Below are 72,089 nucleotides of genomic sequence, written 5' to 3' on the forward strand. Positions count from 1 at the left end.
CAACCCGATGAGGTCTATTGTGTCGGAGAGTCGTTCAATGGACGATCCATTATTCAGTGACGTCTGCGGTGGCCAGCCAAAGTCCAGCTCAAACTTCGGTAGCATTAACAAGCATAGCGCTTTCAACTATGATTCAATCTTCACATGATCTGAGCCGATGTATGATGAGCCCGTTTACGACGAGGATATATTGTCGATGCCGGTATATGATAAGCCCGTTTACGACGAGGATATATTGTCGGTGTCGGTATATGATAGAAATTAATGGGGTCCATCTTAAAACCAATTGGTGATAAGAGGAGAGGCCCATGAGACTTATATAGTGGATTAAGCTCTTTGTGTACACCGATGTGGGATATTATTATATTCATTGTTATGTTTCAATTGTCAACACCCTCCCTCAAACCCTTCAAGGTGAATCTTAGAGGGGTTGGACTTTTTTATGATCGATTGGACAATCGGCCCAATTTTTTTTTCGATCGGTTGGACCACTGGCCCAAATTTTCTGCCCAGTTATACTGCTGGGTCAGTCATTTTTTTTCAGTTTCAGCCCAGATATACTGTTGGCTCAGTTAAATATGACCCACAGTCGGCGACCCGCTCTGATACCATGATAAAGTGATATCTTATTCATTCAAGTATATGCACAATGAAGGAGTTACACGGCTAAATAGGAGGGAGGATTTTACATATGGTAAGATACTACATGATTTACCCTAGCTACAAATTAGGAAGAATAATGGTGATTGATCTTGTAATCTTTTGGTGATTGATCTTGTAATCTTCCCATATTTACGTGATATCTTCTAACACTCCCCCTCAAGTAAAGTAATGGGACTTCCCATTTTTAACTTGCACAGTACTTCACCAAAACTTCTTGCGTCCACAGCCTTTGTGAGGATATCTGCTAATTGGTCCTTAGAACGAACAAATGGAAGATCTATCACCCTTGCTTCTATGTTCTCCTTGATGAAATGTCGATCTACTTCCACATGCTTCGTTCGATCGTATTGCACCGGATTTTTAGATATACTGATCGCAGCTTTGTTATCACAAAAGAGTTTGCACGGTTCCTTTGACATCAGGCCAAGTTCTGTCAATAACTTCTTTAGCCATAAGATCTCTGTTAGTCCACTCTTGATCCCATGAAATTCTGCTTCTGCGCTCGATAGAGCTACCACCTTTTGCTTCTTACTCCGCCAAGTCACTATATTACCTCCAACGAAGGTAAAATATCCTGCAGTTGATTTTCGATCATTTGGATTTCCTGCCCAATCTGCATCTGTGAACCCATGCACCTCCAAATTCCTGTGGTTCTCGAATAAGATCCCGTGCCCTGGTGTTCCCTTCAAATAGCGCACAATTCTCAATGCTGCTTCCCAGTGATCGGCTTGGGGCTTATGCATGAACTGTCTTACCACTCCCACGACATACGCACTATCGGGTCTAGTGTGAGAAAGATAGATAAGTTTACCCACTAATCGTTGATATCTCGTTTGGTGAGTCAGTTCGGCACCTTCAGTCAGTCGGAGACCATGATTCTGCATCATTGGAGTTTCTGCGGGCTTGCAGTCCAGCATTCCTATTTCAGCCAGGAGATCCAACACATACTTTCGTTGTCTTATGAATATTCCCTTCTTGGATCGCATTACCTCAATACCCAGAAAATATTTCAATAAGCCCAAATCCTTCATCTCAAATTCGGCTAACAGATTCTTTCTCAACTGCTTGATCTCTTCCTCATCATCTCCCGTGAGGATCATATCATCCACATAAAGGATCAGACACGTGATCTTCCCTTCTTTCTTCTTAATGAACAGAGTGTGATCTGAATTACTCTGTTTGTATCCATATTTCTTCATTACTTTGGTAAATCTTCCAAACCAGGCCCTTGGTGATTGCTTCAAACCATATAGAGTCTTCTTGAGTTTACACACTTCTCCTGTCTTGAATTCCCCATCAAATCCTAGCGGGGCTTCCATATAGATAGGTCGAGTAAGCTCTCCATGCAAGAAGGCATTAGTTACATCGAACTGATGTAGTAGCCAGTCTTTTGTTGCAGTGATGTAGAATAGTACACGGATATTGTTCATCTTAGCCACTGGTGAGAAGGTCTCTGCATAATCGACTCCATATGTTTGGGTATAGCCATTCGCTACTAACCTTGCTTTGTATCGATCGATAGATCCGTCTGGTTTCCTCTTGATTGTGAACACCCAACGGCATCCCACTGGCCTAGATCCTTCTGGCCTCATACATACTTCCCACGTCTTGCTCTTCATTAGTGCACTCATCTCCACAAGCATCGCCTCTCTCCAATGTGGGATTTTCATTGCCTCTTCCGCCGTTCTAGGAAGCTCTTCTTCCTCATATAGGGTTGCCATAAAGGCCCTTGCCATTTCTGTCAGATTTGTTGTCGCCAAATTCGAAACTGAATATCTACTTTTCTTCGAGATCCGTTCTGGGCTGTATCGTTTGGGTGGAACCCCCCTTGTGCTTCAATTAGGGAGTATATATTGTCCAGTGTCCCCATCAATTGCGGCACTCTCCGTTGGGTCTGCGTCAGAGTTGTTAGGAATACTTGTACTATTGATCTCGGTTTCAGTAATTACCTCAGATATCATTGGAGGAGGACTGTTGGGCGTTGGCGATTGAGGAGGCTCTGCCGTTAACGAGACAGGCTCGGCGGCAGTGCTAACTGTCTCTGTTGGTTCCACAGTAGATTCTCTTGGTGATGACACAAACCAATTTAGGGGTCCACTTGTCCTATCAATAGTTCTACTCTCCCCCTGACCACTAAGATTGGTGTAGTAGTACTCACATTCCAAGAAGTTGCAATTCATTGTTGTTATTATCTTTCTAGACGATGGATCAAAACACCTATAGCCCTTTTGATTTATCCCATACCCCAAAAAAACACATTTTATAGCACAAGCGGAAAATTTTGTTCTCTCGTGTTTGGGAACGTGAACATACACCGAACATCCAAATATTTTAAGGGGTAGGGTAAGGGGTGCAGGCACATCGGCTAGTGAGGATAAAACTTGCAACGGAGTTTTCATTTTCAATATTTTGGTAGGGAGATGGTTCACCAAATAAACAGATGTTGCAACTGCTTCAGGCCATAAAAATTTTGGAACATTAGAGTCAAAAAACAAAGCACGAGTGATTTCCATAATGATCTTATATTTCCTTTCGGCTACTCCGTTTTGTTCGGGGGTATATGGGCATGAGGTTTGGTGAACTACCCTTTATCCACAAAAAACTCTGACATTTCCCGATTGACAAACTCTCTCCCATTATCGGACCTAAGGATTTTAATAGTCATCTGAAATTGAGTTTGAATTAGTTTGTAAAACATGACAAATTTTTCAAAAACTTCAGATTTATTTTTCAAAAAATATATCCACGTCATTCTTGAACAATCATCCACAAATAATAAAAAGTATCTAAAACCATGATCACCAGTGACAGGCGCAGGGCCCCAAACATCAGCATGTACTAGTGAAAAAAGACTCTTAACACGAGTTTCAGAGGGTTTAAAAGATTGTCTGTGGCTTTTCGCCAAAACACAAGATTCACAATCAAAATTCTTGAGATGAGAAAAATTGGGAAAAAGCAATTTAAAATAACCGAGAGATGGATGACCTAGACGTCTGTGCCACAACCAAGCATCTCGAGTCGCAGATCCGTGAGCCAGCATTGCGGCACTGCCTTGGTGAGCCATCTCATCAACATAGTAGAGGCCTTGACGCTTAGTGCCACGCCCAATTATCCTCCTCGTCCTGATATCCTGTAATACACAGAAATTGGGATGCATCAGTAATGTACAATTCAATTCCTTCGTCACGTGGCTAATAGACATCAACTTATGTGATAATTTTGGAACATAGAGACAATTTGACAATTTTAGCGTTGGCGAGATCTCAATTGTTCTACTCCCCTCTACAGAAGTAAATTCCCCATCCGCCGTTTGTATCTGACTTTTCATAGTCCCACAAAAATTTACAAAATCCCCTCTATCATGTGTCATAGTATCAGTCGCCCCACAGTAAAAAATCCATGCGTTATCCTTTTTCCTAGACTTATGTTGTACAGTACATGGAATAGGTAATTCATGTAATATATCAAACCTATTGTGGCTAACAGGTAAATCATCACATAATGTAGGGTCCTGTTTCAGATTATTTAAAACATGGGGGGCAGGTTGCAAAGTGTGGGGTAACTTTTGTAATTTTCAAAAATTTATGGGCTTAAAGAAATGTGGGCAAGGGTTATGAAACCCTAGCCCATTACCTCCTTCAGTCAAGCCGCACTTCACTGCTCCTCCGAGCCGACCGGCGAACGCCGCCTGCCCTACTTCTTCTCCTCGCTTGCCGCCGCTGTCGCGCAGAGCTCCTCCCTCCGCGACTCGCCCACGGGCGACGGTCTCAGCTCCGCCGACTTCCTCCATTCCAACGGCCAATTTCGCCTTCCCCTTTTGGCTCTCATCCCACCACTCCGGAAAACCGATCAATTTGAAGCAGGTTTCCCGGGTATGCTTGTTCATCCCACAATTGAGCACCATAGTTTCGATTAGTCGGGTTTGGTTGCTCCGCGGCGGTTGTTGGTGGCGGCGAGGTTCTGGCCGGGTCGGGGTGACGGTTGTTGAGGAGGAAACCGAGTGTTTCGGGCTCCAAATCTGAGGCCCACGCCGTTTGTGGCGCTGGCTGGATCTGGGTTCGTTGCCAGCATGATTTTCAGCTGTGTGGCTTCCCTCTTGACCCACCCATACGCGATCCAGGAGAAGACCACTAGATCAGTCTCCTCCCACTCCAAATACTCCTTGTCGGTTGGTTTTGGGGGTCCCGGCACTCCGGTGATGTGCCTTAACGCCCTTCTGCTCCAGATGGAAACTCGCATCAGCCGAGCCCATAGTGGATAATTCCGTCCATTTAGCTTGAACGTCACTGTAACGTTCTTGCTTGCTTTGAGTTTGAGTTCGCCGGGTTTAACGTCGTCTCCTTCTGACATTGCAGGTTCTCGGTGGTGTCCTCTGCCTTCTGGCCGAGAAACGGTATATGGCTATGATGAATCTATATTCTGAGCCTCTGCTCTGATACCATGATAGAAATCCAAGGGGTCCATCTTAAAACCAATTGGTGATAAGAGGAGAGGCCCATGAGACTTATATAGTGGATTAAGCTCTTTGTGTACACCGATGTGGGATATTATTATATTCATTGTTATGTTTCAATTGCCAACAGTATATGATAAGCTCGTTTACGACAAGGATATATTGTCGATGCCGGTGTATGGTAAGCCCGTATACGAAGAAGATATATTGCCGATGTCGGTATATGATAAACCCGTATACGATGAGGATATATTCTATGAGCTCTCCGAATTTGTGAGTGTTGAAATCAGTACAAATGATCGAGCAAGAACAAGATATACTTTGAGAGAACAATATTGAAGAAGGTTTGGAGAGAATTGTATAGAATCTTTATTGAACTCAAGAAGAAACAAAATGGATCACTCATTTACAACGAACTCTCTCTACTACTTATACACATCAAGAAAACAAAGTGAGCAAGAGCTTCACTTCTTGATCAGTTACAACTGCCAAGAACTAATCTTCAAACGGCTAGTAGCCATTGGAATCTTAACTAACTTTTGAATTCTCCATCTTGATTGTGTGTTGTGCATTCCACCTTCACTTCTCATGCACATGCATTCTTCAACTAGTTAATCCTTACAACAGTGAGCAAATCCCCGCCTCCTTCCGTGAAATTTGATGATGCTGCCGAAGACGAGGGCGTTGTCGAGGAGGCCGCTGAGATGAACAAAGGGTCCTTCAAGTACACCTGGATTCTTGACAAGCTGAAGGTTGAGCGTGAACATGGTATCACTATTGATATTGCCCCCTGGAAGTTTGAGACCACCAAGTACTACTACATCCAGTGGCGGACGCAGAAAAAAATTATAATAGGGGCTGAACTGTATATACTTTCTTGTCCGCGAACAATATCTCATATTTTCTTATAGTTTGTCGTCAAAGTATAATTATATCTATATCATATTATACTTCTCCTTTTTGGAGTTCTCCTTTTTGTAGTTCAGTTCCATATTTCATTAACTTCCATTACTCAAATTTTATGTAAAATTAATATATAAAGTGGAAGTGTTATACAAATTTCATTAATTATTTCCATTCATTTTTCTCAATAATTCATCATATATCACGGACGGAGAGAATATTCTTTTAGTAATATATAGCATATATATATATGAGAAAAATATATACGTTGCAAATAAAATATTAGAATTTCAATTAAAACACCTCAAACTCTAATCCTAGAATTACAAACTCTAACCATGACATCTTAAACTTAAATCATGTAAAGATCAATTATTTTTCAATCAATTACACACATTCAATCCATGTCCCATGATTTTTTTTTTCAATCTTCATTCTTAATTTTTATACTACTACCTTAAATATTAAAAATTTTTATAAAATGTTATTTACTTAATTGAATTAAAAAGAAAATGAATTAAAAGTTTAACTAATCACCAAACATAATTACAAAATAGAAGTATGAACCAATTATAAAATGTGAGACACGCACGACTCTAATTTATAAAGCTAAAACAACACTATTTAAAAATATCATTTATAGTAGGAGTATTATATATTGACTTTGGGAATTGAGTCATCTTCTTCCCCAAAAGCTATGTCAGCCATTTTTATTTAACTTAAAGATCTAAAAAGTTGCATCTCCTTCCTCACGAACGCGCACAACAACTATTTTTTAATTTCAGCCCTTCCTTCCATTCAACTTTTAAAGATTTATTCTTCGTCGCAATTAATTTGGTGAGGGTTGATAAGAGTACGTGAAAGATTTGAAAATTTTCAAAGTAGAAAAAAACACAAAAAATTGCTTCTTGGGAGGGGCTTAAGCCCTTCCCCCTCCCTTACTGTGTCCGCTAATGACTACATCGTTATCGATGCTCCTGGACATTGTGATTTCATCAAGAACATGATTACTGGAACTTCCCACGCTGATTGTGTTGTGCTTATCTTCGATTCCACCACTACTGGATTTGAGGATGTGAACAATAAGCCATTGGGTGATGTTTTTGTGATGATGGAGGATGGCAGTAATGATAATAACAACTCTAACAATAATAGGGTTGTAATTGATGGGGAGGATGGTATGATGACAAATATTATTGAAGAATTTTTGAATGGGTTAAGATGCTATTTCGATGAAGTAATCTTTTTCAATAAGGGGAGTATGATGCAGTTCTAGAATATATGACTTGGAGGCTAAGCAAGTTATATTTTAGGTTTTATTTATCTCTTAGTTAGTAGAATTAGTAGATGGAAAAATATTAATTGTTTTTCCTTCTACAAATTAGGTTTTCCTTTTAATTATTTCCTTTAAGTTTTATTTTCCATAAGTTTAGATTTCCCTTTGCCTATATAAAGGTCTTATTGTTGAACTAAAAAGACATACTTTTGAATAACATTTTTATATTGAGTTTTTATTCTCTAGAGTTCTCAATTCATTGAGTTCTTTATTTTACCAGTTCAGTCATTCTCAATACGCTGCATCGATTAGGTTTTGTATTCCTTATTTGTTTATAAAAGGGCGTGTAGTTCTTGAGAAGGGGGAGATAAGTTTTATGAGGAATTTAGTGATTTAGAGTCTTTGATTCTTCTTCTTCGTCTTGAATTTTCTTGTAGCAAAGTGCTCCTTTGTTCAAGGCATTTATCGACTTATCAATCGAATGTTCATATTCGATTATAGCGTCATTCATTCCATTTTCACCCTCATATTCCACTTCGAATTCCTATTCATCCGTATTGTAAAGTTGTAGGAATGTCATGGCCACAACCGAGTTTTTGCAACTTTCATCTATATTCCGAAGCATGTTTATGTTGTAGATGTTACAAATCGCGGGGTGTCATGTCGTAACCCGTTTATCACAAACCATATGGTCGACGAGAGGCTAATTCGTTCGGAGAGGTGTCGCGAGAGCGTGGTGAACCAACGAGGCCTGCTCGCAAAATGCAAACTTGCGCGAGATGAAATGCTGAGGTGTTGTGGATTTTTGGGTATTTTGATAGGGATTGTTAGGAATGGGAGTTCGAAGGCGTGCAGTTTGCGCTGCTAACGTTGAGTTCCCTGTGTTGTTATAGTGAAAAGGTGGGTATGGAAGCTTTGAGAGAAGGGCTGTTTGAGACGTGTGTAGGGTTGTTGGAGGATGATAATGAGAAGATGTTGAAGCTGCCGGCCTCCAACGCGATGGGGCGATTAATATACTCCTCATTCCCATAAAAAATATGTGCATTTACCATTTTTGTCCATCCAATAAAAATATGTGCATTCCATTTATGGAAAAATTATCCCAATTTAATATATGTAACACTACTTTAACACGAAAATGTGGGTCCTACGGTCCACTCAAACTACTTTAACTATCATTCTACTTCTCTATCTTACTTTACCAATTTTATCTTAATTCTTGTGCCATATCACAGACTCATATTTTTATGGAACGGAGGAGGGAGTATCAAATTAATGATTGTCAATTTCAGTATGATATGGTTGGTGGCGAGCAGCTTCGGCGAAAAACCTAAAGGCCTTAATTTGGACTATTAATGCTATTTTGTGTTAGTAAACTTGTGGTTGCTTTCTTGATTGGATCTATTAATGTCATCACCAACCTATTTTAGTACTGCAAGTGGTAACATAGAAAGAATCTTTCAAAACTCCACACCACAAGTTAGCCTGTTAGGTTGTCAACAAGAAGTTAGCCTAAGGTCCTCATCCCTTTGCTGACTAATTCTCAGTGATGCCAAATTTCGGCTTTCCATATTGAGAAACTTGTATCATTAGCCATAGGTATATAGCCAATCTAATTATCATTTATGTTAGGCTCTTTCGATAATCTTATGTGGAGAATATTTCCCATATAGGCCTAAAGGGAGAATTAAGTAATAAATCAAATGAGGTATATTTGTATCATATGCATTTATTTTCTTTAATTGGATTTATACATAAATTTTATTTGTAGAAAAGAACTAAGAGTTAGTACTTTTAATCGTGTGAACGTTAAGTTATTGTTTTATCTATGGCACAAGGACCGTACTTAAAGTTTTCAATCCAAATAAAAGTAAGGATTCACTACTAGAAAAATTGCTTCTCACTACACTTTTTTTATCACACTTTATAAAAAGTGCCAGCATAGATGTACTATTTACACACTAGCTTTTCACTGCACTTTATAATATATTGTTACTGCACTTCAACATAAAAAGTGCCATCATAGATGTACTATCTACACACTACCTCTTACTACAGGTACCCGGTGCTGCACTTCATCAAGTGCCATTATAGATGAAGTGTCAGCACAGTAATTTTCTAGTGACAATTTTAAGTGTCATTACAAGCCAATTTTCTAGTAGTGATTGTAATTTTTTAGTACAAAAAGAAGAACATAAATTTATGAAGGACCAACTGACCAAGTGAAGGCGAAATTGATGTCTGTTATATGCTACTGGGCTTTAGGTTTCTGGCCCATATCAATAAAGTATGAGTTGATTGGTATATTGAGGAGGCCCATGAGTGATTTGACCGAAAGGCTTTATTAATTGTATTGTATGCATGCTTTTCCAGTTCCATTTCCATTTCCATTCATTGCCAATAATGTCTCTCTTAGTTTCTGCCGCAACATAGACATTAAATTTAGTTGGGACACATTGTAAGAATTAGTTTGTTAATCTACTTCATTTGATAAGTTCTGATCGGTTAATGAGTTACCTGCTTAAATAACTGATTAATTAAACACATTTGATCCATGGGCAGCATAGCTGCACTCACTCAATAGAATCGAAGGTTGACATAATAAAAAACATAAGATTGCCCTCAGTAAGACCTAAGATTGACATAGTACGTTTGGAAATAATTAAGATAGACACAGATGTAGAAAACAAATTTAAATTTACCCCTTCCGATTAATCGATGGCTAACAATTCATTCTAAAATTATGTAAAAGAACGCGAAAACCGGCAGATTTTAAAAAAATAAAATAAAGGCGAAAAATGAAGCGCTTCCGCAAGGCTTGCGTGTTGCACATGCAGAACCAATAAGTTAAGGAGTAATTGGTTGTCGGTGTTCGGCCGCCCCAAGATCGGCCACTGTCTAATGGCATCAGAATCAAAATTAAATGTAGTACTCCATTCGTTCCATAAAAAATGTCACACTTGTGCGACGGCATGAGATTTTAGAAGGTTTTGTTTTTTGTGTTAAATGGAGAGAGAAAATATTATTTTTATATTAATATGAGATTGAATTTTTCCAAAAATGGAAATATGACACCTTTTGAGATAAACTAAAAATGAAAGTGTGACATTTATTATGGGATGGAGGGATTACATTTATATGATCATATTCAGGTAGCATTTACTTTAATCAGATAATGATACCCCTGCCATTTCTTTATTTTCTATTGTTTTAGCATTTAAAATAAGTTTATTGACTATCATGTGGAAAGAATCTCATTTCACGTGGTTTGCTAGAAAGAGTTTAAAGATTAAAAATCAACATATTCGCGTGAACATTTACCCATTTAAGAAAATACTAGTAGTAAATTAATCGTAAAGTTATAATTCCAAATATGATGGTTACACATTTAGAGGTGGTAATCAAAAGCAAGTAACCCTAGCTAGGTACAAATTAATCAAGATTGATGTAAGATTTCACACTGAGCAAAACTTGACGAGGAAGTGAAATAATGTTGTATGATTACTCAAAACAGCTTAGGCATTAATCTAGTAAAGTCTTGCATGCCTTGTTTTCTTTTATTTCTGCTTCACAATGACGCCTCATTAATACTTTCACTTTTCAATATGCTTTCCTTTTCTTCTCTTCTGCATCTTAAAGTGAAACATGCCCTTATTCGAGCTAAAAATCTCCCAATAAGACTCAGAATTCAATTCTTTGGAGCCAAAATGGTAAGCTTATTTGTGATGCTTCTTGGGATGGTATAAATATAATGGCTGTCAATCCATGACCTATCATATTTAAGTCGAGCACAAAAGTGATTAGAAAGCACATGCCACAGATACCATCAACTATAGTTTGGCACCGTCAAAGTTTTATACCTTTTCAAAGCTAAGTCTCATTCACATAAAAAAAGAAAAATTAAAAAATTAATAATTGTTTAGAGGCGATTCCCAAATTTAAGAAGCATCACGTTCTTGTGCATTTTGAAATACTAGTAATTTTTTTCTGATTAATTACATGCAGTCTAAAATGTTGTGCAACACATATCAAAGATCTTTGTTGGATAGAGTAGTACTACTAAGCTGTACTTTTAAGACTGAACATCGATTCCTCCACTAGTAGATTAGAATCGGCGTATGACTAGCTTACAATTTAATTAACTGTCACATAAAATAATTAAGCACATAACTTTTTCAGAGCTAGGAGAACATTTTAATAAACAACTAAAATAGAATGAAACAAATGGCGTAGATTAGGAAATATTCTATTCGGATAAAAAGTAGGAGTAATCAAAGGCGGATAATTTGACCCTCACATTTTCATTTATTCTTGTTTACATCCATGGATATATTTCTTCTTCTTTTTTAGTCTGCGCGACTTAAATTTATACACGTGTTCTCAGCGCTGATCACCTTTTTTGTTTATTTATTAACTATATAGAGGAATGACGTGAGCACCACGCTTGTTTAAGACACGTTAAACATTATTTGTTTTATTTTATATATCTAATTTGGGAGGAATGATATGCTACATACCTTACGTGACCACCACGCTTGTTTAAGACACGTTAAACATTGTTTGTTTTGTTTTATATATCTAGTTTGGTTCTAATACATTAAAAAATTAATATTGACACTTTTAATTTTACAATTTTCATAAAAATCAAAGCTCGATTTAATCGTTTCCTTTATAATTTTAAGTAAATGAATAATATTTTATGAAGATTGTAAAATTAAAAGTGTCAATATTAATTTTTAATATATTAGAATCAAACTAGATATATAAAACAAAACAAACAATGTTTAACGTGTCTTAAACAAGCGTGGTGTTCACGAATGGTGCTCACATAAGGTGTGTAACAGATCATTCTCCTCCTTACTTTGTATCTTTAAAAGCGTAACCTTTTTGCAAGACTATGGCAATACTAAAGTTACAATTGTAAAAGTCCAAATCGACTTTCATGAACGTGTTCTATTAAACTTATTTTAAAAGATGGTTATTGAATCACTAATTAAACATACATTGACTTGATCATGTTTTCGTGATCACAATTCTCGGACTCGATTGTTGGGCAGTCTCTATCCAAGACAATTAAATGTGCGATTGGAGACTAAATATTTTATTTTAGTTCTCTTATTTTCCGTATGAAATTTTAGAAAACGATTATTTTGAAATAAATAAATCATCTAGTGGGGACTATATAATTGTGGGCAGTGATGGAGAAAAGAAAAGAAAAGAAAAGAAGAGAAGAACAACACGCACTTCCGCCCTCAAATGAATAGAAAAATAGCTCCTTTTTTGGGTTTTGAGGCCAAGTCTTTTGTCACAAATCACAATATAGATACTGCGCCAATTACTAATACTCAATTATACTATCTTGTTAAGTTGAGTTGTTTGTCAACAGACAATTCATAAAATGAGAAAAACTTGATGTTAATTAATTAGATCTATTATGTGAGTCACAATCAAGAGCTGATTTGGTGTTAGATCCCAGAGAAAGACAACCCTCATTACTCAATTTAGTCATATCATCTATTCTTCGGGATTACGTTCGCTTCTCTATCATATTGATTAATCATATATATATATATATATAAGAGGTCGCTCGAATTGATAAAAGAAAATTCCGTATATTTAGGGGATGATTTAGATGTAGTATTATTTTAATTCAAAGATGGAGTGATAATGATTGGACTGCATACTCACTCATTTTATAAAAATAATGATTTATAGGTTCAAATTATATCATGACCTATTGATTTAATTAGTTGATAAAAGTAATGAAAAATTAAATACAGTGATTGAATAAAAAATTGCATGTGTATTTTAACTAAGGATTAGAGCATTCACAGTGGGGCGCCCTAAGGGGCGCTCTAAAGCCCGCCCTATACACTGCCACGTCAGCATTTTCTCCTCTTCCCTTCCACCTACAGTGGGGCGCCCTAAGCATTTTACTATTGTTTTGTTAATTAATTTAAATGTTTTCAAATATATAAATGCAAACTTAGAAAAAACACAACGATTAACTAAGAACGGCAAAAAATTCATTGATTATAAAAAAAAAGTTACATGGGTTAGAAATAAAAAAAATTGACTATCCTACGAAAGCCCCAACTCCCGGCTCAACTCATCGATCAACCTCTGGAGGTACAAATGAAAAGTGAAGCTGGGGTATATATATATATATAACAAAATTTTTGAATTTAAAAAAAAAAAAAAAAAAACTAAAACGCGTTGCATCGTCCGCGTCGGCCACAGTGGGCGGACGATGGCGCGGACGATGCCCTATCGTCAGTGCTTCGTCCGCGGACTAAGCATCGGGCGCGGACGACGCATCGTCCGTCGTCCGCGGAGCCACAGTGGTGGACGATAGCGCACCCGATGCATCGGGCGCGCTATCGTCCGCCCACTGGGGGTAGCCTTAATATGGAATTAATAAATTAATGTGTATTCGAAGCCAATAATTTACATTAATGATGTATGAAAAGTCAGCAAGTCACAAATGAGCTAGACTGGAGGAAAAAGAGTTTACGGAATTTCAGGAACTTAAAGTTATTGAAGATTTGGTTTTTAGAGGCATTGCGTGATTTGGTAAAAAGGAAAATGTTTCGTTTTCATTAGCTATGTGACATGTTTTGACTAAATACCAGCTTACTATAAAGTAATTCTTTCCGTCTCTGTCTAAAAAACGAGTAAAAGTTAATTTGAAATCTAATTATTTAGATTAAAAAATACATGGGTTAAGAATTGACTTCTAAGGCGATGGAGATAATATGAAATCCTATCCTTAATGGCTAATCACATTCTCTAGAAGTGGCCTATGACTATCAAGATTTCTAACTCACAATGTGTTATCTATGGTTGTAAATTTATTAGTATATGAAAAAACAAGAACATAACTCACTCAAATTCCTTCTTTTACCCCCCTCCCCTCATCTATAAACAAAAATTTCACATTTTCTTGTTTCTCTTTTTCACAAATAGGATCTTTTTCACATATAATGAGGAAAAACGAAAATAGAATTCAAAGAAAACTTTATTCCTTTATTTTGTAGTGATAAATTTGTTAGCGAAGAGAATGCACCATATCTAATCTATTTTTCCCCAAGAAAAAAATATTTAGCCTTGCCCCCCCTCCCCCAACAAAGAAAATAAAATACAAAATAAATAAAAATAAAATACCGAGTTTCGCTATAACCTCGGTGAATTGAACTTGAATCAAATCTTTGATATGAGATTCGTATGGTAGAACTTTGCCAACGCAACCCATTTAATGTACAATAATTACGGATTAGAACATATTATTGTGTATGCAGTGATAAAAATGGATTTGTTCTCTAATTATGTGTGTTAACTTAAACGAACAAACAATAGGAGGATTTTGAAATACAGTAATAGTTAATAATGATATAATATGATACACTTATTAGTTACTGCAGTAGATAAATAATGGTTGACTGGAGTCAATTCTGCGACAGCCTTCTCATTTCCAATTCTTATTCCATTCCACTTGGCTCATGTCAAAATCCTACTCCTCAAATGAAGTCAATTCAACCTTAATAAATAAAATGCCATCATTATTATAACACCCCCTCTTCCTAATAATTATCATTCTTATACAATTTTTGTTACATCCCATATATTAGTGCACTTTTTAGTTTTAAAAATTATTTTTATCATGCATTATACTATTGATGGATCTAGCATTAAGCTAAAAATTGACAAATGCCCCGCTCGTATTTTAATACACTAATTCCCTTTTCTTTAATTTCTAAAATGTCTTCATAATTTCGCCCCTTTTAATATAATTTCTAACTCCATTCCTTTCTACTACTACTACTAATAATATTAATCTCATTATCTACTAATACTATTTCAACTACTCCCTACGTGTCATATAATATATGTCACACTTTCCTTTTTGTTTGTCTCACAAAAGATGTCACATTTCTTTTCTTCTTTTTTTTTGAAAAAAGTTCCCACTCACATTAATATTAATATACTCCCTCCGTCCCGCACTACTCGCACTTATTTCCTTTTTGGGCGTCCCAAGTTACTTGCACTCTTTCCATTTTTAGTAAAAATTTTCACCTACAGCCGTAATTTTTAACTTTCCTATACACTCATTCCTTAATCTCCGTGCCGAAAAGAAAATGGGTGAGTTGCCCGGGACGGAGGGAGTATTATTTTCTCTTCTCACCTAACACACAAAATAACATCTCCTAAAATCTCGTGTCAGTGGCGTATCTAATGTAGTAGAGTGAACTACGCAAATGGTCCCTGAACTATGCCTTTTGCACACCAATGGTCCCTGAACTTTAAAAATATCGTGGGTAGTCCCTGAACTAAGGTGTAATCACATTTATGGTACTTTTTCACTATTCATGAAGGGCATGAAGGGCATTTTGGGACTTTCATATCTAGGTATTGAATTTGATATTTTCGTTATCTAGTACTAAATATGTTATTTTCTTATAGTTTGAGTACCTAAAATGATATTATTCACTTCAAGTACCTAAAACGATATTATTCACTTCACTTTTTCAACATTTCTTCTTTCTCTCTTTCTCTAAAATAAAAAAAATAGTACTATGAAATTATTAAATATATTAATTAAAAAAATCAAAATTATAAATTTAAATATAAAATAATTTTTGAAAAATTTAATTTTGATTGTGATTTGATTATTTTCTTAATATTAAAAATTAATTTTTTTTAATTAAAACTAAGCATTAATTTTCAAAAAAATTAAGAATTTTCGCGAAAATTCTTAATTTTTGATGATATATTCTCTTGATCTATTATAAGTTTTGATGATATATTCTCTTAATTAATTTTTTTAATTAAAACTAAGCATTAATTTTTGAAAAAATTAAGAATTTTTGCAAAATTAATTTTTAGGAAGTAAAAAATTAATAAGCTTACTTGCATGTAAAATGTGTTGAAGTCGTTGTAGCCATCCCTACATACATGGTAAAAGAAAATTTTGACGCTTGAGTACGAATGCATATACAAGGCTCATCAATCAGCAAGGTTATTAAGTTATGACTATATCCCAATTCTCATGGTCAAAAAACTGTTACAATCATAGATTCTTGGCCAAAAATAAAACTTCCATAATTTCCCAAAACATCAAATACTTTGTGAATTACAAGAGTTTTCCCTCCACACCCAACTGACAACAATCAATCTTCATGTGAGTGAAAAATAATAGATCAAGAGAATATATCATCAAAAATTAAGAATTTTTTGAAAATTAATGCTTAGTTTTAATTAAAAAAATTAATTTTTAATATTAAAAAAATAATCAAATCACAATTAAAATTAAATTTTGCAAAAATTATTTTATAATTAAATTTATAATTTTGATTTTTATAATTAATATATTTAATAATTTCATAGTACTATTTTTTATTTTTATTTTTAGAGAAAGAGAGAAAGAAGAAATGTTGAAAAGTGAAGTGAATAATATCATTTTAGGTACTTGAAGTGAATAATATCATTTTAGGTACTCAAACTATAAGAAAATATCATATTTAGTACTAGATAAAGAAAATATCAAATTCAATACCTAGATATGAAAGTCTCAAAATGCCCTTCATGCCTTGGGGCATTTTGGGTGTAAAATTGTGATGAATAGTGAAAAAGTACCATAAATGTGATTACACCTTAGTTCAGGGACTACCCACGATATTTTTAAAGTTCAAGGACCATTGGTGTGCAAAAGGTATAGTTCAGGGACCATTTGCGTAGTTCACTCAATGTAATAAAAGGGGGTGTAATTGTACCCCAAATATTTTATTATTAAGTATTTACTGAGATAGGAATATAACCAGAAGTTTTGGTGGTCGAGTGGCAGTGCATGCTGTCTGCTACACAGCCACCCGAGTTTGAATCCCACCAAGCTCAGTTTTTAATATTTCAGTGTTATTTTCATTTTTTGCTCATTTTTACTGTTGTTTTTTATTGTATAATTATTAAGTAATAGTAATACATTTCTTAAAATTCTGCAATCAAATATTGCACCTTCGAATTGAAATGTGTGAATCCGTTACTGTCTCCTTATCTCCTGTCATTTTTCAAGTATGACATCTATTATGGGGCTGAGGGAGTATTTTTTTTTTTTTCGATATTAATGGTGGGTGAGCTGACTAGTGTTGAATTTCTTTGGAAGAGGGCTAGTTACACTAAATAAATATTTGTTCTAGATGTCATTAGTTAATCATTCTTCAACCACACTTGGTAGTAGGAAAAGTCATAAGGAATGACACGAGCAACCGGGGTCAACTTTTCATTTCACACTACGGTATACTGAAATTCCACATTTGCACTAGAATGTCGTATAGTAAGCAAATAATTTAAATATAAAACCTGCTTCTGGAAGGGTCAATTGGTTTAATAAATTCATCCTACAAATTTTTTTTTAAAAAGGCTTAATACCTTTTTCTTTAACAATTGTGACAGTATATAAAATATTTAATCCAAACGACTCTAGAATTTTATCCAGTGTAGGGTATGCTTTCCACAATGCATCAACCTATTGATACTCTCACCTGGTCACGTACTTGTCGGTTTTCTAATTTGGTTAGTAATTCTCCTCATTTGGAGAAATTTTTTAACTTTGTAGTGATTTAAACTCTGGACCTATTAAGAGATGTCTTACTAACTGCATCATGATTCGTGATCTTTTCATTTTTGGAATTCATCGTAAGGGAAAGAGGTTTAGACGGAATTTGTATGGAATTAATTTTTAAAAAGGAATGAATTTATGTTTATGTATCCAAATTTTGATATGCCATAATAAGATTTTAAAACTAAATTAAAAAACACAAAATTAAAACTACTATATAAATATATGAATTATTAGTTAGTTGAACTTATGACAACAATACATTGACTAATACAAATTATTAAAAAATATATATACGAACAATTTAATTAATGTGCTATCAGATATGTATCAATTTCGTGTACATAGTAATTTCCCAATCATATTAAACTAATATATAAATATGAGACTTTTATTCCACTAACTTTTTCAACTCACTTTTTTTCATATTTCTTAAAACCCCGTGTCAAGTGAAACTTGGACAATATTTCACTGACGGTAGTATTTAATAAATAATTATAGTATAATTATTTTAATTATGATATAATATTATATAATAATAACTACTACTATTATTATTATTATTTTATATTAAATTAGGAGTAATTGTTAATTTTGGTCGTAAATATATGACAAAAATACGAATTTGGTTAAAAATATTCAATTTTTGAAAAAACAAGTCCATAACAATTGAAATCCTTGTCAGAGAAGTCATTTTTTACGGTTCCGTCAAAAAACTAACGGTCATGCCACTATGCAATTAGCATTGACCGTTAGTTTTTTGACAGAACCGTAAAAAATGACTACTTCAGAGACATTTTCATTTGTTATGGACCTATTTTTCAAAAATTGAATGTTTTGGACCAAATTCATATTTTCGTCATATGTTTAGGACCAAAATTGACCTTTACTCTTAAATTAATAACTAATCAATATAATCTTAATAAAAATTTAAAATTGTGAATTGTATTCATAATGATATAAATAATTGAATATTTTTAGTTAGGTGTTCAACCCTAAAATGAGTATAAAATAATTTAATTAAAAATATTCAATTGGTTTAATTAGTTTAAATAATTAATTTAATTAGGTATTTTGTTCTTGATTTATATTATGAATGCAATAAGATGTATGTATAAAACACTAAAAAGAAATAAGAAAAGAAGAGAAGAGAAAAGAAAGAAGATGAAACATAAACCAAGGAGAAAAAAGAAAGAAGAAAGGAAGATAAAATAATAAAAAGAAAGAAGAAAATGAAGAAAAAAGAAATCACATGTTTGGTACTCCCATCATCTCTCTGTAGTAGAGACGTTTCTTTTCAGCACGAGATTTAAGAAATTGTGTTAAAAGTAAGTTAAGTGAAGAGAGAATAAAGTAAGAAAGGAAAAATGTAGAGAGAATAAAGTAAGAAAGAAGAAAAGTTAGTGTTTTTTGCCAAAATAGGAAATGACTCAGCTACAGTGGGACTACCAAAAAATGAATATGACTCAGCTACAAAGGGACGGGGGAGTACTATTTAATTGAAATTTCTAAAAATATCCTCCATAACAAAAAAGTCACATGTTTGGTACCTATAATTATTTGTGTCACGGGGTACAAAAAAACGATAGTAAATAAAAATCAGGTACCATTTATGTGTGAAAGTGAAAGATCAGGTATCATTTATGTAATGACTCAAGTCATAATGAAAATACCATATATCCTACTAAGCAAGGTTTGTAATATAGACTTTCTTTAATTTTATTATCTGAATGATTTAACTCTAATATTTAGTATACATGGGGGCACATTTACATGCACACAGTTAAAACTACAAAGACTTAAAATAAATACTCATACAAAGAATATTGATTCTAACTACCAGAAGAAAGGTACGTTATTCGTCCCACGGAAAGGCAGATAAAAAATTGCCCTCGCACCATATCCCTTTTTTTTTTATACACATGAGCAACTTGAAGTTTTTAATGCTACAGCACCTAATTTAAAACAATAAAAGTGAATAATACATCACCTCCTAAATACCAAATTCAGCCAAAGAATTCTATAATACTTAATTAGTACTCCCTTTTATAATCTCAGAATCAACCACTACGAATATATTTCCTGCTTAATTAATATGTCTGGTCTAATTAAAAACTCTCGGGACCAGATTGAGATTCCACCCCCTTCCGTACCTGCAACATTTAGTCACACATATATAAAGAGCCATACAATACAAATCACTTCACATCTCAAATTTGACAAGATTTTAGGTAGATTCAGAAGGAAGACCAAATTTGAAATAAAAGTTGATAATATCTATCAGCTGGTGCCATGGCAGAAGAGTTGATAAGCTGGTGGAATTCGCCGCGGAATCTCTTCAGTTCGTCGCCATGCTCGTTGGCGTCCAACGACATAGCGAGCTTGGGCTGGCCGACCGAGACCAGAAGTGTACGTTCAAGCCATGAATCCGATGGTTTTCATCACCACCACCCGCCTCCTCCGCACCCCAAATTGGATGGCTTGAATCAACCTTTGCTGTGAGCAATATTTTATGTTTTGTCTTTTAGAAAAGTTGGAAATTATGGATGAAGAAGAAGGTGTATTGTTGTCCCTGTCCCAGTCCCACTAATAATGGATGACTAACCCTAATACAAAATTCAACTCTACACTCAAAAAGCGAAATGTTTTTCGACTAGTTTCCAATTCATATATTTTTCTACTTGTCGTGTTGCAGCGGAAGATCAGAGGGCAATTATTCTGACTTGCTGCTGGATTCAAGCATGAATTATCGGGCTCAATTGAATTTTAGTGAAGAAGATTCATCGATGAAGCAAAGTTCAGCTTCATCCTTGTTCGATACGGATTCTCAACCCTATCCATCTTTATTACATCATCAAATGAACTCAAACGGATTCTTGCCTAAACCCTCTCCCTCTCCCTCTCCCTCTCCCGCTGCTGATAATCGCTTATGGATTAATCCATCAGCGTTGAGTAACGTTCGTCCGCCTCACAATCACAGCATCACTGCTAAGGAGAAAACGTATCATGAACAAGCCACATTTAAACGTCCACGAATCGAAACTCCGTCCCCGTTGCCAACCTTCAAGGTACAAGCTCCATGTTAATTTGTTTCTGGCTTTTCATATATGCAGAGAAACGGATGATAGCTTTTAGCTTTCTATTCAACAGGTCCGAAAAGAAAAACTTGGGGACAGAATCACCGCCCTACAGCAGTTGGTTTCACCTTTCGGAAAGGTCAATTTTCAAATAAATTTGATTTTTTGATTTTAAATTACTTCATGAATAGTACTAAGCTTTGTGATCAATTGCACTTTCAGACTGACACTGCATCCGTCCTCCACGAAGCTATCGAGTACATCAAGTTTCTCCATGATCAAGTCAATGTATGTTTAATTAGTGATTCAATTTCATATAAGAAATTAATCAAAATAAACCTCCATCAGTAATTAATAATGTTTCCGTGATTTAATTTCAGTCATTAAGCACGCCATACTTGAAATATGGATCTCCACCGGTGCAGGTACGACCCAAATTACATAATTAATTCGATTATATATCTTGTGTAAAATAATTAGTTAGTGCCAAACTTTTTGTCATATCATGGTTTGGTGCTAGTGAATAATGTATATATTTGAACGCAGGCAGGAGAGAAAAGCAAGGATGAAGAAGGGGTAACAAAGGACCTCAAAACTCGAGGACTGTGCGTCGTCCCTATATCGAGCACCTTCCCCGTTGCAGCCGAGACCACCTCAGATTTCTGGACACCTACATACGCCGCAAGCTTCAGATAGATATCGTGCAATTTACACACACACACAACAAAAAAAAGAAACAATAATGTAAGATATGGATGCGACAAGAATGGAGGGCCTGTTATACATGTATTGAAGAAAAGCAAGAAAAAGGGAAAGTGAAAAAAAACGAAGTGATTGTTGAAGGAAGACAGCGCATGCTGGGCCACACTTGGAAAAAAAGAAGACATCAAATATGAAAGCATAGTAGAACTAATTGATGTAGCATTTCATAAAATTGTAATCATCAAGAGGATGTTAAGGAAAAGGGACTGGAACTGATGCTAAATTTAGCTTTTACTCTACTTTATTAGTGTTTTAGGAGATGTGCATTATCGGTTTGAGCTGTATTTAGCAGCTTAATTAATTGTTAATCAAGCGGTTCTCATTTTTTTTCTTTGTTTTATGTTGGGCATCATCCCACCAGCTATTAGTTTATGTAAAAGTTGACACTGCTGATAGAAAAGAATACGGATAATAAGTAATTTATGTATTGAGTTGACAAGCATGGAATTTGTATTTAATTCTATAATTTAGTGGAGGCTGTAAAGGGAGTTATATATGTATATCATCCCAACGTACACACCTTTTGGTATACCTCCCTATAATCCTATTATTGATATCAAGTCTTCACATTCATATTCCACAAAAAATAATCTTAATTATAAATAAGATGAGTAGAAATTAGTAAAATGTGAGAAAGATAGGTAGAAAAAGTAGTCAGCATGTAGTTAGTGGAAATAAAATTTTCTTCATCAAGAAGAAAAACAAGACTATTTTTCGTATAAGAAGATAGTATTATACTCCATCTGTCCAAAACAATAGTCTCATTTTATCACTTCCATTTAGCAAGTTTTTTCACCTATAAAATAGATTACATTCTTCACTAATAATACTCAAATTATTTTTTCTTTTTTTCTATTTCTCATTTTATTAATTTCACATTAAAATTTGTGTTGTCACCAAAGTCCCTATATATAGGGGACTGAGAGAGTATATACGTAAATCCCATATATTTTTATTTCTTTTTTTCCTTTTTACAAATCTTGTGAATTGCTACTATATATATATATATATCAGGTAGATGAATGATCTGCTACACACCTTATGTGAGCACCATTCGTGAGCAACACGCTTGTTTAAGACACGTTAAACATTGTTTGTTTTGTTTTATATGTCTAGTTTGATTCTAATACATTAAAAATTAATATTAACACTTTTAATTTTACAATTTTCATAAAAATCAAAGCTCGATTTATCATATTATTCATTTACTTAAAATTATAAACGAAACGATTAAATCGAGCTTTGATTTTTATGAAAATTGTAAAATTAAAAGTGTCAATATTAATTTTTAATGTATTAGAAGCAAACTAGATATATAAAATAAAACAAACAATGTTTAACGTGTCTTAAACAAGCGTGGTGCTCACATAAGGTATGTAGCATATCATTCCTCACTAAGTAAGTGGGCTTCACTAGTTCCCAGGATTTGTTATATGTATGGACAAACTTCTGTTGAACTAATAATTAAATTTAAGTCTGAGATTTGGTTAAATCAAAGAAAAAGGTTTTGCCGCTATTACAAAAGTAGTTTGCACGATTAAATGAATGGGCCACAAAGTCATGACTTTGGGTCAGTAATGTGGTAGCCCACCCATCCAATCTTTAATTATAGCCCACCCATCCAATCTATAATTATATCAAACTGGACAGTAAATTCTTGATCTGTAATAATGAATCACAATGTGATGATATGTTATGTTGTTGTTTTGGAGATGGGATAGTGGCTGACTGAAGTTTCTATATCCAAATATCTTAAGCTCGAATTTGAAGTTTGAGCTCGTCAGTTGTCGTCAGACCAACAATGACATAAATAACAATGAATTACCTAGAATTTTGTTATAAGGAGAAGCTTATTTGCATTATTTAGAGTTTAGACTGCGTGCCTATAATCTTTGGATAAAATTTCAATTTACAAAGAAACACCTCTAATGGGCACCCCTAGGTTAAAGTTTGAGTCCCAACTGAAGCTAATAAAGATATTTCAATTTAAAAGTTTGTGATATTTAAAAATTAAAATCATAATATAAAAATGCAATTTGCAAGTATCTTGGTGAATAGTCAATACTAATAAAAGACCTTCCATACATACAATTAGGGCGTGTTCAACTTACGTTATTTGAAATGTTCTGATTTAATTCCTGCAAGAATTGTAGCAGGATGACCCACTAGTATGATTTTAATTCTTTGCGTTCGGTGAATATGATTTGGAGGAATATTCCAGATATGATGGTAGGATGGCCCACCATCATGGCTTTAAATTAGTTATTTTTGTTCAATTCTGTGCTCATCAGATTTGAATACTACATTTTTTGACAGATTTAATTCTTGACTAATACTGATGAACAGTGCGGGCTTTAGGCCATAACTTGGGCTTGGCCGAAATAATTCACATAAACTAAACAAATGTTTTTGCATAGAATTGACCCCAAATCATGGCATAACTGGGAAGGTGAACACGCCCTTAAACTCATAATCTAGGTATTCAAATCATATTATTTTCCTTCCCTAAGTAAAAGAAAAAACAGTTTCAATTTCTAAATTAAAAAGAAACCCGAAGGACAGTAGAACCAATAAAAATAGAGGAAATATTGTGTAATTGAAATCTTTATATGTGAGCTTTGATTTTGTAGAAAAAGTAATATTCGGATGTATGGATCACCAATTTTGATTGAGTCGCAATGAAATTCTCCATCCGCCCCAAAAAAACATAGACTAGATTTACTATTTTGGGTCAAATTAGACCATGTCTAAATATGAAATTTTTTTAACGAATTACATGCTAGTAATGCTATGGACCCCACAGTTCACTAACACTACTTTCACTATTTTTTTTTCCTTCTATCGTACTTATTTCATCTCTCTCTTACTTTACTAATTACTACGAGGTAAGAACTGTGAAGAGGTATGCATATGGTTTTATGAGAAGGGTAATGTGGTTGTAACTTTTCCTTTATAATTGATGAGGAAGATATAGCCTTCATTAGGCACTCAAGTCGAAAGTATATAGCACTGTCCTGCTACTGCTAAGTGTTCTGCTGATCCAATTCTATTGTAGCTCATCCTTCCGTTCCAGAGCAGATACCATGGCAATGCAGCTAATCATAATATTATTCCTGAGCGTCATTCTTCTGCAGGCATCGGCGTCGATTCATGAGTTGCTGAAAAGCAGAGGGTTGCAGGCAGGGCTATTTCCAAAGAACGGCGTGAGATCTTCTTAAGTGAGTGAAGATGGTTTGCTGTCGGTGTTCCTGGGGAGGCCGTACTTTGCGAAGCTGGGAGAGTCGGATATCATTCGAGAGCTTGATGAGGGCAAATCTCAGCTAAGGGGGGGTTAAAACACCTCTCCTCTCTTTACAAGAAATTTATCTAGTGTTTCGGTCTCCCTACGATCAACATCAAAATTAAAGCATTTATTTAAGAATAAAATGTATAAACGTTAAGGTATCGGCTTCTCTTGAACTGCTGTAGAACCAAAAACATAAACACAAGCATGTTCAACTTCATGATAGGCAATTGGGTTAGCAAGTAGCTCAATGAAAATCAGCACAAGTTGGTTCACCATGGTGTTTTTCAGTTGATAATTATTCAATGAACAACTTTAATTTGTGATGGACAATGTGGTTCTCACGTCCTAGGTCTTCTTCTAACTATGTTGACCACGTCCAGATTTGTTGAATTCTCCAAATTATGCTGACCGAAAAAGCGCCTCGCACAATGTAAAGCTTCAAGCATGTGACCTTCTTCCCACCACCTCTTCATTTCGATTTCAGTAACCATTGATCTGAGGCCTTGGTGTTGGACCAGTTAGTCTGGAAAAAGGTATCTGGTTGCGACCAGGGATGCCTCTACGGCGAGATAGTCGTTCAGCAGTAGTTGGATCTGATACTGATTTTGAGAAGGCCTGGGCCAGCTCAATTGCAGACGCTGCTTTGCCATGTCGTATGGAGGCATCACTCGGTGCTGGCTTGTCATGCTCAATAGGTTTTCGCCAAGTCTCTGGGGATGGAGCCCTGTCCTGTAGCTGTTTCGGTTGCTGATTCCGGTGCTTTTCTGCTTCCTTATTATTTCTCCAAATTTCGTTTTGCCTGTTCCTCCTATGTGAATCGCTTCTCTCAACATCCAGCTGGTTTTCTCGCCTTTTGGAGTATTTAGACATCCTTTGATTGGAAGAAATACCTTCAAATTTTTCGCTATAACGTGCAGAAGATCCATGCATGAAGGCATCACCCTTCGGAGAAACTTCCTTCACCCTATGAAGTGTAATAGATGTAAATAAAATACGACTCATTTTCATGATTTCCTGATAACAAGTGCCTCCAGACGGCGAATAACATCCAAAGCTGCATACAAGTAACCGAATACCTCAACGCAGGTTGACCCTCGTAGTTGTTTAAGTCATCTTCAACCCCACGTGCCTTAAGAACCTGTCACCATGCCAACAACTCTTAACTAAAGAAAAAGGAATACTAGCTTCGAAACAATATGAGCTGATTAGATGGGACATAACTCATGAAAGTAACACGTTTTTAAAGGAACCAGACTAACTGAATTTTAGACCATGCGACATGAACCAATTTGTATCCTAAAAAAAAGAGAGAGAATAGTCAAATACACCCAGAGCAATGACAATTCTTTGTTTTCTAATGGTCCTGCGTTTGAAGCATTGAGATACATAATTTTATAAATAGTCCTTGCTTCCAATTATTTAAGAGTACACAGTTCCCAATCTTGAACTTTGTCATATCAAGCATAGAATGTCTTCTTTTTTGACGTGGTATTGCATATGCTTTTTATTGCATTATAAGTAGACACACTTAATGAGTAATACATCACTAATTCAATTACTCGACATAAAAAAGGCCTTAAAATCAATTTATGATTCAGAATAAGATGGATTCAAACATAGGTATATACTCCACTCATTGCCAAAATGAATACTCACGACTTTCCATCCAAAATAGGGAAGTGAGAAAAAGGCTACAATGCTAAGAAATTTTTGAATGGTTCAAATGTTTTTTTCAGTTCAATCTTTTCATAATACAGCCATATATATTTTTAATTGTTTCCAATGTACAAGTAACTTTATTTTACATAAAAGTACAGATAGACAAATATTAGTAGACATAGACGAACCTAAAGTAGAGTGCATATCTGAAGTTTTAGCGGACTGGTAAAAGCATAACAAATAGTGTTCCTAATTCATTTTTAAATCGATTGAAACAATTAGGTCTTTTTTTGCCCGAAATAACCTATCAGACTTATTGTAGGGAAACATGAAGGTTGTATTTGATCCTTTTCCAAATAAAGAAGTTTATCAATCCCTTGAACTTAGAGATGCAAAATAACATTCGAAGGTGAGCCAATAATTAATTTAGGCTACAAGGAATAAATAAGCTTTCGGCAATAATGTAAAAGTGAACTCACCAATTCCCGGTGGCGAGCTTCCCCAAAAACAGTCCCTCTAACAAGACAATGCAGATATATATCAGAAAGTATACCTCCTATTGGAGATAAGGACGATTCAAATAGAAATATACAGACAGATATAAAGTTGTGGTAGAACAAAATAAGTGCAGCCAGTCTAACCAGTTTATTTCAGTTTAAAATCAGACCCAAATTCCATTTTAGTTGGACCTAACAAGCGAAACTATCATAGCCAGAACATTATGCTTTTTATTGAGCCTGAAAATGGGGATTTAATCAAACTATAGCCGTACACAATCAACCCCACTTCATCGTGCATGCTTCATACGTGAATTATGCTTAATGGCAATAGATTATCTATGCTAGCAACAATTTTAGAAAGTACATCGCAACAATATTCACCACCCACTAAACTACATTATATTAGTACTATAAAATTCTTATAAACATATAGAGCATATATTTCTTCACACCAGCACACCCCTCCATAAATTCCATTAATCTCTCTATCTAACAGCAGCACAGAATTACTAGAAAGATATTGACTATGAATAAGGTATCTTGGAGAGATCTTATGATCAAATAGATATCTCCATAGACGATTCGGCCAAAAAATGGATATTGGATAATAACATATGAAAGAAAATTCCAAAAGAAAAAAAATACAAACTCTGAACCTTTTGACTTCTTTGATTCCTTCAAGTTGCTCATGAGATTGTGATCTTGGCTTTAAATTCAGTTTTGGATGCTCTGGAGCTCGATCACCAACACTATGATTTTTAACTTTATGTTTATCCTCCATATGGAGATTATCACTAGTCTGCTCATATCTCTGCACTCAAAAATTAGAAAGGGAACTGCAATGATGAAGCTAAGATACACAATGGTATAAAATATTTAAATAAGATCTACAGCCTTTTTTTCACAAATTTACCAGCTTGTGATCACTTGGTGATTCTACGTTCTCAAATGGTTTTGATCTAGGAAGTAATTTAAGCTTTGGTCTTTCTGATGATTCTGTAGACAGCTGAAACTCAGCCCCAACAGGTTTCAAAGAGGACTGGATTGACTGGAAACCATTAGCAGTAGCAGCAGTGTATTTCTCATATGAATCCACACATATTGCAGATTTAGACCTCTCACAAGATTGAGGTACCTCCTTTCCACCACCGTGAATCCCATCTCCGAATGTTAGACTTCTTTCAGCACGCATTACCAAACCAACGTCGTGATAGTCAGAGTCAGTCACCACATCTAACGTATTGTAGGTTTTCCTAACATATGCATTGCTAGAACTATACTCAAACTTCCCCTCAGTTTCGGGAAGTCCTAAGACTGCAACATCTTTTCGAGGATTAATTTGTTGTTTTGAGCTCCACCGGCCAGATGATACCTTCTCAAGAGCACTGGCATGGGCTAACTTTGTCTCGGCATCTGGAGCTGACCATGCAGCAGCTACAGGCTCTTTCATGATTGAAGCCTCCTTCCTTATCCCCCAGGCATTTGGATGTGATCCAGCTACTGTTTTCCCAGCATTGCCACCTACAACTGGATAACTTGACCCATAACTGCGACTACCATTTAAAGATTGATTGCTGGACTTTGAATTATGCACTTCAACAACCCTCCCTGCATAAGAGCCACCAGTGGAGCTAGTTGATAGCTGAGATACAGGAATTGAAGGACTACTACCAACTCTAGAACCAGATATGGTATTATCTGTCTTATGCTCCATCATGCGACTAGATTGAGCACGAAAGCTTCCTTCTGCAACTGTTTGGCGAGGGCCTGAAACCCCATCTAAAGGCTTGCGCTCATCCTCATCGAAACTGCAACCTATATTGGAACTATGACTTAGAAATGGAGATTTTTCATCAAGGGTCCTAGCTGAGCCAGCAGATGCGGGCCGCAACAGATGTTCAGACCTTCCTGCTGAGTTACCCCATGGCATCTGCCGATCAAATCCACCACGATCAACGGGCCTCACAGTCCTGTAAAGTGTTATGTATGAGATAATTGAGTACAGGTTCGAGTGCTAGTTTATTCTATAATTTGTACAAAAAACGCACAACCTTATTTAGCATTGTACCTCACACGATTTAGTCAAGTTACACAATCATAACAGCATACCAAATAGTAAGATCAAACCAAAGCCTCAATGAAGACTGCGCACCAGAAACTTAAATTCTTTCTTCAACAAATATAATAATGGCACGGCACGCTTACAATAAGGTCTATTGCAAAAAGATCAACCGTAAAGAAAAGTAATCATAAGCGTCTACTTGAGATGGGTTGTGAAAGTCAAGAAGATTTAGAAGAAAAAGATATAGCAAAACATATTCAGATTAATTTGTGGAAGGCGACAAAATGCAAATAAATTAACGCAAAGCAAAACCAGACGCACACGCCGGGTGCAGAGGGGAGAGGGAGATCGGAAGGAATGGAACCGCCATGAAAATCCTTGAGCGTCATGGTTGCCTTCTTCTTCGACATTTGCCCTCACTTTCGCTCTCCAAAAGTATCGAATTAATGGGTTTGTGTTAGTATATTATTTGAAGTGAATGAATCTCTCTATAAATTGAATTGCAATATTTTTAATGAAATTCCGGGAACAGATATTTGTGTGACGAAATCGACAGATAGCAGATTTCTTGAAAGATTGAAGGTAGAAGACAAATAAGGATCACGACACTCCATATTTTTGTTATTAGGTGTAGAAAGAAGTAAATCGAGAAAATATATTTCTCATTTACTTTTTAAAAATATTAATAAATTCTAATTAGAGAATAAGTAGGTTAAAAAGATTAACAAAAATAAGTACAATATTTAGTTAAAATATCTATTTAACCTGCTCTATTAGAGTTGCTCTTAAAATTAAATAAATCTCTCTGGATCTTAAGATTCTTAACTAGTAAGTATGCATCACTTCATAGAAAAATATTTTTGTAAAAAATGAATACGATAGTTATATCTTTTATTTTCTATTAATTACTCTATTAGAGTTGCTCTTAGAATTAAATAAATCTATCTTGATCTCAAGTAAGTATGCATCAATCCGAAGACTTATGACATCGCTATGTTTTCCTTAAAATCATTGTTCTCAAGTTGTGACTGAATCATTAAATATATCATAAAATAATTAAATTAGTAAATGTCGTGTTCAATGTATGCAAACATATAGTATTATCCAACGGCCCTACTTCACTTTAGTCAGTTCTGCGTTATGATTATTCAATACTTGGTGACTAATTTAGTTGATGGACTATATAGAGTAGAGTGGCCCATAATTATGAAAATTCTTATCCCGTCATATTCTTACACTATTTTATTTGACCATTCAACATTTATAATAATATGTCCTTATATTCAATTCCCTTACTATTAGTATTTGATAGTGGATTTTATTTCGTACAATTAATTATTTTATTTTATTTAAATAGAAAAAGTACCAAAATGCTCACGCTGGCCAAATCTAAGAGGCCCATTTTTTCCTTTTAGTTGTCTCACTTTAATCGACATATTTTTCAAAATAGAAATATTATTTATTTCCTATTTTATTCTCTCTCCACTCATCTAACAAAACAAAATTCGTAGAAAATCTCTGCCTAATAGTAAATGCTCCATTTAAAATATGGACGGAGGAATAAGTGAGGAGGTACTCGTTGTCGAACTCGGGAAGAAGAAATGTTGGTTTCTGGGGATTAAAAGAGATAAAAGTCGGGCGTAATACAACCCAAAAGAAGGAATACAAGAAACGAAACTGAACTGAATTACAATGAAACAAATAAACCGTGAATGTTTAGCCGAGTCGAGGAGGCCTCTTCCCGCAAGACGAGATACGCCCCGGTAGTGCTCTTCGGTTTGGCGTTTCGTCCCCAAAGGTAAAACGACTACGTCTCTTTTGATGCAGCACCGCAATCAGTAGAGCTCCGGCGAACTGGATGGAGGAGAGGGCAGAGCTTCGACAGAAAGACAATGCAGAGAGGGAGAGAGCTTATGATGCAGAGAATGCTTGGAATTGTGTGTCCTAATGCAGTGGTATGGCTAACCTATTTATAGGCCAAGCCACCATGCAGGGTCAACCGAGCCATGAAGGCTCATCATGGCAGATTCGTAACCGACGTCGGTTACGAGCGTGTGGCAGGTGTGTGCCTTTCGCATGTGGAGCGTGTGGATTTCTCACGTGGCAGCCGTGACTATGCCTCGCTTGACGACGTGTCAAGCCACTTGGATTGCTGACTCGGCGGTGGTCCAAAAAGAATAGTTTGGGCCAAGCCCCAAGCCCAAAGACCACCCAAAGACCAATTGCCAATTGCGTCGGTGGTCCAAAAAGAATAGTTTGGGCCAAGCCCAAAGACCACCCAAAGTCCAAGTCCAAGTCCGGGATCGGGCCCGCGCCCGCGTGCACGGGCTCGGGCGGGCGGGCGGCGGCGGCGCGCGCGTGTGGGCTCTTTCACCCATCTTGGTCCACTATAATTATTAAGTAACATAAAGTCACTTAATTTATACACATTAAAAGATGTGTTAATCCTCCAATGTGGGATAATTAACACTAGTTAATTATTCCCTAAGCTCCAACTCCAAGCTTTAATTAAAAGCTAATTATGCCCAACTTTAATCCACTATTTCTCACTCACCGGAAATCGGATTTGAGAAAGTGAATATACTACATTTATCTACGTAAAATGTAGATCGACGCTATGTCATTTAATTTCACAAAATTAAATGTCTCGTCACGTTTATTATTTGGTCAAAATCCATTGACCGGGCATATTTAATACCATGATTTCTACAAGAAAGACGTCCTTTTTTCACTATTTTACTACTCCAATTGATTCTATTGCTGTTCAGTACCCAGTGATTAAATTAGTTGATAAACTACATGGAGTAGTGACCCACAATTTATGAAATTTTTATCCCCTTACACTATTTTATTTGACCACTCAACATTCATAGCAACATGTCCCTCTATTTTATTTCCCTTGTTATTATTTGATGAATTTAATTTCATATTACAATACTAATTATTTTTATTTCGTAAAAGGAAAAAGTGTCAAAAAATACTATTCCTATCTCACTCTAAGTACAACACATTTTCCGGTTTTGGAGGTATCATTCAAATTAACACATTTTTTACAATAGAAACATTATTATCCCTACTTTATTATCTTTTCTAGTTTATTCTCTCCTCATTAAACTCATCGAACAATACTGCATAAATCTCGAATCTAATAGCAAATATTTCACTTAAAATGGGACGAAGGGAGTAAGTTAAGAGGCACTTGTTGTCAAACTTAGGAAGAAGAAAAGACATCTTTTTATCACTAGTTTACACCTCCAGTCAATACTGTTGTTGCTTAATACTCAGTGATTGATTAGTTGATGGATTACATGGAATGACTTATTCCCTATGTCTCAATTAAATTGAGTTGTATTCGTTTTGGGATGTCGCAATTAAATTGAGTCATTTTCTTTTTTTGACAAAAAATAAAACATTCAATCACTCTTACTTTATCTCGTCACCTACTTACTTATTCTTTCTTTATCTTTCTTACTTTATTCGTTTATCATACTTTTCAACATAATTTCTTAATCTATGTGTCCAAAAGTTTTGACTTAACTTAATTGAAACGGAGGGAGTACTATTTATCAAATTCTTATCTAAGCATATCCTTGTATACTATTCCCTCCGTCCCCAAAGAGTATGAACATTTGGTTCAACATATGTTTTAATGCATAATTGGTTAAGTAGGGGTGAGATAGAAAGAAAAGTTTTTCAAATATTGTTAGTGGAGAATGAATCTCACCTTATTAGAGAGAAGAGAGTTTCTAAATTTAAAATGTTCATACATTTTAAAGACGGACCCAAAAAAAAGAGTGCATACTTTTTAGGGACGAAGGGGATATTTTATTTGACAATTCAACATTCATAACAAAATGTCCTTATTATATTTTATTTTCCTTTTTATTATTTGATGGATTTTATTTCATATTATTGACTTTTTTATTTCATATAAAAGTAAAAAGTGCCAAAGAAAATAAGTTACGAGGCACTGTTGAACTCGGAAAGAAGAAAGATCTTTTTATCTCTAGGTTACTATCCCTTCCGTTGGCGATTTGGAGCCTCGTTCTATTTTTACTATAAATGGTATTACGTCTCATATTTTACTAACTCATTTTATTTAAAATCAATATATTGTATACAAGCGAGATGTATATTTTTTTCATATACTTTTTCTTAACATTTCTTAAAATTTATATCGGACAGAATTGAAACTCCTAATGGTGGACGGAGGGAGTACATCTTTTATGTATTTATTCAATACCCTAATTTATATTATATCCGTCCACAAAAATTTAATTTTCCATTTTAGATTGTCAATCAAAATTAGTTTTATTAACTTTATAGTAATTTTTTAAAATGTGGTGTCTCATTTTGTACTCCACTTCAAATCTTCAGTCACTTTTTATGTTTATCAATTTATTATTTTACCAATTTTGTAGCATAACCATAACCAAAACTGTTTTTTTTTAAAAATAAAAAATAAGTATATCCAAAAAAAACTATTACTCCATCAAGAATGAGATGCAGCTGCGTCACTTTTTTTTATGGATAACTTAACATCGAATCTCCGCAACGCAGCCTCATGACGGTGTTAGAATAGAGGGTGATGACAGACAGAAGTGCATTGGCTTAATCAAGCAGGATAAGACTTGGTCTTTAGTCTCCCGATCTTCAACCCCAAAACCGTCTCCATTCTGATTAATGAAATTAGCAACTCTTGCTGTGGACGCCGACACCTCATCAAAATCCCACGAATCCCTTATCAATATGCCCCCGTGCTTCTTCCTCTCTCACGATTGACGACGGCGAATCACCTCGCTCCAATTCAGCCTATCATCATTACTTAATTAAGATATCCAGAGGGGAAATTATGATGAGTTACCTTAGAAGTTCCTTGATCATTGCATAGCCGGATAATGAGGGAGGCATGGTGGATTATTTCTTGGTTGTTATCGAAGGCGGCGATTCCATGTCGTGGCCGGCTCCGAGCAGCGCATGAAGAGAGAGCACAGGGCCGGACGATGATATCCACCCATTCTCTACATATTTCACAAGAGATGGAGATTCGCCATTCCACACCCACTTTGCTTCCACAAGCAATGCTTTGCAAAATCCTATCCACTGTTTATCACGAAATTAATTAGTGTAATACTTCAAATTTTTTATATGAATATGATAATAATAATAATAATAATAATAATAATAATAATAATAATAATAATAATAATAATAATAATAATAATAATAATAATAATAATATGATGATGATTTCATTTCATGTTCATAAACACACACCACTTTCTTCAAATGAGGTAAAACCGAGGTCCAGCCCTTTTCCTTTTGGATTTCAAGATCCATGTCATTGGCAGTATCATCCAAAAGCATCTCTTCAAGGCTTCTGGCAGCTGTTGAATTTCAATAGGGTCCCACCTATAAATGACACAGCTAGTATGTTAAGTAAATTAAATCCCTGGTAAAAATTACTAGTTAATTAGTTGGGATTATAACTTGCCTTTCTACTGCAATAGAGAAGTGTTCCACATCATCAGTGATTAGTACCAACAAGATGGCTTTTGTGAGCCATTTCCTAAGGCTTCCATGCTGAGGTTCGTAGCAACGCCCACTGCCCACAAAAAGCTTTCCACCACTCGATCTCTTGAGAAGGTTAGAACTTCTAACAACCCCACATTCCTCCACCATCTGCTTAAATTAATACACTTGTTAGTAGTTAGTACATACAAATATTCCTATTTTTGTTCAATCAATGTTACCTTATAATGTCCTTGAGATCATTCTGGTGCTGGACTTGTATGGTGTTAAAGCTGAGTCCAGCCAACCGGTGAATGACTGAATTGTTATTGTCATGCATGTACCTTCTTACGTTAAACCATCTCACATTCCGATGACAAATGGAAAATTTCTTAGTAGCAAAGGCTTTTGCTCTATCAAACAGACTTTCACCCTCCACGCCCAAATGGGACGCTTCGAATATTTCAAGCCTCGCTTTGTCATCCACTTCTCACGCAGGAGCTTGGATTATTCTATTACTCCACTTCTCAGATCACGCAGGAGCTTGGATTATTCTATTACTCCATTTTACTTCTTAGATGTACAAATTGATACGAGCGCAGGATTTGAAGTTAGCTTTATTTCAGCTTGGAACTGAATCCCGTGCGTAACAAGTTTGCTCGGATTGGAAGAATCGTGAGCGAGGTAGGTTTGAGTTTTGTTCTTGTTAATTTTCGTCTTTTCGAGTGACGAGGGGTTTTGGTATGGTTTCAGATTGTTGCGCAATATAGAAATGGGGTAGAGAGACAATCGAACATTATACACTTGATCCAGTCTTTGGAATTTCGTTTGGGAATACGTGTAGTTTGAATTGTTGTTGTTGTTGTTGTTGTTTGCGTCTCTTGGAAGTTAGCAACTACACTAAAATAGTAATATGATTATGTTAATCTGAACAAGCGGCACTGGTTTTTATTTTAATATGTTTTTGCCCAATTAAATGTTCTGGTATTTCCTAATATTAGTGATTAAAGGAAAGTGGAATATGTTAATGTTCAATCAATGGTCATGTAGAATGGGGCAGTGCAAGCAAGAGATAGATAAGTTTCACCGTGCAACATAAGCTTGCTATACTTGTGACGTTGTGTTGGAAAATCTAGAAATGTGATTTCTTGATTCTTCCTGATAATTTTATCTTTGTGATATCTAATACACAAGTTTTTCATCTCTACACATGCAAGGACTTGTGTGAACGAGATGGAAGTGCACATCTCATATGATCTATGTTTCCACTATTTTTTTCTTATGCTTTGAGCTGCAGTTGAAAAAATGTGGATGGGGGCAGTAATGATTTTGGGAAGTTAACGTAGTTTCTGGTTTTTTCCCATTCAGTCAGTATGAGAATAGTGCCTCGTATAGTATAGGTATGTTCTCAGAACGTCATGCTGTGCTAGTGGTGTATATAAGTTTTTGGCCATCCACTTTTATCAGTTAATATCTTTTAAGTGGAAGGGTTAGTTGGCCTCCATTCTAAGTCTCTTTGTGTTCTTTTCAAGTATTATGAGGAATTTGACCCAAGGAGTGACTAAAAAGGTTATTCCAATTGAACAATGTGTTAGTTTGTAACTACTTGCTGTCCCAATTTTTTTTTTCTGATTTATACCTCCAGAGATAGGTGATAATTAATAGGAGTAACATTCAAACCATATCACGCATATGATTGACGAAATAAAGTAAATCATTAAGTTACAATTGAACGCTATGTTAGTTACTAGATGGCCACTGTTGTAAGCTTTTGTTTGATATGAATTGATGCAGTTCTAGGAGGACAATAAAAATCCATATTTGTCTATGAAGGCACCCAAGTCATGGAGGTGGCTGATGAAGACATAAAATTTCTTATTTGACCCGGTATTAGTCATGTTCTCTAACTTTTGAACCAAAGCATCCGCATGGAATTTACAGTTTTATTTTATTTCTTTAGCATATTTAATTGCTCTCCAACTCGGAGTTAGAACAACAGCATTTTTAAAGCTAAAAAGGCTTGACTTTCAGGTATAACTGCAGAGAGTACTTGGAGTGAAGATGAAACAACTTCCATTCATGGGAGTTGTCTGTACAGTGATGTTGTTTATTATATACAGGACAACAATTTTTCAGTATCAACAAGCAGAGGTATGTTAAGAGAGATGCTGAAGAGTTTGATTGCATTCATACTTTACTAACCTTGATATATTGGATTTCAAGGAGATTTTGGATATGCCTTTTTTTTACTGCCATGATGTTTGATTACTAATTTCTCTTTAGGTCCTTGTCTATGACAAATTTTCCACTTATTTTGCTTCATGTGCTTCAGATGGATCAAAAACTGGATTCTTTTTATACATTGAAGGTATCCTTCTAGTAAAGAAGCTTGTTTGTCAATTACTTCTCCACATAGTATAGCCATTTAATAGGTATTTCTATTTGCTTAAGGTGAAATTAATGGTTTGGTCTAGGACTCAGGTGTGGGTACCATGGAGAAATTGCCTCGTGGTATAATTGAAGCAAAGTCAGACCTGGAGTTAAAGCCTCTATGGACAAGCATCAGTGCCAATTCAAAGGTCATTTTTAACATTTATTAGAGAAAGTCCATGTGGCCATTTTTCATCTTCATCAGAGTTAGCTTATTATTAGTGATTTATGGTTTTTGTTTGTACATTACTGTAAAAATTCACTTATACCCACTGCTTCGAATGGATTATGATGACTCTGTATCAAAAAACTTAAACACCAATTCCTACGTATTCCACTGAATTTTCAGGACCGTGCTCAGCGCTCTGCAAATTTTCTAGCGATGCCTGTTGGAATCAAGCAGAAGAAAAATGTTGATAATGTTGTGTGAAAGGTACAACTTCTGTTGATATCAACAACATTTGACGATCTATCTTAGTAAGTACTCATATTCACTGATGAACTCTCTTGTCTTCAGTTTCTTTCAGAAAATTTCACAATTGTGTTGTTTCACTAGGATGGAAACTTGGATGGATGGTGGGACCTGCGTTGGAGCAAGCACGCTACACATATTGTAGCTCTCAACCAAACAAAATGGTAAGCCTTCCGTCCGTCCTTTCTTGCCCAAGTGCCAAATTTAAAAATTTCACAAAAATAGGCTATGCGAACATTCAACCATCTATCAGCAAACGTTTACCGAAATTTGGAGACAATAAATATCAGCAGAGAAACTAATTAGTGTGGTTCATTGTTCAAGCATGATTTCGGGTTACTCTAGCTGTAGTAAAAAGCTATGACAGATGTCTCATTCAGTGTTGCAAAAATAAATATAATAAGTTATTTGCTCCTCAATCTAGATTGTAAATGAGTTGAAATATTGACTTGTATAAATCAGGTGCTGAATGTTTGACATGGTGGATTCCTTTCTATTTCTTTTACCTTTAGTTTGATGGATGTGAAAGGAAAAAGGGTAATGCAATGGGACTCACCTTATGCTAGTTAGGACTATGACTATCCCAGTTTGGTTTGCAGTATGAGATGTTCAGCTACTCTATACTCTATAGCTTACTTATTTCCTTTCACATTCAGGTGGTTTGCCAAACGCTTTTTCCATCCAGCTATTGTGTCCATCTATGATTACATATTCCTGTGGGATGAAGATTTGGGGGTGAAGAATTTTCACCCTGGAAGGTACCGTTTCAATACTATAAAGCTGTATCTCTTAGATAGTTTTTTTTCTGTTGATGTCATTATATCCTAAGATATTGGTTTAACCAATAAATGTATGTATATATGGAATTATGGATATTCCCTCATATTTCTTGACGCGTTACTGAAATTTGGGAGGGATGTATGCGCTAGTCATGTTGATGACCTGGAAAAAAAACATTTTTTTTTGTTGTTGCAAAAGATCGTGGAAGTTGCCCAATACTTTGAACATCGTTAAGTGATAGGATTTGAAGCCTGAACTCACCTCTGGAAGAAGACACGCATGCCAGAAAGTGCAAATAATTATCATTCTTGGTTCTCAAAATACCTTGTATAAGTCATTCTCCTCTGAACAGGTATCTGGACATTGTAAAATCAGAAGGACTTGAAATATCTCAGCCAGCTTTGGACCCAAATTCTACTGGCATACATCATCGGATCACTATAAGAAACCGAATGAGTACATTTCATAGGTATAGTTATGTGAAAAGTCTATGTAATTTGACTCTGTATTCCCTGTATGGTGCTATTGATGCTAATGCATTATAATTTAAGCAGAAGGGTCTATGACGCCAGAGGTAGTATTAAGTGCTCAGATGATAGTGAAGGGCCTCCATGCAGTGGGTAAATTTTGTCACTCTCTAATTCATTGTTTTATCTTTTATTTTGATACACAGTCAGTTTCTCAAGCAGCTTGTTCCACCTGTTGTCTGTCCACATCCTTAGTTTTCTTTAAGTCTTGATGAACATGCCACCCACCAAGAACTTTGGTACAATTTTACAATCTATTTATAACATATTAATCACTTTTGCATAAACAGCTTTGTAGAAGGCATGGCTCCTGTGTTTTCGAGATCAGCATGGCATTGTGCCTGGCACTTGATACAGGTACCTAAAAGTATGTGTTTTTCTTAAAATTTCATTTGCTTGAGTTACCACTTAGTACTAAATTTGAAATTTATAAAGTCAAATATTTTCTGAATCATGAAGATGTAAGTGTATTAAACTAGCAAATATATGTAGCACACTGCACACATGGTTTGAAGTTGTCAGTATATTGATCCTTAGTTCCTCACTTTGTGACTGCACTAAATCTGGAAAAAGTTTGCTATTGCTATCTCATTGACGTGGATCATGCTACGCTTTTTTTTCATTTCAGAATGATCTTGTTCATGGATGGGGAATGGGCATTAAACTTGGCTATTGTGCACAGGTAACACTAGTTCTATTTCTATTTTGTCAAAAAAGATAAAAAAGAAGCTACTCCAATATACTAGAGTCCATTCTGAGAGTTGGTTAGTCTATGGTTATATCTGCTAAGCTGCTAGATGCCTAGAATTTGTTTGTCTACTTTTTTGTTGATGCTGCTATCGGAGTTTTATGTTTTGCACTCTGCAGTGATGTTTGGACCCCAATTTAGATAACAAGAAAATAAAAAATTGTATAAAAATTGGTACAACGCTTTTGCTTGCGTATTTATGGTTTGTCTTCTTGTATACATCTACACCTTTCAAGGGGGATCGCACGAAAAAGATAGGAGTTGTTGACAGTGAATATGTAGTTCATCAGAGCATACAAACATTGGGTGGTGCATCTGCTAGAAAGGTGATTTACTATTCTCTTGGATCACAACTTCAGTATATGCTAGATTTCTTTTTTACTTATCTGTGTTGATTTCCTCTGCACGTCTTCTAGTACTACAGTATAAGAAAGTATGCCGATATGATAACATCTAAATAGCATATTTTCAATGCAAATAATACAATGATATTCTTTATCTACCATGTAGGCTGTGAATTCTGAAGTGACTACAAAGGTACACCTCTGCTGTTTAATTTCATCGTGTCTATCCTCTTCTCCTACAGCATCTATTTGTTACCAGTTTAAAAACTAATGGCAACTTCTCTCCCTGCTTTTCTTTCGATCTTTCCATCTCGCAGAAGCATGGTGTTGATGTTAGATTAGAGGTGAGCTCCCATATTCGAACTAGTATTTCATTTGAAACTGCCTCTCCATTGATGTATGTGTGATCTTGGAAATATGGTGTTTCAGATATGGAAGCAATCTTCGATGGAGCTTCAAAAATTCAAGGAACGATGGGACCGAGCTGTTAGGGAAGACAGAAACTGGGTCGACCCGTTTTCCTCAATCCAAAGACGCAGATTTTGGGGCTATTACAGACGTGCCAAAGTTTAAATAGCCTAAAATTGATCTCTGCAATTTTAGTAAGTTAGAGCATTAGCAATGGGGCGCCCTATGACGCGCCACGTCAGCAGTTTTATCCTCCTACCTCCCCACCTGCAGTGGAGCGCCCTAAGGCGCGCCACATCATCATTTTATTGTTTTGTTTAATTAATTTAACTGTTTTCAAATAACAAGTAACGAGTAAATAAAAAACGGTCTAAATAACAAACGGCGAAGTTTTAATAAAAAAAGTTACATCATTAAACTAATAAAAAAAAAACTAAGTCGGACCAATTCTCAACTTCCGACGCAGCTCATCGAGTAACGCCCGGAGATATTCGGCTTCGTCGGGGTCGGTACACTTCTTGAGGGCCCTGTGCGTCTGCAACATCGTCCTTGCCATCGACGATGTTGCTAACGACTCAAACGCGGTGGCCGTCTGGGTCGGGAGCTCTACCGGGACCGGAGCTTGGGTTGCAGCGGTCGACGATGAGGTCGCGGTCGCCTTCCCCTTGGTCTTCGCAGCCTTGACGCCGGGAGGACGCCGGTGTGTCGGAACTCCCTTCATCCACCTACGTCCGGTTGAGGTCAACCGGGTAGTTGCCGCTGCCGCTGCTCGTGTAATCACCAGCTTCAGTGGTCTTCGTCCTCTTCGGCGCACCAGTGTGCAGAATTCCACCTTGGAACTTCTGCTTGTCCCTCAAGAGCGCCCAGATGGCCTCGTGCTTGAAGTCGCCGTACATCGACCGGTACGACAACAGCGCTTTATCGCGCACGTCGCTCGCGCGGTTGATCGTCCGCGACCTCTACAATGGGGCGGACGATGGCGCGGACGATGACCATCGTCCGCGCTATCCTCCGCGACCGAAGTATAGGATGCGACTATCGTCCGCGCCCTATGGCGCGCACCCGCAATGGGTGCGGACGATGGATGGCGCGGATGATGCGCGCCATCGGGCGTGCCATCGTCGTCCCATTGCGGATGCCATTAGCGGATCAAACCTATAATGTTTACTTTTTGGTTCCTTTTCTTTTATCCAGTCAAGATTGGGTCTATACCTGCAGCTGATCATATGAAAATGGAAAGAAATATTGATGAAAGTACAGAAGAAGGAAAAAAAAAGTGATTTGCAATTTAATTGGTTTTGTAGTTATGTAGGGATACCAAGCAAAATTAGCTGGACTTGTTTTCATATGTTAGAAAATAGGCACACTTCCGAAAGCCAAAAACTTTGGCTAATCATCATTTGATTGATTTTATTTTATATTCGAACAACAGTCACGCTACTTTGATACCACCGAAACCTAAAAGTAGGTTATAGATGTCTTATCTTCTTTTTTTTATTTGTGTTAGAGCATCTCCAGTGGGCTGATGTCTCACTCGGACATCCACTAGGACTTCTAAAAAACACATCTTGCCACGTCACTAGGACTTCTCATCCCACTGCCACGTCACTAGGACATCCCCTTCACAATCCGCCCTTCCCACTAGGACTTCCCGCAATAAAAAAAATCACAAATTCACAAATAAAGCAATTTACGTTTACGGAAATAAAATTTCAACACGAATACGAACGGGAAAAATTAACAACTTCATTTTAAAAAAACATACATGATTTGAAAAAAAAATTACATAGTAATAAAACAAAAAAAAGTACTAACATCAACGTCAACCCTTCCGCGTCCAAACCTCTTCGATAATACCGTTCTGAAGTCGAACATGAGCATCTGTTTGCCGCATGTCGGCAAATGCACGCATCCGCTCGACCTCTCCATGAGGTACCCCCATATTCAACGAGTCGTATATATAGAGTTTTAAAAAAAATTAATATACCGGACGTCCGACCCACACCACAATGGCGGACGTCCGCCCGCCCATCGTCCGCACGTCCGAGGACATCCGACGTCCTTACGGGACTTCCGTATTCGAGTTGAAACGCCACAATGGCGGACGTCCCGGTCGCCCGTCGCGGATGTCCGACCGGACGTCCGCCATTGGAGATGCTCTTAATTTTATCATTAACCTTTTGATTTTTGAGACTGCCACCTTTATTTCTTTATATAATTGCGTTGTGGTGAATTCGGAAACAATAAATCTAACAACTCTCGTATCGTTAATAATTTAAGAGATGCCATGCCAAGGTCGGTCTCAATCTTTTGCATTTTTACTCCTCTCCTGCTTTTTTTTATGTTTATACTCCCTTCGTCCCCCAAAGTTCATCCCAATTTAACCGGGCGCGAGTTTTAAGAAATTGTTTGACGGTGTATTAAACGAAAGTGTGAAGTGGTATAAGGGTCACACGTTGAGGAGATTGATGGTGTATTTAATGTCTATTTTTTGTATAATTACAAGTGGGACAAACTTTGTGGGCCGGACGAAAATGATAAAATGAGACAAACTTTGGGGACGAATGGAGTAATATTTACATTTGAACTTCACAAATGATTGGGGTTTGGTATTATTTAAATCAAGAAAAGTGCAAATGTGTGAAACCTTCTACATTAAATATGAATTTAAATTATATGGTTTCGAAGTTAGTTAATCCAAATATAATTGGGATGTTTTAAGATTTCTATAAAATAATGGCAGTCTATTTAATCAAATTAAACTCTATCCCATTTTATTATGAAAACAAGCTAGATATAACGTGGTACTTAATGAGAGCTGTGAACAATAAACGACATCAATTCAATAATTTCTTTCTAAACTGCAACTCATAATTTGAGTAGTGGATAAGTAAAGGTTCGTGCCTTTAATTACCAATGTTAAATAACTTATGAAAATGGGAAAATCAATGATTAGCAAGCAAAATCTGAAAATAAATTATACTCACATGAACATTCAAAGTTTCAATAGGGGTTAAAAGTACGAACACCTAATCCAAAGGGGCCAAGTCATATTTTAGTGGGTTGCCCAATCCTATCGAGATTATTGTATACTCCATCCGTTTCAGAAAGATTGTCTCAGTTCATTTTTTGCACTCGTTTTACAAAAATAATACTCCCTCCGTCTCGGGCTACTCGCCCCTTTCATTTTCAGCACGGAGATTAAGGAATGAGTGTATAGGAAAGTCAAAAATTACGACTGTAGTTGAAATTTTTTACTAAAAATGAAAAGAGTGCAAGTAACTTGGGACGTCCAAAAAGGAAATAAGTGCGAGTAGTGCGGGACGGAGGGAGTAATAAATAGGTAAAATTGAAAGAGAGTAAAATAATATAAAGAATAATGTAGGTAAAACTATTCTTTAAAGAATAATATAGGTAAGACTATTTTATACATTATTCTCTCTTTTACTTTATTCTCTCTATTTTAACTATTTATTATTATTTTTGCAAAACGAGTGTGAAAAAGAAAATTGGACAATCTTTCTCGGACATGGGGAGTATTATTTTATTGTTAATTAAAGAGCCTGCAAGCACCGTTGATGTTCACCTACCATTTTAATAACAATACCCCAAAAATTCATACACACCGTATAACAACAAATCATACTAATACAGTAATACTATCTAAATTATTTATTGAGAGGAATCGTACTCCTACTATACAAGAAAGTGTTGCGACATCCTATCAATGTAGTTTATTACTTGTGGTATTAATTTTTAGATACAAGAAAGTGTTGTGACATCCTATCAATATATGTGTGTGTATCTACTCTTTGCTTACTTTAGTTTTATTTAGCCTTTTTTCACCCATTAATAAGTTCGATTTCTTTGACTAAAAAATATGTGTTCATAATAATACTATTCAAAATTTGAAGCTTATGAGTTATGACTTTAATGCTCAACACGGTATCAACTCCATATCCTTGCTATTTGGCACATATCCATCTCAATAAAATAAAAATTTTAAATTAAAAACGAAAAGAAATTATCAAAAAACTTCTAGAACATTTATTATTTCTATAACAAAATTAATTTTATTTTCAAAGGAAAGTTCGTCTCTTTCAAAGCCGACCATGGACAAGTCTACAACACATTTCGGCTTTCTCTCTACTCTCGTTTTGCAATTGAATCCAAATTATCTGAAATTCTTCCCCTCCAAGCTTAAACGCCTTCTTATACTTTTCTAGCATCCCCAAATTAAATTATCTGGACGTCAAGATATCTCCTTTCTTCGTTTCTGCAATTGGTATTTCATTAAAGCTGATAGTCATTAATATGGCGGGCCGTTACGATAGCAACCCTTTTGATGAAGAGGAAGAAGTTAATCCCTTTTCTGTAAGTTTATTATTCGTGACAAGCTATGAATTTTCAGCCGAGCCCACCTTATGCGCTCCCTTCAATTTCCCAAAATTAAATGTGCATACTATTACAAATGCAGAAATACTGTAGTCGTAAAAAGTGTTGTATAAATTGGGGTTTTTTTATGATTCTGATTGCCTGCTACCTCGTGTGATGCTTCCTTCTGCTGTAGTTCTTGTGATACACTTCTGCTTGAGAATTTCATGTACTAGTTATTTACATTCCTCCTTCGGCGGTTGTGTTGCAGATAGTTGTTTTCATGCGATTTTTCTGAAGGAAACTTGAAATATGGTGATTCTCTAGCAGGTTGGATAAGGTGTTTGTACTCCACATAGTTGTTGTGTTTGACTCTGATGCTTCTATGTTTTTTGATTTTTTAACTCCAGGATGGAGGGAGAAAAGGTACCTCCGGCGGAGAATCAAAGTTTAGTGGAGGCTCATTTTATACAACGGTAATTTCCTCTTCTTTATTTCTCCTTTGATGTAGAACATTTTGATAATTGTCTTAGAATCTTAGATCTTTGATATTCATGTTAGTATAGGTATCAAATTGACCATATGACATGTGATTTCTTTCCCATACCTTTTTGTGCATGTAAACAAATTTTAGACCATTGTGGCGGTGGTGGTTCTCCTAAGGGTTCATATCAGCAACATGAAACTCTTTTACTTAAAATACGATTCAGTCATTGTGGAAGGAGAAGTAATTATAGTTGATCATTGTGATAGCCGGATCATGGCTTGGAGGAATACTATTAAGCAAATCAAAGGAAAATATATCATGTGTAATATCTGAGTACCCGAATTTTTGTTCAATATATTATAGTACTAATACTTTTTCGCAGCTTGAGTGTTCTTCTCTAGTAGTTAGGAGATTACTTCTAGAGAACCTTGTATTTCTTTTGGCAAGATTAAAATTGTCATCTTTGTGCAAGTATAACACTGATTATCCTTTTGTGTAAATTTTGCGTGATCAGACTACTGGGAGTGCTCCTTCCGCTACAAAGTCAAGGCTTTCACCTCTTCCACCAGAGCCTGCTGATTTCTACAATCCTACAGCCCCAGTTGATATTCCTCTTGATAATACTTCGGTAGCTTCAATTTCTTTCTTTAGATTGTTTAACTTGCAGTCAAATATTCTATATCCATTCCTTTGATTGGTGTTGTGATCCAAGAAATTTTTATATTTGGATTTGAAACAGAAAGAGAGAGAGCTCCAGGCAAGAGAAGCTGAATTGAAAAGGAGGGAACAGGTATATGGAATCACTATGTCACCACAAAATTCTCGGCATTTCATACGTACAAATTGTTATTTGGTGCCATATTTTTAGGGAAATACCATACTGGTCATTTTACATTACATCATCGTGAGTACCTTTTATTTACAATATTGGCAGTTGATGATGCTCTACGGAGGAACATCATTTAAGTGTTTGTCAAGATTGATTTGAGGCATGTTTTCTTCTCCCAAAGTTTTGTAGGAAGCTCTATAAAAACTGATAATTTCTTTCTTAAAGTATATTTAGTGGCAATTGCAGTATTCATGCGCTAATAAAAGGATCTATCACTATGTATATGTGTTTAGTTATTAAAAATAAAACTCCCTGCGCACATTATTTCCTTGACAAACAAATCTAATTCTGCAAGCAAAATTAGGTCAATGCGAATAATTTGAAGCCTTATGATGAGTGAGAGCACTTGTATGCTCTGCATACATTATGTGAACTTTAACGGATACTGCAAAGAATATCTGTATTAGCATTGGTTGGTTAGTGGATTGCAGTAAAACTTTCTTGGCTCCTACATTCTGTATTCAACTCATAAGATCCTCATCTTGCACAACTAGAGTACAAGCTGCATTACTGTAGGTATCCCAAGATGTAGGCCTGATTTATGATGATAATGCTCTGCAGGAAATAAGGCGGAGAGAAGAGGCAGTTGCCCGAGGTGCTCTGCTGATTACAACTTGATCTTTTATTACTTGACAACCCTCAATTAAAAAAATCAAAATCTCTCGTTTCTGTTTTTTATTTTTAGTGGACTGCTTCAAAAAAGCCATGGTGTACTGTCATTGATTTCTTTCTCTTTTCAGCTGGCATTGTTATTGAGGAGAAAAATTGGCCTCCATTTTTTCCTATTATTCATCATGATATTGCAAATGAAATACCAATTCATCTTCAAAGGCTTCAATATGTTGCATTCACAACCTTCTTAGGTATGCAAATAATTTTCCTATATACTTGTTTAATTTTATACATGCCCTCAAGTTACTATTATAAACATACTTGTAACTCATGTCTGTAGAGGGTGGGATTTGGATTGAATTTGCAGGCTTCTTGTTTGTTTACCTTTTTAAAAATGTATCAAAATTTCACTTCTATGTTTCCAAGATGATCTCTGTGCTACTTGATATATTGTCTGCCAAGCATTTGATGCTTAAATTGCTTCCCCCCCGCCCCAATAGTCCAATTAGAACTCATGATTGCTACATGCCAAATAAATCGAACATATCAATGGAATTGGTTATGCAGTGTATTAGTATTCTATATAAATTTCTTTCTTAGGATGTGAAGATGTCCTTCTCCCTCGTCTTTTAAACACTTGCATATTGCAGTTTTAATAATAAATTCTTTGCATCATGCTTCACTTGATTGGAGAGGTTAATACTTGATAGGCTTTGTTTTTACTCTGGTACGTTTTGTAGCTGTGAGTGTCTGTAAAGAGTTAGGATATGACAATCATAATTTAGTACATTATCTTTGTGTGTTGAAACACAGTATTCTTGTCACTCATTTGCTTATTTCTCTCTTTCTCCATTTTTTCCGATCCCCTTTTTTGGGTGCTGCGCTGAGGCTAAGAAGGAGCTCCTTCTCTCACAAATGCTACTATTGATTGTTATTTTCTTTGGTAATCAGGAATTTCTTTTGCACTTCTCTGGAATATTATAGCTGTGACTACTGCATGGATTAAAGGAGAAAGTGGGCATTGTGATCATCATTTCGTGTATCGCTAAGCTGAGTTTTCTTTTTCTTCACTGATTTTATGACTAGAGTTCATTCACTAGGTGTTGGGATTTGGTTTCTTGCAATAATCTACTTCATAGCTGGGGTACCTGGAGCCTATGTACTATGGTATCGCCCACTCTACAGAGCTTTCAGGTAAGTGACTGTTACCTTGCTTGCCAACCACCTTTTTTGTTTTCTGTTTTTATGTAGTTTTCTTTTGGAAACACATAAGAACCCCAAGAACTTTGTATGTCGAAATTGAATAGACATGTAAGATTAGTAACTGCAAAATAGCCATATGTTTATAAGCGTGCACTAAATTCTTAAAAGCCAAAGGTAACAGAATTAATTAGCTGCTGCTCCATTATGCAGGAAAGAAAGTGCTTTCAAGTTTGGATGGTTTTTCCTGTTTTACTTGGTAAGTTCCTTATAATGCTCGATGCAGGCTCTACCTTAAAATCAAGTATACGATCGTGTTGATATCTTATGCCACAACAGATTCACATCGTAAGTTAACTATCAATATACCATATATACATAATCCGCATTTGGGGTTTTAATTTGACTGAGACGGTGTACTGTGCAGAGGTATCTTGTCAGCCATAGACCTCATAGGCGACCATGTTCTGGTTGGGGTAAGCTGAATCCATTAGTAATAGTTGGGATGCAGCTTTGTTTTGAGTTCAAACTCACAAGATTTTGACATACACTCAGGTTTTCTACTTCATTGGTTTTGGATTGTTCTGCCTTGAGACAGTTCTGAGAAAATCCCTCTCAACTTGGCAGCAAGTATACATGTACTTCCGAGGCAGCGGCCAAGCAGCGGAGATGAGGCGCGACTCTGCCAGATGAACCGTGCGAGCATCAATGTAATATCTGCTGAAATACACTTATTCTGTGGATGGAGGAGTGTTCCTCCTTTTCTTGTAATATGTACTAATAGATTGACTGGATTTGAAACATAGACACAACTTGAAGGCTTCTGCAAATCTATTATTTTTTTTATTTTACTTTCACCAAATTATTGTTATACAATAACAAAAGAGAAACTGAACAAGGCCAAGAAAATAGATCAGAATGAGATACCGATATTATAGAGGCCATGAAGCCCCAAATTCACTGCAAAAGTTTGTTACATGCAACAAAATCAAAGCAGCAAATATTCAGTGGAATCACAATCCAATCTAACTAATGTATACATAGATGATGAGTAGGTAGTAGGTTGGCAGCAAGTAAATCTTGTAGCCAACCATTTATAAATACATAGGCAGTCTACTAGTATATATTTAGAGGACACGTGTCCCCATCAGCAGTAAGCTGTGCATTTCTTCTTGCAGTCGACGGTGCAGCCGCCGCCGCCGCCGCCGTAGCCGTAGCCCTTCCCGGAGCCGCCGTAGGAGCTGAAACACTTGGCCGGGCAGGTGAGCTTCTTCTTGTAGCAGGGTCCCTTTTCAGAGCAGACAACGGTGGGGCGTACGACGCCATGCGTGGAACCGCCTCCGCTGGGGCCGCCGTAGCCGCCGCCATAGCCGCCGCCGTAGTTGCCGTAGCCGGGTATGCCGAAACCGTTACCTGGGCCGCCGAAGTAGCCGCCGGCCTGGTTGGAAGTGGAGGGGTTGGGTCGGGTGGCTATGGCTGCGATGAGCCATAGAGAAAAGAGGAGAATAAGAGCAGCTGATTTCATGGTGTGAAGATTTAGAAATGGTGGAAGATATATTTATTTATTTTAAGTAGAGAGGGAGAGATGAAAAACTAAAAAGGCATTAAATGGAGTAGAATTGGATGGCAGTTGAGTTCCTGATAGAGAGGGCCAAAGTAGGTTGGATTGCAAACAAAACCAAAGTCTTTGCAAGGGGCTGTCGCTTTGAAACCACAATTATTTTTCTCATTTTTTGCACTAGACTAAAACTCCTATATCAGAGTCTTACATTAATTCACACCCATTATGCCTGAGTCAACTCCAACAATCATGCATAAAATATTCATTAATCAAAGTATAGGAAATATGGAAATTTCAGGAATTTTTGTGGAAAAATGAAAATGTATGGAAAATTTCCATTAATCAATTTTCATTCATGAAAATATGGAAAATTCAAAATATGGGAAAATTTCCATTAAAGAATTCCACCAATTAAAAGAAAAGGAAAAATTTGCCCAACCCCTTTCTAGTCGCGTCGCCCGAGCGTCCGCATCGCACAACCCCTCCCTCGACAACCCCCGCTGCTTGCCTGTCTACCCGTTCCCCCCAACTGTTCTGTTGCGCATCCCCATCCCCTTCGGGTTCAGAGCATTCCCAACCCAGAAGGTGGGAGAGGTGTCGCAACTCAACAGGGGAGTATGGCATGTTGTGCCGCATTGTGGGTGGACTGTAGTGACGCGACACGGATGGGGGTGGGTTTTTTTTTGGGGGGGGAGGGGGCTGCATGGGAGGTGATTCTTGTATATTTTTAATTTCTAAATCTATAAATACAACCCCAAATAACTTATTTCATCAACAATCACAAAAATTGTATTCCTACGAAAATGTTCACAAAGACCATGCCTGCGATCCAAGCCGAAATTGACAATGAGATTGCTCGTTACGAGTATGTGTAGACACTATATCTATGAGAAGGATGGAGTATATATATTTAGATCTACTATATTTAAATTTTAGTAACATGTGTGATGTGTATTATACATTATGCATTATGATTGGGTTGATTTGATGTTACAATGTAGATTGTTAGACAAAGTGGTGATAGTGATATATATATATAATTCGTTTAAACTTACCATTAATGAAGTATTACTAATTCGTTTAAACTTATCAGTCAACTACGTCTGTCTCAAGGGCATTGCTTGATATTTCATGTATCATACGTATTTAGGGCTTAGGGATATTTCTCTTGACTAATTAATAGCTAGCCCATATTGGATAGGGAGTTATCATTTATTATTAACTCAATCTTACAAATTGCGTTGAGTGGTATAGATAAGCTTCAAATCTAACAATAATTAAGCGCCAATAAAGTATAAATTAATTAGACGGACGGTGTTGTTTTTAGGCTAATCTGCACTAACACACCACTTATCACATTATTACGTTTTTTGTTTAAAATAATACTATAAAGAAATCACAGGGCACGAAAATATTGGCAGTTATATTATCATTCACATGTTTCGTGTTATACCGTGTTTTAAATTATTAGGGCACCCGCAACGCGTTACGCGGGTGTCCCGCGTTCCGTCACGGAGGGACAGGACGGCGGCGCGACGCGTTGCGGCGCCCCGTCTCGTCCCCAGCCCGACCCGATCCCATCCCGCGTCCCGTCACGGCGTGACGAGTGACGAGCCGTCTAGCCACGCGCCGAGGCGACGTGGCGCTCCCAGGGGCCATGCGTGACGCCCACTCGTCGGCCGGCGAGTGGGCATCGTCATGCTGACGCAATAAATTATTTTTTTTAAAAATTAGAATTTAAAAAAATAAAAAAATTTTGTAAACGGTAATATTACCATTTAATTAGCCGTTTTTTATTTTTATTTTTTTACTCTATAAATACTCTTAATTCATCCTCATTTCACACACAACTACACATCTTCTCTCCCCAAATCATCTTCATTTCCTCTCCAATTTTCATCTAACATCTCATCACAAAATATCCGGCGACGGAAATTCCGGCGGTGGCGGCTCCGTCGGGTGGGATCTCAACGCGTTCGGCGACTGGACGAGCATGTACAACACATTGGGTGGTTCCGGTTCGTCGACGCCGGGCACCCAGGGTTCGTCGACGCCGGGGGTACCAACCACCCAATTTTGACGTGGATGCATACGTCCGTCCCTCTGCCCCGCTGTATTCGCAGTGATTATCCCAGATTCGGGAGGATTATTCCGTTGAACCCACTCCGGGAGGAGGCCGAGGTGGTGGAAGCTCCAGGGCAGAGGCGGAGGCGGGCGAGGAGGAAGAGGAGGAGGATCTAGGCCGGCATTCGTACAACAGCAAAGAAACGATGGCGGTGTACAACGCCTGGATCCGTGTTTCATACGATCCCATCGTCGGGAATCAACAAAGCCGGAAGTGTTTCTGGGAAAAGGTCTCCGAGGCCTACCACCAGATCAAGCTGAAGGAGTCCCGCCGCCGCACATATAAGATGCTTCGCGCTCACTTTGACCGAGTCGACAGAGAGGTCAAAAGATTCTGCGGCATCTACACGAACGAAATGGCTCAGTACCAAAGCGGATCCACGGGCGCCGACATTCTGAGGTCGGCTTTGCGCGTCTACCACGACGACACCGACAAACAATTCAAATTTGTTGATGTTTGGCAGGTCGTCAAGGACGAGGAAAGGTGGTCCGGCGGTGTCCGCTCCAGCTCGGGCTCAACCTCCAAGCGCACGAAGCACACGGCGAGTGGCCAATACTCGTCTGGTGACGCCGGTGAGGGCAGCGGCGCACAAGAGGGTGCCTCACAGGAGGTTGAGGGCACGGCCAGCGATGCCGGGGGATCCTCCCATGGGTGCCGTCGGCAGCAAGGGACCAAGGCGGCGAAGGCGGCTAGAGCGAGGAAGGGCCGAGGCGAATCAAGCCAGGCTGGCTCGGGCTCGGGCTCGGGCTCGGGGGGAGGCTCGAACTCCCTTATGGCCATGTACATGACCGCCACAATGAATAGTAATTTAAGGGACGGTTAAGGGACGGAGGGTTGCAGGTTTCGTCCCTTAGTTAAGGGATGGAGTAAAAAAGTACAGTTGGGCCCGCAAATAGTGTTTTAAGGGACGATTAAGGGACGGTATAGTGACGATATAGTGACAGCATTGTAGATGGCTTTAGTACTATAAATTACATGAAATTCCCATTAGTGTGGATGGATAGATTAGGTGTAAGGTATTCATATAGTAATATTGATATAAGCTAGTCATTAATATCCAATGCACAATTAAAGCAATCCACATGCGCCACAGAGACAGCACTACTCTCCAAAGTTCTTTAAATTAGGTATCTAGGTGCGATGAGTAATGTGCTTTAAACAAATAAACATCCTTCTTCTTTTGCTTCTCTCACATCACATAAAATCATCACACTTAAGTTCCAACTGTAAATAATGTGTATACTAATATTATAGGTATGGACCTGCACCTGCTGCTTAATTATATATATATATCTCTATAAAACAGATGTATTGGTGTATCTGCTGGGGGACCAAATACGAGATTGAATGTCAAGTTATATTTAAACTGGTTAGATTAAACCGAGAAATTAATCAGACTAGATATATATAGAGTGCTGATGTTACAAACCAAACAAGAGAACTTATCACAAAAGACTAGTCTGTTAGGCGAGAGAGCCCTTTTAGTCCGGTTGCTCTGACGGCCAATGTTGGACATTGAGTCCGTAACAATCGACCCCCTTAAGGGCCAACGTCTCGTTGGTCACGATTGGATCTTTGCCAGACCACCACTTGGTCACGGCAAGTACTTTGCCCAGCCACCACTCCGAGTCGGCTCCAAACATACTCGTTGGTCATGGTGAGTTTTTTGCCCAGCCACCACTCTGAGTCGTTTGGGCTCTCAATGAAAGCACCAATGTTACAGATCAAACATGAAAACTCATCCCACATGACTAGTCTGTTAGGAGAGAGGACTCATTTAGTCTATAAAACCCACATTGGTTGCTCTTACGGCTGATGTGAGACATTGAGTCCGTAACACATAATTGGAGATATTTTGAATCCCATAGTAATGGTGGGTCAGCAGAGAAGAGAATAGCATAGAATAGTGATAGTGTGTTGATAGGAATTAAAGAGGCAAGATATATGCATTAATAGGAGGCCAACTACTACATGTAGAGATCAATGTGGTTTACAGCCTTGAATTCATGTGCATGTGTAATGTAATCTGTAATGTACCCTACTACCCTTTTACCCAGCCCAACCAAAAGTCCACTCTTTCTTAACGTGCTTATTTTATGAAAGCTCCGTCTCTAACTTCTTCCAACCATTCATTTCTACTCATGTAATAACACCATTCTAATTTCTATCTATATCTTGTTGATTTTCAACAACATCACACCTTTGCACAAACCTTTGATCTAGGTGCCATCATGCCCTATCATCTCTATGGCTTTGCCCTATTTTTTTCAGGTTCTGTTAAACATCTTTTTTCATGTCCATGTTGTGTAAGTCATGTTACTAAGTTCAAATTTGTATGTTATTCCCATATAATAATATTTTGTTGGAGATAGGCACTGATTTTAATATTTTAAAGATTATACACAAATTTTGTTCACGTGTCATAACCTTTGTGGTTTAAATGATATAAGTAGGTGGTGAGTTTGAGATTGATCATATCTCTGATCCAGCGGCGGAAGGCTTAGCCGGCACCAGACCCCGATTCCCCCTTATACGGCCTTCCTCCGACCGGTATCCGGCCCCTGCACTCCAATCGTCCAGTTCCAGCGAATCCCGCTCAGCGCCGCTCTCTGCGTCTCTGAAATTGAATTAGGGGAGAAGACAAAGACTTGGGCTTCTTAATTTTGGACCAATTATTTTATTTTTGGCCTTTAGGGCTATAATCGTATACTACTAAATTAACTAATGATGCTTTGACATTATTAGCCCAAATTAATAATCACGAGTCACGCCCCTGCCGTAGATTTGCATAATTCTGGTAAGAATTTTGATGGATATTAGGGTATGTAAAGGTTAATTATTTGATAAAATTACAAAATATAATAAAATCGAATAAAATAATCTAACTTGCAGCAATAGTGCAGCACGTGATTGTGTTTTTCATGTTTATAAATTTTGTATGCCTCAATGCCTCTTAATTTAATTGGTACTTGGATTTGGACTTAATCTAATATAGATTTGCAAAGTAGAATGAGAGATGAATGGATGAATGATATCTTAGTTGTCTAAGATTGAGAAAGATTTTTTTTAATTAAAAATGAGACAATTCTTCATCGATTTCAAGATATGACTACTCGCTGAAAACAGTTACTCCCTCCGTCTATCATTAGGAGTCTCATTTCTTGAAATCACAAGTTTTAAGAAATGTTAAAAAAAAGTGAGTCAAAAAAAGTTGGAGGAATATGAATTTTACTTGTATATATTAGTTTTAAATAGTATGCGAGTGAAATTGGTTAGTGGAATGTGAGACCTTATTACCATTTACAGTAAAAAGGAACCGAGACTCCTATTCGCGGACGGACTAAAATGAAAAACAAGACTCCTCCTATTCGCGGACAAAGGGAGTATCATCTTGTGTGTCGTAAAAGTTGTACAGACATTATATGTAAAATTAGATATTTTCATATAATATTTTTTTTTAAAAAAATATTTGCCCCGGCTTATTTAATTTTCTGGTTCCGTCACTGCTCTATAGGACAAATATTGATTCAACAAAGTGAGTTTGAGATTGATCATATAGTATAGGACAAACATTGATCCAACAAAATTATAGCTAATGGTTTGAACTTATACCAGGCTGTGAATAGGGCTCTTATGAAGAAAGTTTTGTGCTCTGCAGATTCGGAAAGAAAAGCTCAAAATATTACAAATCATCTAATACACTTTTCTACAGAGATAATAGTACTTATTATAATTATAACTAACTGTAATTTATGGAGTACTTAATTAAATTTTCAGATCCAGTGGATTAGGCCCATTGGATATGTTGCATTTTCCGAGCCCATAAAAAATACTCTATTTTTCATCATCTTACTACATACTACTACTAATCTCATTATATCGATTTTTTACTCTATGACCCACCACTTTACTAGCTACCAATATTTTCCGGACATGAAACCACTTTATTAAAACTCATATTTATACTTTTAGGGCTTATTTAGGAACATAGCGGAATATTTTCTAGTGTTCTTGTGTCAGATTTTTGACAATTTGAGGCTTGAGCTTCCAGTGCTCAATTTGCACTGGGGTCTGGGTGCTTCACTGCTAGTTTATTCTTCTCTTCCGATGTGAATTTTGCTTTTCATTTTCTTAATGATCAAAACCTACATCATCAGATGTCACAATTATTAAAGGTCAGTTGAATTCAACTAAACATTTTTAATGTAAAGTTATATAATACGAACGGTGATGTATATTATGGCATTAAAATTCACACAAAATAAATTATTCAGATTCTTGTATTGTTGTTAGTTGTTAATTGTTACTCCCTCCGTCCAGCAACAGGAGTCCCGTTTTTCCATTTTGGGACGTCCGGGAATAGAAGTCCCGGTTCTACTTACCATATTTGGATAATTAAATTACCCTCCCCCTTCTCACTAATTTACTCAAATGCCATTAAAAAAACACCCCCCCCCCCATATTCTCTCACTCTCTCAATTACCCTCTCTTGACTCTCTCACTTACATGCTCTCACTCTCTGACTCTCGCTTTCCACTTTCTTCCTCCGTCAAAACCCTAATCCACGCCGCCTCCTCTTCCTCCTCCAAATCTCCTCCTCCTCCTCCCCCCACGTCGACCGTCGATGGAAAATGCACCCTCTCCACCCTGATCCCCCATCTATGGGTTAGATTCGGCTAGAAATCGCATTGAACTTCCACGTTGGCCTCGTCTGAATCCGGCGCCGGAGTGGACGTTCGACCCGTCGGAGGGGTCGATCCCGACTCCTATTGCAACCCACCTGTCGCCTATTCCTAAATACTCGTGGGAGGCGGGTGATTCGATGTCTACCGTTGTTCCTGAAACTCCGACGGTCGACGTCCCTCCCTGGACCGATTCCCAGCCCCCTATGTACCTTGAAACTCCAGATCTGGAAGCTATACCGTCGACCATGCTCGAATCTGAGCTTATTGTCCCTGATACGCCGGGTTACGAGAGACCGGAATCCAATTTGGTCTCTGAAGCTCCGCGAGTGAAGAGGCGGAGGCGACCTGTTGAGGAAGAAGATTGGTTCAAGGAGATCCTTCTGATTCTCTTACCTGGCATGAAAGATCTCATCTAAAATTGTGAGTTGTGTAAGAATCACCCCCTGTGTAGGGTTTGGAGATTCTGGATTCGTCTATAAATTGGGTTATTTTGTTATGTTGATTTAGCCACCCCCTTATGTGTTAGGAGGTTTAATATGTGCCTATTTGATGACATTTGTGGTTGGAATATGATGAAATATGTTTTGTTTGACCGATTACACAACTGCATTATCTGATGGAATATATTTGTGTTTGCTGCATTATCTGTTGGGATATGGTTGTGGTTCCTGTTGTGTGTGAAATAGCCACCCCTTGTTTCTGGTTTGGAGGCTTTTCACAATGCCTATGATGACATTTTTCTGAGGTGATTGCATAATGCTTCATTGTTGATGTACTTGATGGAATATGTTTGTGGTTGCTGCATTATCTGTTGGGATATGGTTGTGGTTCCTGTTGTGTGTGAAATAGCCACCCCTTGTTTCTGGTTTGGAGGCTTTTGATCACCCCTTGTTGTTGGTTGTTGCTGTCAAATATGAAAGCCACCCATGTTTCTGGTTTGGAGGCTAGAGCCAATGCCCTATGATGAAACTTTTCTGAGGGTCTCATATTCATTGTTCTGAATATGTGCATTACATTGGGCTTGCACTATGTATGTATACCAAAACACCAAAAAAACATCAAACCCTAACCCAAAAAACATAGGGGCTGACCAAACACACCAAAAAAATTCAGACTACCCTATTCACTAAACACTATGGCCTGACCAACACACCAAAAAGATCAGACCACTCAATCCCATACCCAATCTGATGCTGACCTAGAAGCCAAATGCATTTGACAGAGGCCCAATATCATACATTGCCCCAACATTGTTCTCTGGCATTTGTAAGTAGTGCAGCACATCTCTCACAACAACCTCCTCCACTTCCAACACATTGGGGAGTCCTCCATTTCTTTGTAGTCTGTCCTTGTTGATGTGTGGGACTTTGTATCCATTTCCACCTCTGCACTATAGGATTTCAGTGAGGCAAGCCTGTAAGCTTAGGAAAACTCTGTTGAGAGTTTGTGGTGACAGCTCTGCAAATGAGCTACACACATTCCCCACAAGTTCATCCACAGTCTTGCAAGGTTTCTCATGTTGCAGAGATTGAATTGCTCTAAAAAATCTCAGGTCTAAGATGTTAGTGTCAGGGGAATTAGGTGGTTGACAAATCAGTTGGATTCTAAATCCATCTGAATTGGCAACAACCTGAAAATCTGCATCCATGGCAGTTATGTGTGGGGTTGCATTATCTTGCTGAATGTAAATGTCTTTACTTGCCCCAACAGGCCACTTTGCCCTAATTGCAGGTATAATATGAAATCAAGAACAATAACATAACTAGATGATTATCTTTTTAGAATTATTAAGATCTGATAGAATGAAAAATGTTGCATACCTTTTGGATAAGGCAGTCCCTCATCACTGCCTTTGTGACTGAATTGATTGCTTTGGTTTCCATGGTGCCTCTTGCCCTGTTCTTTGACCTCCTCTGTGCTGACAGAACTTCAGTGAAGGGAAATATTCCCACCTTACCATCATAAGTGGACTGCCCATCTATACCAAAGTGTGGTCTACTGACAGCACACATAAACATGACTTTGGTGATGTATCTCTTGGATTTGCATGTCCTATATGGCTCATCCTCATCCGGCAAGAGGTAGTACCTGTCTGATACCTTGGTCATATAGAACCATTTTTCATCTATATGCACTACATTATGCATGCTCTGAAACTTAACTCTACCTTGAGTAATCTGTGGCTGAAGTTGACTAAGACTCCATCTAGCTCTTGCTATCTTATTCATATTGGTGAGGGCAGGTTTGATTGCATTTGTATGTGGCCTTAGTTTACCTTGCTTCACCCAATGACCTAATGTGCTATTACTCACATTCAATTTTACTGCCATTTTCCTCAGGGATGATCTTTCAAGAGTAGATAAGTTTCTAACCTTTTCTTGATCAAGTTCTAATCTGTCAACATGATGATAGCCTTTAACCTTTCCTTCCATCATTGCAGGTTCTCCCCTTTGCATTTGCTCCTTGGCTGCCTTCCACAGCCTGTATTCTGTCTTCCTACTGATGTTATGAGGTTCTGTTGCCTCCATTACAGCCCCTCTTGATAGTACTCCATCATGGCTATGCTTGAGTAGAAACTGCACCACATTATTCTTGATATTGCTGCTCAAGTGCAGGGTTTGCCTCTGCCCATGATCCATCCCAATGATGAAATTTTTCTGAGGGAATTAAATTTACTTGATGCTTGGGAGTGTTTTTGGTAGATTTTCAGATTTTGAGTTGGTAGGAGGTGGATTAAATGAGTGTAGTTGATGCATTTATAGCAGCCATCACTGTAACTGTACTTTTTGTAGTTCAAATTTCCCTCACTCTTTGTAGAGGGAAATTTGAAAATTTGTCTTCCCTCAATTTCTTTGTAGAGGGAAATTTCCCTCAACTCTATGTAGTTGGTGCATTTATAGTAGCCCGCTATAGCAGCTATGTTGAGGTGATTTCACCTAATTTTGATCAAATTGTAATGGAATGGATATTTTTATATATTGAGTGTTCTTTTTAAATTCAGTTTTCCATGTCTTATTCCCAATTTAAATTTTGCCAGCCAATGACCAAACAATTGCATTCCATGAAATCATCCTCAACGTGCTGCATTATTACATGCAAGCCAACAAAAATTGAAGAATTTGGCTTAATGTTGTAAAGGGACGTAAATTAACCTTTTGCCATTAATTGAAAATTCAATTTTGGCAGCCATCGATTTAATTGACTTTCTTGAATTCCATTGGTTATGCTCATTTTTAATTTAAACTAAATTAGGTGGGTCCCAAATTCCACTATCACAAGTCATTTATTACACACTCCAACAACTTTCTTAAAATTCGTGCCCTGGAGAATTGAGACTCCTATTGCTGGACGGGGGAGTAATTGTTAATTGTCGAGAGTGGCTGCCAAGCAAGATTAATAGTATTAAATTTGGGGAGTGAAATGAAGTGACCTTTTTACAAATGGAAAGATAGTATGACCGGATCAAATGGTCCTCTAGAATCATTAATATCATTCCTCTAGAATCTGGATAACTTCAACTCTTCATTGGCGAAACCTTAACATTTCAATTAACCTTTCGACTATAGTGTTATTTTGTTTTTCGTGTCGCGTCAACAACTATCCAAATTTTCAAAATACATACTATGTTGTGATATGGCTGCAAATATTATTGTAAAATTAAGAAATGGTCATATATTGATGAAATTGACTTAGAAAAACAAAATTGAATCGCCAATTTTGGGTTAATATGGCTTGGGCTTTGGCACCGTTATCTATAAACAGAAAGCTGCACTCTGGTTACAACCAAGCCGCCAATAATGGAGGAACAAAAGCCATCACTACTAATACAATACATGGAATCTCTCGTCACAATCCATTGCATTGCACTCGGTGTGAGTAGTAATTTAAAAATTAAAAGGTGGCGAATTAATAAAATGATTGTGATCTTGAATAATTTGAAATAATAAGATAAGATGGGGACATAAAGGCATGGTGGCACCTGGGTCCTGCCACTATGAGTTTATTTAATTACATAATTGAGATACTAATCCACGTTATGCCGCTCGTGTCCCACAATTATCAGCTTTGCTTCCTTTTTGCTCCACCCAAACGGAACACAGTAAATTATTTCCTAATTCCTTATTGCCCTTTCACAACGTGAGCGTTCTCACTTTGGGCGACGGTAATTACTTCAGAAGGTCAGGGGTATTGTGGGAATCGCATAGTCTATATAAACTAACCACCAAGTTCCCGTCGATAATCAAACTCAATAACTAATTCACTAAACTTGAAGATCAAATCGATTCAAGATGGAAGGAGGGCGCAGAGAGATAATGAACTTGAACATCAACGGCGGAAATTCGTGGAGGAGGAGAGAGCAGGGCCGTCCGATCCCGAGGAGGGGGCAAGTGAAGGCTGCGATAGTTAATGGATTGGCTCACTCTTTATCTTCTATGCTTTCTTTTGGCTCTCGTTCTCAATCCTGACTCTGAAGATAGGATTTTGTGAAATAGGCTGAGATTTGGGTGAAAAAGCGGTTTCCGGCAGGATACCGGCGTCGCTCTGTCCCCTGATGATGCATATGATATGCTAATCAGTTTGGATAAGAGATGTAAATTATTGTGATTGCGCTTCTCCGTTGTATATTCATATCATATCACAAATCAATTTTCTCACCTCAAATATGTTTAATTATTTCGTAATATTTGTTTGGCATCGATATTTCTCTATTTCCAAATTCCTGGAGGATGTTACTGCTTCTCTCCCTAAAAGTTAGTACCATTTTTCCATTTTTATTCGTCCCTCCAAGTTTGTCCTATTTCATTTTTTTACCATTTTTTATAGTGGAACTCAAATTCCACTAATGCATTTCTACTGACATTTTATTATTAAACTAATATATAAAAGTAGGACCCACAATCCATTAACTTTTTTAACTCACTTTTCATTACATTTCTTAAAACTTGTACCGGGTTAAAGTGGGACAATATTTGAGGGATGGAGTAGCAAAAAATATTTTATGAAATAGAGTCTCATGACATCTACTACTATATATCTCATTTATTTCTAAACTTAAAAATGCGAGTAATAATTTTATGTGTTCTTAATACTCCTTCCGTTTTTTAAAAATAAAAATTATTTCTATTTTGGGTCATTCCTTAAACATTGAAAATTTAGAATTTTTCTATTTTAGGACATGGACTCCACAATACATTAACTCTACTTTCACTACTTTTTCTCTTCCTTTCTCTTACTTTACTGATTTTTCTTTTCTTCTTTCGTACTTTACCAATTCTTCTCACTTACTTTATCAATTGTGCATTAAAACCCGTGCCGTTTCAAATGTTACTCCCTCCGTCCAATTGTAGATGTCACACTTTCATTTTTAGCTTGTTCCACAAAAGATGTCACATTTCCTTTTTTTGGAAAAAGTTTCCTCTCACATCAATTACAAAATTATATTTTCTCTCACCACTTAACACACAAAATAACATCTCCTAAAATCTTATCATCTTCCAAGTGTGACATCTACTATAAGACTTTTTGAGTACGGAGTGAGTATCGTACGTCTGTTTAGCAATGACATTGCTTCAATTGTGTGTTTTGGTCTTTTAACTCCACTTTCTTTTCGCCTCCTTTTATATCAAAAGGAAAATTCAAAATTCCCTAAAACACATCATATTTGGACGAATTCTGTTTTTACTCACAATATTTATAATTTGATAAAAAAAATACACCAAGTTTGATTTATTTATTCCCCCCCCCCCCCCCCCCCCCCCCTTGATTCTCTAACTAGGCAAAACTAAAGCTGACTTGGCTAAAATCTAAGTTAACATGACATTTATAATTTTATGCTAACAAACAATAAAATACAATAGAAAAACACAATTCTTGATTTTCTCCTTCATGCTTTGTTTTTTTTTGGGTTCGTCCACATAAATTTTAGTACTACTACTTCTTTTCAATAATAGAATCCACACAACTCACAATAGTCACCATACTGAAAAATAAATTTACTCAACTCAAAATATCCACCACACAACTAGTTTAAAATGCTTACACAATTTTTTATTTCTTATGTCACTAATTAATTAAAATATGAAATTGATATACTTTAGATTTGAGATTTCTGTGTTTCTCGTCACATTCGTCCTTAAGGGTGTCCAGGGCGGACACCCCAATAGCTCCGCCCCAGTTTTTGTCCATAGCCCCAATTTTTTTGTCTATAGCCCAAAATCTTTGTCCATAGCCCCACTATGGAAGACACTTTCAATAACCCCAAATTTTATAATTAATTTTCATTATAAAATGTAATTAATTAGAAAACGAGGTAATTGTGGTCGAATATTCGTTGTATTGCAAAAGGGTAAAAATATACAACGAATATTTAAAATAAAATACAACTAAAAACTCTGCCACCGTCTATTCGGTGTCGGAGTCAGCTTCCTCTTCTTCTTCTTCTCCTCCTCCCTCGCTGCTGCCGGCCGCGGTTTCCCCAGGAGCGTCATCAGCCAACCCTAGTCGACGCTCATACCGAGTGATGAGCTTCTTGTAGATGTTCCTGACGTACGGATCATCGGTGGCTACGTATTTGCTGCATACGTCTTGCAGTTGTTGCATCAACTGCACATCTATGTTATCCCTCAAGACCTCGTGGGGACCTTGCACGATGTGTTGTGGGATTGGGGCGGGCTGGGGGATACGAGATCCAGATGCGGCCGACGGCTGACGGGAGGCACTTCTAGCCCCTCTGGCGCTGCGGATAGAGAGGCCTGTTGTCCCGGGGGCCATCCTCGCCTAGTGTGTGTAGCGGCTGGCTCTTCGACTTGCTCGTCGGGCTGCTCAAACGAGTGCCAGTCGCTTCCGCTATTGTAGTCCCTGGCAAGGTTGTGCCTTGTACGCTTCGGACCAGGAGTTGTATTTGCGCGCAGATGGCCTTGAATTTCGGACAATCCGCGAGGATTTGATACTCCTCCCACATTGTGAACTTCGGCCAGCCATCCGTGTGGTATTGGCCCATCGACAGGGCCATCACGTCTGTCCCGCTTCGGCCACTCTCAGCGTGGAGAAGGTTGTTCTGGTATATGCACGCGAACCGCTTGGTAGCCAGCAGAATCCTACCCCATTTTTTGCGGATCTGTTCTGGGTCGCGCTTGTCAGCGCCAGCGGGTTTGAACTCGTCGTATGCCATCATGACGCGCCTCCAAAAGCTCCCCTCAGTCTGATCGGTGCCCACTATGGTGTCCGATGTGATGGCATCCCACGCCCTCGCCACGGCAATTGACTCTGCTTTGGTGTAGAGCTTGCCCCGTTTGGAGCTAGAGCCACTGCTACCGCCGACGCCACTGCCCTCGCCACCGCCACTGCCGACGCCGCTGCCCGAGCCACGGCTGCCGCCCATACCGCTGACGCTGCCGCCGCCTCCAGAGCCTCGGGTCGGAATAGGCGTTGCCACCCGTGCTGCCGGCGTATCCGGGACGCCGGAACTGAGCAGACCCATCATAGTATCCAGTGCGTCTTGATCTGCTTCAGTGAACGGCGATTGACTGGATTGGAAAGGGGACTCCGGACGCGGCTGGTTAAGCGCGTCGAGGTTGGGTCTGTAATCTCCAAATGCGGAGCGACTCAGATTCCGCTGAAAAGGTGGGTGCGTTGGAGAAGACCTCCACGACTGAGCTGGAGGAAGGGTTGAACTCGATGCCCACGGCGGGGGAGATTGACTCCAAATCCACGGCTGGGACGGAGCCCCGCCGTATCCCGACGGCTGAGAATGATAGCCGCCATATCCCGATGGGTGTGAAGAATTGCCGCCGTAGCCCGATTCCTGCGAGTCGGGTGATTCATCATCTCCACCGTGCATTTTTTTATAGTGAAAGTGTAGATAGTGAATGGAGGGATTGTGTGAAAATGGTGAAAAAATAGGTGGTGGAGAGTGGTATTTATAGAGGTACTTAAAAAAAAATTTGCAGGACCGCCGGGCACTATGGCCGGCGCGCCTATAGGCGCGGCGAAAGGATGCCCGGCGCGTCCTCGCCCTCCTTTCGCCTGATGCTCGTCCGCCGCCTGCCGCCCCACTGTTCCTCGTCCGCTCCGGGGGCGGACGTCTCCTTTACTATAGACCGCCCCAGCCGGGGCTATAGGCGTGACGGTCCCATAGTGGACACTCTAAGTGCTAAGTTTACGTGAATCATGTTCTGAGTACCTTTTTTATATTCCATTTAAATAAATTAATTCAAAATCACATAAACGACAACCTTGCAAATGATACCATACCATTAAACATGCCCACGGTTCACGAACCGGCGGTTCCGGTTCGGAACCGCCGGTTCCGGTTCGGTCGTCTTCGGAACCGGAACCGGAACCGAACCGTGAGGCTATTTCACGGTTCCGGTTCCGGTTCGAAAACCGGCGGTTCCGGTTCCGGTTCGGAACCGCCGGTTTTCCGGTGGTTTTGGCGGTTCCGGTTTTTTTTTTTTTAATTTGAAATTTGGCTTTATACAATAAATCGGAACAAGACAATGCATAATTCAAGCACAAATAAGACGAATAAGGAGAAAATGAAATAAATTTTATTGATTTGAGTTGTAACGGACAACGATACATTACAATTTACAATACATAAGTATACAATACAACAACATACAACAATATAATATAATTTACAAGTGTCGTCGCCTCGTGGGACTCGGAAGGTAAATAAAAAAAACATGAAATGGGGGGGAAAAAGGAAAAATTGAAATGGGCTTGGGATCAACTTAAACTTTCAAAGTTAAACTTTTCAAATTTAAGTTGAGTTGCCTACGTATCCACAATTTTATTGAGGAATCAAAGCCCACGTAGTTCTCTTACCTTAGGATCAACCATTTTTTCTTGCAAAATGTTGCCCATTTTCTAAGCAAACACATATCAGCACGCCATATACACATTGCTGCATTTCTAATAGGGACAATTTGATCTTCCAAAGCAATCAATGCATCTCGAACACATTGATTGCTTTGGAAGATCAAATTGCCCCTATTAGAAATGCAGCAATGTGTATATGGCGTGCTGATACGTGTTTGCTTAGAAAATGGGCAACATTTTGCAAGGAAAAATGGTTGATCCTAAGGTAAATTGTACTTGAAGATCATTAAAATATATTCCCCATTTGATAAATATCTTATTGGTGAAAAAGTGGGTATCTTTGAGGAAGATGGTACTGGAACACAAATTTATATATGGAATCTGGATGATACTTCAAGATCATATATAAATTTGTGTTCCAGTACCATTTGCCCCAAAGATATCCACTTTTTCACCAATAAGATACATATCAAATGGGGAATATATTTTAATGATACATTACAATTACAAATAAAAAAACATGAAATGGGAGGGAAAAAAAATTGAAAAGGGCTTGAGCTCAACTTAAACTTTCGAAGTTAAACTTTTCAAATTTAAGTTGAGGTGCCTACGTATCCACAATTTTATTGAGGAATCAAAGCCCACGTAGTTCTCTTACCTTGCTTACCTTTTTGGTCGGCTGTGCTCGCCGTTCACCGCCCCCCGTCTACTCATTGCTAATGTTGAGTGCTCTCGCTTCTGACCTCGTCATCGCCATCGGAAGAAAATTCTTCACCATCACTCTCTACACGGAAGTCGAAATCCGGCTCTTGTGCTCTCATGTCCGCCTTTGCCCAATCGTCAAGTAACATAGTGGCTTCCATGTTCTTGGCGGAGAGATTGCTCCTTCTGTCGTCTAGGACACAACCGCCGACACTAAAAGCTTGTTCAACGGCGACGGTGGAAGCGAGAACGGCGAATATCTCCTTAGCCATGATGGAGAGTATCGGAAACTCTTTGTCATGTGTTCCCCACCAATTAAGGACGTCAATTTGTTGAGTAGGAGGACCTGCATCTTGAAAAATAGAGCGCGATTCCAAATATATATCTAATTCACTAGTCGCTCTAGTCCTATTGGTTGTAGTACCGTATAGATCTTGCAATTGTGATACTACGTCGGGATCAATCATGATATTGGTAAAATCCCCTCCACCAAAATCAAATGTAGACGGACTAGGAGGAGCACGTACCTGGTGAGCGGTGTTATACCGCATTTCATATTCCGCGTAGAGAGAACGAAGTGCACTATCTAACCTTAGTTTGATTTCATCAACATCCGGAATACTTAGTTCGAAGCATTCTCCTCTTGTCAAGCCCATTTCGCGGAGTTGAGAAAAATCCAAAGCGTGCAAACAACCATAGTACATGTCTAAAATTTTATAAACACCATGCAACTTCCACTTTGGATCCAAGCATTTTGCAATCAAAAACGCATTTGGAATACGTGAAAAATATTTTAACCATTTTTCAACCATGTAAAACAAAATAGCCTTCAACTCAATGAATTGAGTATTTTTCACACAAGTTTTAAAACCAATTGCCACATACATGCAATGCTCCAAAACGCGCACAGAAGTAGGATAATAAACTCCGGATAACTCAACAGTGGCATTTTTGAAAGCGCGGAATAATCGAAATAAATCCATGCTGTGGTCCCAACAAGCGGGTATCAAAATCAAATCAGAAGGAACATGAGGACAACTTCTAAAAAAATCACATAAATACTCAATGTGGTTCAAAGTCGACTCCAACATATCATATGTCGAGTTCCAACGAGTTGAAACATCCAAACGAAAGTTGGTGTACCTGCATTGCTTACCATGACAATATCTCTTCCAAGCTCTACCAATAGGAGCTTTGTTATGAATCAACTTCACAGCAGTTCTAATAGGATCAACATACTTTTGCCACAAATCGATCGCATCTTGAACACACAAATTCAAAATATGGGCAATACATCGCACATGAAAATATTTACCATCAATAACAGGAGAACATGCACTGATTAGTTCATCTATGCTAGCAGTGTTAGCGCTAGCATTGTCAAAACCAATAGAAAAAATTTTATTGATCAATTGAAATTCATTCAAAACTTGAATGATCAATTGAGCAATTGCTTGTGCAGTGTGTGGTGCGGGAAATTCCCGAAATGCAATCAAACGTTTGTTTAAAGTCCAACTGTGATCAACGAAATGCACAGTGATGCCCATATACGAATTTTTACAAAAACAATCAGTCCACACATCAGAACAAATAGAAACTTTATGCCCTAAGTTAATAATAAACGTACCTAATTGCGCCTTCTTTTCCATGCATTGTCGAACAACGGCCCGAGTCATTGAAGTTCGACTCAATTTTTTTGCAGCGGCATTATAAACTTGCCGCATACTCGACTCAAAAGCATCGTTATCAAAAGCATTGAATGGAAGATGTTTCATAACGGCAAATCTAGACATCACATTAAGAGCATTTTTGTGATCATATTTCAAAAGAGTATTGCTACACGTACCTGATGTTTGGGATGAACCCGTCCCACTACCGGTCCCGACTCCATGTTGAAAGTTGAGTTGAGTTTGGGTTGGAGCGATACCAAACTCGACCGGATGCGCTTTCTCCATGTGACGGGTAAATGTACCGTATCCTCCACCCCTTCGGAATGTGTATACGTTTTCGCAATAGTTGCAATACACATTATAAGTGTTAGGATCGTTACTATCTTGTACCTTCTTGAAGTGTTTCACCATGATGTTGGAGGTTAAAGACCTGTCAGCTGGTCTAGGAGGTTGAGGAGGACGAGGTTGTCCACGACCACGCCGACTCCTTGGTGGTGGTGGGGGTGGCATTTCTTGAACCTCTTCTACCTCCTCCCCCTCCTCCTCGTCGTCATCATCATCAATTCATCGTCTTCATCAACATTCACAGGGGTTGGACTTTGTTGGGAATAGGCACCGCGACCGGGAGCACCACTACCGGTACCAACATAAGCATCGCCTTGGTATTGAGAGCGAGAGAGAGCAATAGCATGTGCCACATCTTGCTCTTCTCGAGCCTACAAAATAATATTTGTATTGTAAATACAAAATAATGTAATGAAATTCAAAATTAATTAAATTAGTAGATAATAAATATTAACCTGCCACTCATCCATGTTCACTTGAGAAATTTCATCAATAACGGATCTCCGAGATGGCCTCTTGGCCTTTCCCTTTCCCTTATCAACACGACCTTCTCGGGATGAAGACATATTGCTATGTAGAAGTAGAAATGTAGAAATATGGAATAATATTTTTTTTATTTTAGCAATTGAGAAAGGAAGACAACTTATAGATAGAACTACGGGAACAAGTATAAGTGTATAACAATGCGTAATAAGAGTAGCACTTGCGTAATTAAATGGAAGCACAATAGCACAAATGAGAAATTGGAGACAAAGAGAGAGAATTGGGAGATTGAAGAGAGAAACTCTTATTAACACAAGAGTGGGGTGAATGTAAATGAGGATAGAGGGGGGTATTTATAGATAAAAATGGGGGAAAATGGAAGAATTTCGAATTTGAAATTTGAAAAAAAAAAAAATTCAATTTTCGCAAAAACCGGCGGTTTTTGGCGGAAAACCGCCGGAACCGCCGGTTTTCCGGCCAAAACCGCCGGTTCAGTCAACGAAACCGTCTGCAAAAGCTGCGTCATGTCGCCTCGTTTCTCGCGCCGCATCCGGAAGCCCTGAACCGGCGGTTAACCGCCGGTTTTCACGGTTAACCGCCGGTTAACTGCCGGTTAACCGCCGGAACCGGCCGGTTTTTCAGCTGAAAAGCTGCCGCCGGTTCCCCCATCAAAATGCCTCGAAATTAGCGACCGAACCGGCGGTTCGGCCGGTTAACCGCCGGTTCCGAACCGTCCGGAACCGCCGGTTCGGTCACGGTTCCGGTTCGAAATATCTTGAACCGGAACCGGACCGCAACCCGAATTCCGCCGGTTCCGGTTCGGCGGTTAACCGCCGGAACCGGAACCGGTGGGCATGTTTACATACCATAGAGGCAATAACCATTGTGTTTCCTATTTCTAGTGTGAAAGCGAAATAAAATTCAATGGAAAAAGTAGTGTGAACGCGTCAGTCTAATTGGGGTCACCAAACCATCCAGATGTCAAGTGTGACCAACAATTTTCCTCTTTTTCATTATCCATAAACTTCACAAAATAGTTGCCGAACTGCGACAGTGATTATTATCTCCTAAAAACTACTACTACTGGTACTATTATAGGAGTAATTTATAGGTGCTGGTTATATACTTATTAGTACATAAAAACTGAATTCTAACTTCCATGTATATAATCGAATATTTTATTTTGAAGTGTTTCAGTTATGTAGTCCAATTATAATTATTTATAAATACCCATTGTATTCGATAGAAAATGGGTGGTTTAATGTTCACCAGGAATACGGATATTCGGTCATGTTCTAGAACATGTGCAAGAATGAAGTTGATTTATTTAAAGCAAATCAATTGAATATTTGCAATTGAATAAATTAATATTGAAAGACTATTCCCGTTTCCCACTCTGACTTTGGTAGTGTGCCACAAATTCAGCACTCACTCTAAGTCTACCAAAAACAGAGCATAGAAAATAAATACTACTCCATAATCGTTTAGAGATGGAATGAGGACGATGAGGTGGATCATCGATGGCAAGTGAAGGCAGCGATTGTTTCTGTATTGGCTCACTCCTTCGTTTCGATTCTTTCTTCAGCTTCTTCAAGTAAAACCGTTGAAATGGCCAACTCCAACGCCCATGGATAACCATTTTCTCAGCTCTGAATCAATTATTAATTATTATGCTATGTATAATCCATGCTACTCTCTTACATCTACAAAATGAGTTTATTCAAATTGGTCAAATATTTATTGATTCTCTAATTGTAACACAACTCAAAATGCTCTACACCGACTACTAATATAAGTAGTACCAATAGTATTACAACTGTGAAAAAAATACTAATTGTGTCAAAAACAAATACAGAAACAACACTCGAATTAGATATGAAAGTGTCACAATTGTTAAAAAAAAAACCTACCCTAAACGCCACCTGAAAATAATTAGAGGTGACCACTCGTAGTCGACGGTCCGAAATCAGAGCCGGAATCGTGAGTTATAGATGGTTCACCATTCGGTTTCGATTGCAAATATTAGGGCATCATTAACCCCGGCCCAGTTTTAGGCCCCAAGTCCCCTCCACGTCATGAATCTCTACAGTTGCGGCCCAGACCCAACTGCTCTAACCCTGTAGGCCACAACCCGGGCCGCAACTAATAAATGACACTATTCACAACTTTAACCTATTTTAAACGTAAATGCAATACGTTGAAGAATTGAAACCGGTAAAATGCATTGTTTAATAGAAATTAACATTACAAATCCTAGACAAAGCAAATTAAAAATACTAGTCATAGAAACCATGGCCACAACTACTACTTCTTCATTTGTGCGCGAAGGTAGGCGATCATCTCACGGTGCAACTTAAGATCGAACTCCGACATGGTCGAGGTATCCCTCGCTATCAACTCCGTCAGTTGGCTCATCCGCCAGGTAATACTCATCTCCGACATAGAGTCGGAGATCTTATCCAGAGACTGATTGGGCGGCGGTGGCGCCATAGCGGAGTTGCTCGCAGTTGCCTTCCCGTTGCTTTCCTCTTTGCCGCCTTTGTTCCAATCGGGCGGCTTTGAATGCTAGGAGAGGAGACGAAGACGTCGTCGTCCGTCACGTTGAGGTCGATCGCCGGACCTCCTTCGCTCGAAGAGTAGTTTCCGGAGGCGGAAACTTTGGTTCTCTTCGCCGCCCCGGTTGCCGTCGGTTCGGCACCACTAGTGTACTTCGGGCTCTTCTCGACGAGCTTCCAAACGTCGAAGTGCTTGAAGTGCTTCTTCTCGTCAGCAAAGAACACCTCATTCGCCTTCTCAGCGAGGTCCGCCTCGCTGTGCCCGCTCGGCCACATCCGAACTACGTTGGCCCACTTTCCATTCCACTTGGTCATATCCGCCTGGACCCGCCCCCAATGCTTGCGCAACTTCACGTAGCTACATTCGAACGACCCTTTAGGACGCCCAGCGTTATACTTCTCAGCAATCCGCTCCCAGAACACCTTGGTGAACTGCTGGTTGCCGATGATAGGATCCTCGGTGACATCGACGTAGTTCCTGGCAAGCCACATTGTCTCTTGGGGACTGTACTTTTTCGACCCCTCATCCTCGCTGACCTTGCCCTTGCCCCGCCCTTGAGCAGGCTCCATCTCACTGATCTCGAACTTATCGGTGTTGACCGGCGATGTTACGTCGATGTTGCTACCGACTCCCGGACTAGGCGTCGGCTGCGATGGTGGTGATGCCGGCATGTACCAATTGTTCGCGTTGACGAACTCGTCCATCTGACGTTCATCGTTATTAAACCATTCCATTGATGCCGAAAGAAAGGGAATAAAAGAGGATTGAAATGGATAATGTATGTAAGAATGGTGCACAATAGTTCTGTATTTATAGACACGCAATCGAAAAAAAATTGGGGACTTGCGGCCCGTGCCCGATTAACGCCGGCCAAGCCGGACCGCGGGACCGTCACCGGGCTCCCTCCCCTCCAACGTGTAGGACGGGCCGGGACTCGCGATTTGTGGCCCTGCCCGGAGTGTTAATGATGCTCTTAGGTTTGGAGCAGCAAATTTTGGCACAGTCATATGAATTCTTGCAATACAAAATGTCAACTCTCTCCGTTCCAACAAAAATATTCACTTTTCTTTTTGACTTGTCCCTACCAAGATGACTCATTATTAA

The 72,089-nt window shown here is 37.9% G+C and overlaps 4 protein-coding genes and 3 pseudogenes across 5 annotated transcripts; 3 read left to right on the forward strand and 4 right to left on the reverse strand.

Moving 5' to 3' along the window:
- Window positions 1–19,930: 19,930 nt before the first annotated feature.
- LOC121810236 (transcription factor bHLH112-like) lies at window positions 19,931–22,072 on the forward strand. Its single transcript, XM_042211002.1, has 6 exons — window positions 19,931–20,405; window positions 20,603–20,975; window positions 21,058–21,123; window positions 21,207–21,272; window positions 21,365–21,409; window positions 21,531–22,072. Exons 1-6 carry the CDS (start codon window positions 20,200–20,202, stop codon window positions 21,678–21,680), a joined length of 906 nt encoding a protein of 301 aa, XP_042066936.1. The 5' UTR covers window positions 19,931–20,199; the 3' UTR covers window positions 21,681–22,072.
- Window positions 22,073–25,225: 3,153 nt separating this feature from the next.
- On the reverse strand, window positions 25,226–29,867 carry LOC121741551. 2 transcript variants are annotated; one of them, XM_042134379.1, is made up of 6 exons: window positions 29,575–29,867; window positions 28,105–29,161; window positions 27,848–28,002; window positions 27,171–27,207; window positions 26,109–26,170; window positions 25,226–25,996 (listed from the first exon to the last, which is right to left on the reverse strand). In XM_042134379.1, exons 1-6 carry the CDS (start codon window positions 29,661–29,663, stop codon window positions 25,513–25,515), a joined length of 1,884 nt encoding a protein of 627 aa, XP_041990313.1. In that variant the 5' UTR covers window positions 29,664–29,867; the 3' UTR covers window positions 25,226–25,512. The 2 variants fall into 2 exon arrangements, with proteins under 2 accessions (XP_041990313.1, XP_041990315.1); XM_042134381.1 differs by lacking the exon at window positions 29,575–29,867 and adding an exon at window positions 29,260–29,558.
- Window positions 29,868–33,801: 3,934 nt separating this feature from the next.
- On the reverse strand, window positions 33,802–35,966 carry LOC121810737 (annotated as a pseudogene).
- Window positions 35,210–40,745, forward strand: LOC121741142 (annotated as a pseudogene).
- Window positions 40,746–44,581: 3,836 nt separating this feature from the next.
- On the forward strand, window positions 44,582–48,892 carry LOC121741143 (annotated as a pseudogene).
- Window positions 48,893–48,944: 52 nt separating this feature from the next.
- On the reverse strand, window positions 48,945–49,661 carry LOC121741144 (eggshell protein 1-like). The gene has a single exon (XM_042133843.1). It carries the CDS (start codon window positions 49,558–49,560, stop codon window positions 49,183–49,185), a length of 378 nt encoding a protein of 125 aa, XP_041989777.1. The 5' UTR covers window positions 49,561–49,661; the 3' UTR covers window positions 48,945–49,182.
- A 7,943-nt stretch (window positions 49,662–57,604) lies between these two features.
- LOC121810739 lies at window positions 57,605–59,045 on the reverse strand. The gene is made up of 3 exons (XM_042211483.1): window positions 58,227–59,045; window positions 57,884–58,120; window positions 57,605–57,796 (listed from the first exon to the last, which is right to left on the reverse strand). Exons 1-3 carry the CDS (start codon window positions 59,043–59,045, stop codon window positions 57,605–57,607), a joined length of 1,248 nt encoding a protein of 415 aa, XP_042067417.1.
- Window positions 59,046–72,089: the final 13,044 nt, after the last annotated feature.

The sequence above is a fragment of the Salvia splendens genome, chromosome 7 (assembly GCF_004379255.2).
Source record: "Salvia splendens isolate huo1 chromosome 7, SspV2, whole genome shotgun sequence".
NCBI lineage: Eukaryota > Viridiplantae > Streptophyta > Magnoliopsida > Lamiales > Lamiaceae > Salvia > Salvia splendens.

Excerpts from the sequence above, each read along its gene's own strand:
- LOC121810236 (XM_042211002.1), top strand. The coding sequence starts at position 20,200 with ATGGCAGAAGAGTTGATAAGCTGGTGGAATTCGCCGCGGAATCTCTTC. Across the intron at positions 21,273-21,364 it reads TTCTCCATGATCAAGTCAAT|TCATTAAGCACGCCATACTT; the intron begins GTATGTTTAATT and ends ATTTAATTTCAG. Across the intron at positions 21,410-21,530 it reads ATGGATCTCCACCGGTGCAG|GCAGGAGAGAAAAGCAAGGA; the intron begins GTACGACCCAAA and ends ATTTGAACGCAG.
- LOC121741551 (XM_042134379.1), bottom strand. The coding sequence starts at position 29,663 with ATGTCGAAGAAGAAGGCAACCATGACGCTCAAGGATTTTCATGGCGGT. Across the intron at positions 29,162-29,574 it reads CTCCCCTCTGCACCCGGCGT|GACTGTGAGGCCCGTTGATC; the intron begins GTGCGTCTGGTT and ends AACACTTTACAG. Across the intron at positions 28,003-28,104 it reads CACCAAGTGATCACAAGCTG|AGATATGAGCAGACTAGTGA; the intron begins GTAAATTTGTGA and ends TTTTGAGTGCAG.
- LOC121741144 (XM_042133843.1), bottom strand. The coding sequence starts at position 49,560 with ATGAAATCAGCTGCTCTTATTCTCCTCTTTTCTCTATGGCTCATCGCA.
- LOC121810739 (XM_042211483.1), bottom strand. The coding sequence starts at position 59,045 with ATGGATCATGGGCAGAGGCAAACCCTGCACTTGAGCAGCAATATCAAG. Across the intron at positions 58,121-58,226 it reads GGGACTGCCTTATCCAAAAG|TGGCCTGTTGGGGCAAGTAA; the intron begins GTATGCAACATT and ends ATTAGGGCAAAG. Across the intron at positions 57,797-57,883 it reads TGGATGAACTTGTGGGGAAT|TGCAGAGGTGGAAATGGATA; the intron begins GTGTGTAGCTCA and ends GAAATCCTATAG.